Source organism: Mytilus edulis, unplaced genomic scaffold (genome assembly GCF_963676685.1).
Source record: "Mytilus edulis unplaced genomic scaffold, xbMytEdul2.2 SCAFFOLD_267, whole genome shotgun sequence".
NCBI lineage: Eukaryota > Metazoa > Mollusca > Bivalvia > Mytilida > Mytilidae > Mytilus > Mytilus edulis.
The window spans coordinates 1-51,000 of NW_027268867.1; the positions used below are offsets into that span (position 1 = coordinate 1).

General features: G+C 33.0%; 2 protein-coding genes across 14 annotated transcripts; one reads left to right on the forward strand and one right to left on the reverse strand.

Annotated features, from left to right (window-relative positions):
- The first annotated feature begins 3,693 nt into the window (after window positions 1-3,693).
- Window positions 3,694-12,570, forward strand: LOC139508979 (uncharacterized). 4 transcript variants are annotated; one of them, XM_071296034.1, is made up of 5 exons: window positions 3,694-3,835; window positions 5,354-5,499; window positions 7,830-8,463; window positions 10,009-10,154; window positions 12,485-12,570. In XM_071296034.1, exons 3-5 carry the CDS (start codon window positions 8,324-8,326, stop codon window positions 12,559-12,561), a joined length of 363 nt encoding a protein of 120 aa, XP_071152135.1. In that variant the 5' UTR covers window positions 3,694-3,835; window positions 5,354-5,499; window positions 7,830-8,323; the 3' UTR covers window positions 12,562-12,570. The 4 variants fall into 4 exon arrangements, with proteins under 4 accessions (XP_071152135.1, XP_071152133.1, XP_071152134.1 ...); XM_071296035.1 differs by lacking the exon at window positions 3,694-3,835 and adding an exon at window positions 4,554-4,626; XM_071296032.1 differs by lacking the exons at window positions 10,009-10,154; window positions 12,485-12,570 and having other exon boundaries at window positions 3,696-3,835; window positions 5,354-5,503; window positions 7,830-8,123.
- Window positions 12,571-12,832: 262 nt separating this feature from the next.
- Window positions 12,833-49,653, reverse strand: LOC139508981 (uncharacterized). Of its 10 annotated transcripts, XR_011661490.1 has the most exons (16): window positions 49,497-49,653; window positions 48,623-48,768; window positions 46,119-46,292; window positions 44,424-44,569; window positions 41,926-42,099; window positions 40,231-40,376; window positions 37,727-37,900; window positions 36,036-36,181; window positions 33,532-33,705; window positions 31,841-31,986; window positions 28,877-29,510; window positions 27,188-27,333; window positions 24,224-24,857; window positions 21,710-21,855; window positions 17,971-18,604; window positions 13,149-15,602 (listed from the first exon to the last, which is right to left on the reverse strand). XR_011661490.1 is itself a non-coding variant. In XM_071296040.1 (7 exons), the coding sequence occupies exons 5-7, from the start codon at window positions 18,108-18,110 to the stop codon at window positions 13,050-13,052; spliced, it is 363 nt and encodes a 120-aa protein (XP_071152141.1). In that variant the 5' UTR covers window positions 18,111-18,604; window positions 21,710-21,855; window positions 24,224-24,857; window positions 27,188-27,333; window positions 28,877-29,018; the 3' UTR covers window positions 12,833-13,049. The 10 variants fall into 10 exon arrangements, 5 of the variants coding, with proteins under 5 accessions (XP_071152141.1, XP_071152138.1, XP_071152140.1 ...); XR_011661491.1 differs by lacking the exons at window positions 46,119-46,292; window positions 48,623-48,768; window positions 49,497-49,653 and adding an exon at window positions 45,301-45,463; XR_011661488.1 differs by lacking the exons at window positions 31,841-31,986; window positions 33,532-33,705; window positions 36,036-36,181; ... (5 more) ...; window positions 48,623-48,768; window positions 49,497-49,653 and adding an exon at window positions 12,833-13,126 and having other exon boundaries at window positions 15,457-15,602; window positions 21,706-21,855; window positions 28,877-29,016.
- Between the last annotated feature and the right edge of the window lie 1,347 nt (window positions 49,654-51,000).

A 51,000-nucleotide genomic window follows, 5' to 3' on the forward strand; every position in this document is an offset into this window, starting at 1 on the left:
ATGACAGTCATTAATTAAATAAGTAAACAAAAAACAAAAGAAAAAATAACAGAAAGGAAAAAATCCAAATATGACATCGAGTTACAAAGGCAAACTGTGAATGACCTAATGTTGTAATATTCATTTAACATGGTTTTATTTTGTTTATAATTTTGTTTCAAGGTATGCGTTTTCCAATAAATGCATGTACTGTGGCTGGATGCATGCATTGGGAGATATGAAGTGGTCTTTTTGCCTGATACAAGGTTTATTTCAGTGTCTTGGACCATTATCCCATTTTCATAACAAACTTAAAATAAACAAACTTTTTAATTTAAAAAAAAAACACAACTAACTCATATCATGCTCATATATTCCTGAAAAGTGTTTGTTTTAATATATTATTAGATGTTTAGTATTCTCTGTAAATAAATAAATAAATAAATAACTACATATGCTTCCTGAAAGGCTGAAAGAAAACCATATTGTGTAACCTTTTAATATAAATGTTAATCTGGCCATGAACTACAACCTGGCTGTGGAACGAATTCTTTCGGACTTGAATTCTGACATAGCTTTGGTTCTAACTGATGTTTTTTATATCCACTAATCAACCTGTTTCGCACTCTCTTGTTTAACAAGAAATCGATAGCCTGTTTTTTACGAGCTTTTAACCTGTTTAATTTGACACGTAAACTTTTTTGATATGCACAATCATATATTTCACGTTTACGTATTTTTTTCAGAGCCACTACAGCACGAGACTTTCTACCCAGACCACAACCTACAGCTTTTAGGGTCTTAGCCAATGCAACATCCCGTTTATTATTGACTTTCAAGACTGCTGCAGATGCACGGCCTAAGGCATTGCGAGAAAAATTCTTATTCTTCGGTAGGTATGTAGAAATTGTCCTATTGACGGACTCACACTTATTTGTATTGCTGAAAAATTGCATCTGATTTAATGCGGTCTGAGACAGTTTCATTTCTAACAATGATTCTATTAATAATTTGTCAGTCTTATTTGGTTTCAAAGACCCATTTTGTAAACCATGACTGCTAAGGTTAATAGATTTGTACCACCAACTAGTTTTTATACCACCATTACATAGTGTTATGCTCCATCTACACGTATCGCTACAATTACCACTATAACAATTCACAACAGACTTAACAATGCGTGGCAAACATTTTGAAATTTGTTGTCGGTCACCATTATATTTTGCAAATAAACATTTCATTATACCATGTGAACGTAATTTTAAATCATTGGCAAAAGCTATTTTAATATCATTCCTCTGGGCCTTTGTAGCTCCAGGGAACATACCGACACTAAATTTTGCTCGCAATACCTCACGGAACTGACTTTGACCCCGGTGAATAGTATCTGCCAGTCTATTTACTGACCATAAAGGGTCAAATATTTCCTGCATTGCTTCTTGTAGACCTTGTACACTTTTTGCATCCCCATCAGTAGTACAATAGTCCACAAGTAAATCAAGTTTAGCAATTTTTTTACCTATTTCATACCCAAGATCCTTCTCACTCAAAGGATCATACCTATTTGTATTTGATGTGCAGTACTCGTGATTAGGACATTCAATGTCATAACCTTTACCGCGTAACCATGCACCAACCCAGCAAAGTTTGTTTACAAGGTGAAAACCAATGATATCATGATTGTCAGTTTCATTTTCACAGGCAATACCAATGACTTGTGATGCATTTTGTCCCATTTTATGCCTACTTTTTATATGCACACTCTGATAGGTACCATCCATTTGTAATTTTACAGGACTATTTTTATTTAACCCTAAGGTTTCATTTCTCTTTCTGAAACTCTCAACCACTTGTTCGGTTTCATTTTCCGCAAGTTTTACAACCTTGTCACAAACAGTATTTGTTATTCTCTGCATTGTTCCTTTTGACATAGGAGGAATACATGAACTAGTTAAAAGTAGTCGCGCGCTATCATTACCAATATTACAGTTTATCACGCCAGTCTGAAACCCATAGTTAATTGTAGCACTCTTGCGACCAGCACGTCCTGTGTCAATTTCTCTAAATAGTTTATATTTTTCTGAAATAAATTTACACTTGGTACACTTCATTTTCCAAATCCAACCAAGACCCCATTGAGTCTCTTGTACCAGTTCAAAATGTGGAACAACACACTTTGGACTTTTATTTAAATGACATATTATAAGACTATTGATCATTAAAATATTAAGATCTCTATCTACTGTTCTATTTTCAGTACTTTTCTCCTCTAAATATTCATCTAAATAATCATCTGACAATTTATGCGGTCTGAGTAGTTTGACTGTAGTCGCACATTTTTCAGTTTGGGGAGCTACATAAGATTTTTTATCGTAACTCTCTTTTGAGTACAGCTTAAATTCCTTTTCTGTAAGGCGGGGTAACCAGACAGATTCTGTGGTGTTTTTAGGAGTCAAATCTGTAGTGGAATTAGAAAATTTAAGTTTAGGTGGTGCAGGTAAAACTTGCATAGATAAATTTTTTAAAACCTGTGTAGATGGAGCTGTAGATGGAGCAACACCATTAATAACACTACAACCTTGATCTGTTGTTAGGGATACACAACGCAATAGATGGGCTTGGTTACCAACCTTATATTGGTTTCTTTTCCTTTTCCCTTTCATTATTGAATAAATACACACTCTGTTATGTTTGTATAATTCTAAATTATGACATCATAAAGTCATGACGTCACAAAAGCGATGACGTCACAATGTTATCTTCACTAAAGAAAAGCACCATTTTTCCCTATTTGAACACTCACACAAAAAGAACTCTAAAATGGTTATTACTTGATGGATTTTAAAACTAAAACCTGTTTTAGAATTGTCTGTGAATGATCTTAACAGTTATTAAAAAATAAAAATGTTCTATTCCTTCTATGAAAGAAATAAATATCAAAAACATTATTTTCTGAGTGAAAAAATCCTTAAATCTACCTTATTTACAGTAAAAAACACAATATTTTCATGATTCATCATCTAAACATGATGATTTTTATAAAGTCAGTTAGGTAATGAAGGTTTGTTAAATGGCACTTTAAGCTATGAAGAGTCTTAATCAATGTCTAAATTGTGAATTGATAACATATGGATTTTGTGCTTTTTTTCTACTAAAAGATATAAGGAACAGTAATAAGCATGCTTACTTAAAAATACTAAAAATTAACTTATTTTATTTCAGATGCGGAAAAAAACTTCACAGAATTGTTCGAAAAGGTGTACCGAAGAAATTCATTCTGCAATACAAGTGGAATCTGACATTTGCTGATCTAATATGGGTCAGGGTCCCTAATAGACCTTGAGATGAGGAACTCAGATGACGTAATTAAAAAACAATATTAGTCCGCGATACAATTGTGGATGCTGTGATTTTAAAAATGGACATAAATGAACAATAAGAACTGTTTTATAGAGCTGATGTGATGAGAAAAGAAATATGTAGATTTGACCTGAAATAAATTATTAGAAAGGACAATTTTTTTATTGAGTTTTATGATCAGAATTTTGGGATTATTTCATGTGGAGAGTGACATTTTTCACCATCTTCCGGGGTCCAGCAATTTACGAAAAAAGTAATCTCACTTGCCACCCCGAAAATTTAACCAAACATGTATAAATGTATCAGCTTCGATATGAGCCATCCTACATGTTCAAGTAAACGATATGGACTGAGCAATGGAGGAAAACGTTACCATTGTCGCCTATGGAGAATTAATTAAAAATGTTGACCCAAATTGTGAACTATTATTTCAAAGGTGTTGGAGTGTTTCATGGTTCAATGATCACAATTTCGGATGGGAGCTGCTGAAATCGAGGTCAGTTACACTCTTTTAGTGCTATTTGATTAAAAAGAATACAAAATGGCTACCAATAATTTAGATTTTTATCAAAAATATACCAATTTTATACTTATAAACAGTGAAGAGGCAGAAAATGGGGCATGCGTTATTTGGACTGGGGCCACTCAGAGGAGAAATAATTATATTCTAGGGATGATCAATGTCACATACCCAAATGCCAAACGTACTAAAATGAATGTTGCACGTTTAGCAAAAATTTTGCAATTGAAATCTACTGATTTAGCCAAAAATTTAGATGCTTCACACCTTTGTCATAATGCATTGTGTGTGAATACAGACCATATTGTTTTAGAACCTCGGGAGATTAACAATCAAAGAAAAATATGTGTAGCTGCACACCAATGCACCACACATATTGTGCATGGCACAAACTATACTAACTGCATGCTGAATCTGAAATTGTGGTTTGTTATGATTTTGTAGTAAACATATGCACCTTGCACATTTTACCTCCACATTAATCATCTCTGAAAATACCAGTTTTTAACACAAGTAAAAAACGAAAATGGGAAAAAAGCCCACCCTCATACCCCCAAGACACTGAAACAAACATGGCAAACATGTTTATGCAAGATTATAAGCTCAGTCAAACATTTATGTGGTTTTTTTTTCGCCAGTGTTTACTAATTTTTACAGTGCAAGGGGAGTAACTCTTGATGGTTTCATTACAACAGGTGATCACAGGAAGTAAACATGCGGTAGAGAACTAAATGAAAGTGAAACATAGAGACAAATCAATGAACAAAGTATGACAGTCATTAATTAAATAAGTAAACAAAAAACAAAAGAAAAAATAACAGAAAGGAAAAAATCCAAATATGACATCGAGTTACAAAGGCAAACTGTGAATGACCTAATGTTGTAATATTCATTTAACATGGTTTTATTTTGTTTATAATTTTGTTTCAAGGTATGCGTTTTCCAATAAATGCATGTACTGTGGCTGGATGCATGCATTGGGAGATATGAAGTGGTCTTTTTGCCTGATACAAGGTTTATTTCAGTGTCTTGGACCATTATCCCATTTTCATAACAAACTTAAAATAAACAAACTTTTTAATTTAAAAAAAAAACACAACTAACTCATATCATGCTCATATATTCCTGAAAAGTGTTTGTTTTAATATATTATTAGATGTTTAGTATTCTCTGTAAATAAATAAATAAATAAATAACTACATATGCTTCCTGAAAGGCTGAAAGAAAACCATATTGTGTAACCTTTTAATATAAATGTTAATCTGGCCATGAACTACAACCTGGCTGTGGAACGAATTCTTTCGGACTTGAATTCTGACATAGCTTTGGTTCTAACTGATGTTTTTTATATCCACTAATCAACCTGTTTCGCACTCTCTTGTTTAACAAGAAATCGATAGCCTGTTTTTTACGAGCTTTTAACCTGTTTAATTTGACACGTAAACTTTTTTGATATGCACAATCATATATTTCACGTTTACGTATTTTTTTCAGAGCCACTACAGCACGAGACTTTCTACCCAGACCACAACCTACAGCTTTTAGGGTCTTAGCCAATGCAACATCCCGTTTATTATTGACTTTCAAGACTGCTGCAGATGCACGGCCTAAGGCATTGCGAGAAAAATTCTTATTCTTCGGTAGGTATGTAGAAATTGTCCTATTGACGGACTCACACTTATTTGTATTGCTGAAAAATTGCATCTGATTTAATGCGGTCTGAGACAGTTTCATTTCTAACAATGATTCTATTAATAATTTGTCAGTCTTATTTGGTTTCAAAGACCCATTTTGTAAACCATGACTGCTAAGGTTAATAGATTTGTACCACCAACTAGTTTTTATACCACCATTACATAGTGTTATGCTCCATCTACACGTATCGCTACAATTACCACTATAACAATTCACAACAGACTTAACAATGCGTGGCAAACATTTTGAAATTTGTTGTCGGTCACCATTATATTTTGCAAATAAACATTTCATTATACCATGTGAACGTAATTTTAAATCATTGGCAAAAGCTATTTTAATATCATTCCTCTGGGCCTTTGTAGCTCCAGGGAACATACCGACACTAAATTTTGCTCGCAATACCTCACGGAACTGACTTTGACCCCGGTGAATAGTATCTGCCAGTCTATTTACTGACCATAAAGGGTCAAATATTTCCTGCATTGCTTCTTGTAGACCTTGTACACTTTTTGCATCCCCATCAGTAGTACAATAGTCCACAAGTAAATCAAGTTTAGCAATTTTTTTACCTATTTCATACCCAAGATCCTTCTCACTCAAAGGATCATACCTATTTGTATTTGATGTGCAGTACTCGTGATTAGGACATTCAATGTCATAACCTTTACCGCGTAACCATGCACCAACCCAGCAAAGTTTGTTTACAAGGTGAAAACCAATGATATCATGATTGTCAGTTTCATTTTCACAGGCAATACCAATGACTTGTGATGCATTTTGTCCCATTTTATGCCTACTTTTTATATGCACACTCTGATAGGTACCATCCATTTGTAATTTTACAGGACTATTTTTATTTAACCCTAAGGTTTCATTTCTCTTTCTGAAACTCTCAACCACTTGTTCGGTTTCATTTTCCGCAAGTTTTACAACCTTGTCACAAACAGTATTTGTTATTCTCTGCATTGTTCCTTTTGACATAGGAGGAATACATGAACTAGTTAAAAGTAGTCGCGCGCTATCATTACCAATATTACAGTTTATCACGCCAGTCTGAAACCCATAGTTAATTGTAGCACTCTTGCGACCAGCACGTCCTGTGTCAATTTCTCTAAATAGTTTATATTTTTCTGAAATAAATTTACACTTGGTACACTTCATTTTCCAAATCCAACCAAGACCCCATTGAGTCTCTTGTACCAGTTCAAAATGTGGAACAACACACTTTGGACTTTTATTTAAATGACATATTATAAGACTATTGATCATTAAAATATTAAGATCTCTATCTACTGTTCTATTTTCAGTACTTTTCTCCTCTAAATATTCATCTAAATAATCATCTGACAATTTATGCGGTCTGAGTAGTTTGACTGTAGTCGCACATTTTTCAGTTTGGGGAGCTACATAAGATTTTTTATCGTAACTCTCTTTTGAGTACAGCTTAAATTCCTTTTCTGTAAGGCGGGGTAACCAGACAGATTCTGTGGTGTTTTTAGGAGTCAAATCTGTAGTGGAATTAGAAAATTTAAGTTTAGGTGGTGCAGGTAAAACTTGCATAGATAAATTTTTTAAAACCTGTGTAGATGGAGCTGTAGATGGAGCAACACCATTAATAACACTACAACCTTGATCTGTTGTTAGGGATACACAACGCAATAGATGGGCTTGGTTACCAACCTTATATTGGTTTCTTTTCCTTTTCCCTTTCATTATTGAATAAATACACACTCTGTTATGTTTGTATAATTCTAAATTATGACATCATAAAGTCATGACGTCACAAAAGCGATGACGTCACAATGTTATCTTCACTAAAGAAAAGCACCATTTTTCCCTATTTGAACACTCACACAAAAAGAACTCTAAAATGGTTATTACTTGATGGATTTTAAAACTAAAACCTGTTTTAGAATTGTCTGTGAATGATCTTAACAGTTATTAAAAAATAAAAATGTTCTATTCCTTCTATGAAAGAAATAAATATCAAAAACATTATTTTCTGAGTGAAAAAATCCTTAAATCTACCTTATTTACAGTAAAAAACACAATATTTTCATGATTCATCATCTAAACATGATGATTTTTATAAAGTCAGTTAGGTAATGAAGGTTTGTTAAATGGCACTTTAAGCTATGAAGAGTCTTAATCAATGTCTAAATTGTGAATTGATAACATATGGATTTTGTGCTTTTTTTCTACTAAAAGATATAAGGAACAGTAATAAGCATGCTTACTTAAAAATACTAAAAATTAACTTATTTTATTTCAGATGCGGAAAAAAACTTCACAGAATTGTTCGAAAAGGTGTACCGAAGAAATTCATTCTGCAATACAAGTGGAATCTGACATTTGCTGATCTAATATGGGTCAGGGTCCCTAATAGACCTTGAGATGAGGAACTCAGATGACGTAATTAAAAAACAATATTAGTCCGCGATACAATTGTGGATGCTGTGATTTTAAAAATGGACATAAATGAACAATAAGAACTGTTTTATAGAGCTGATGTGATGAGAAAAGAAATATGTAGATTTGACCTGAAATAAATTATTAGAAAGGACAATTTTTTTATTGAGTTTTATGATCAGAATTTTGGGATTATTTCATGTGGAGAGTGACATTTTTCACCATCTTCCGGGGTCCAGCAATTTACGAAAAAAGTAATCTCACTTGCCACCCCGAAAATTTAACCAAACATGTATAAATGTATCAGCTTCGATATGAGCCATCCTACATGTTCAAGTAAACGATATGGACTGAGCAATGGAGGAAAACGTTACCATTGTCGCCTATGGAGAATTAATTAAAAATGTTGACCCAAATTGTGAACTATTATTTCAAAGGTGTTGGAGTGTTTCATGGTTCAATGATCACAATTTCGGATGGGAGCTGCTGAAATCGAGGTCAGTTACACTCTTTTAGTGCTATTTGATTAAAAAGAATACAAAATGGCTACCAATAATTTAGATTTTTATCAAAAATATACCAATTTTATACTTATAAACAGTGAAGAGGCAGAAAATGGGGCATGCGTTATTTGGACTGGGGCCACTCAGAGGAGAAATAATTATATTCTAGGGATGATCAATGTCACATACCCAAATGCCAAACGTACTAAAATGAATGTTGCACGTTTAGCAAAAATTTTGCAATTGAAATCTACTGATTTAGCCAAAAATTTAGATGCTTCACACCTTTGTCATAATGCATTGTGTGTGAATACAGACCATATTGTTTTAGAACCTCGGGAGATTAACAATCAAAGAAAAATATGTGTAGCTGCACACCAATGCACCACACATATTGTGCATGGCACAAACTATACTAACTGCATGCTGAATCTGAAATTGTGGTTTGTTATGATTTTGTAGTAAACATATGCACCTTGCACATTTTACCTCCACATTAATCATCTCTGAAAATACCAGTTTTTAACACAAGTAAAAAACGAAAATGGGAAAAAAGCCCACCCTCATACCCCCAAGACACTGAAACAAACATGGCAAACATGTTTATGCAAGATTATAAGCTCAGTCAAACATTTATGTGGTTTTTTTTTCGCCAGTGTTTACTAATTTTTACAGTGCAAGGGGAGTAACTCTTGGTGGTTTCATTACTGTGTCAGAAAACTGGGTCATTCAATCAACAGGTGATCACAGGAAGTAAACATGCGGTAGAGAACTAAATGAAAGTGAAACATAGAGACAAATCAATGAACAAAGTATGACAGTCATTAATTAAATAAGTAAACAAAAAACAAAAGAAAAAATAACAGAAAGGAAAAAATCCAAATATGACATCGAGTTACAAAGGCAAACTGTGAATGACCTAATGTTGTAATATTCATTTAACATGGTTTTATTTTGTTTATAATTTTGTTTCAAGGTATGCGTTTTCCAATAAATGCATGTACTGTGGCTGGATGCATGCATTGGGAGATATGAAGTGGTCTTTTTGCCTGATACAAGGTTTATTTCAGTGTCTTGGACCATTATCCCATTTTCATAACAAACTTAAAATAAACAAACTTTTTAATTTAAAAAAAAAACACAACTAACTCATATCATGCTCATATATTCCTGAAAAGTGTTTGTTTTAATATATTATTAGATGTTTAGTATTCTCTGTAAATAAATAAATAAATAAATAACTACATATGCTTCCTGAAAGGCTGAAAGAAAACCATATTGTGTAACCTTTTAATATAAATGTTAATCTGGCCATGAACTACAACCTGGCTGTGGAACGAATTCTTTCGGACTTGAATTCTGACATAGCTTTGGTTCTAACTGATGTTTTTTATATCCACTAATCAACCTGTTTCGCACTCTCTTGTTTAACAAGAAATCGATAGCCTGTTTTTTACGAGCTTTTAACCTGTTTAATTTGACACGTAAACTTTTTTGATATGCACAATCATATATTTCACGTTTACGTATTTTTTTCAGAGCCACTACAGCACGAGACTTTCTACCCAGACCACAACCTACAGCTTTTAGGGTCTTAGCCAATGCAACATCCCGTTTATTATTGACTTTCAAGACTGCTGCAGATGCACGGCCTAAGGCATTGCGAGAAAAATTCTTATTCTTCGGTAGGTATGTAGAAATTGTCCTATTGACGGACTCACACTTATTTGTATTGCTGAAAAATTGCATCTGATTTAATGCGGTCTGAGACAGTTTCATTTCTAACAATGATTCTATTAATAATTTGTCAGTCTTATTTGGTTTCAAAGACCCATTTTGTAAACCATGACTGCTAAGGTTAATAGATTTGTACCACCAACTAGTTTTTATACCACCATTACATAGTGTTATGCTCCATCTACACGTATCGCTACAATTACCACTATAACAATTCACAACAGACTTAACAATGCGTGGCAAACATTTTGAAATTTGTTGTCGGTCACCATTATATTTTGCAAATAAACATTTCATTATACCATGTGAACGTAATTTTAAATCATTGGCAAAAGCTATTTTAATATCATTCCTCTGGGCCTTTGTAGCTCCAGGGAACATACCGACACTAAATTTTGCTCGCAATACCTCACGGAACTGACTTTGACCCCGGTGAATAGTATCTGCCAGTCTATTTACTGACCATAAAGGGTCAAATATTTCCTGCATTGCTTCTTGTAGACCTTGTACACTTTTTGCATCCCCATCAGTAGTACAATAGTCCACAAGTAAATCAAGTTTAGCAATTTTTTTACCTATTTCATACCCAAGATCCTTCTCACTCAAAGGATCATACCTATTTGTATTTGATGTGCAGTACTCGTGATTAGGACATTCAATGTCATAACCTTTACCGCGTAACCATGCACCAACCCAGCAAAGTTTGTTTACAAGGTGAAAACCAATGATATCATGATTGTCAGTTTCATTTTCACAGGCAATACCAATGACTTGTGATGCATTTTGTCCCATTTTATGCCTACTTTTTATATGCACACTCTGATAGGTACCATCCATTTGTAATTTTACAGGACTATTTTTATTTAACCCTAAGGTTTCATTTCTCTTTCTGAAACTCTCAACCACTTGTTCGGTTTCATTTTCCGCAAGTTTTACAACCTTGTCACAAACAGTATTTGTTATTCTCTGCATTGTTCCTTTTGACATAGGAGGAATACATGAACTAGTTAAAAGTAGTCGCGCGCTATCATTACCAATATTACAGTTTATCACGCCAGTCTGAAACCCATAGTTAATTGTAGCACTCTTGCGACCAGCACGTCCTGTGTCAATTTCTCTAAATAGTTTATATTTTTCTGAAATAAATTTACACTTGGTACACTTCATTTTCCAAATCCAACCAAGACCCCATTGAGTCTCTTGTACCAGTTCAAAATGTGGAACAACACACTTTGGACTTTTATTTAAATGACATATTATAAGACTATTGATCATTAAAATATTAAGATCTCTATCTACTGTTCTATTTTCAGTACTTTTCTCCTCTAAATATTCATCTAAATAATCATCTGACAATTTATGCGGTCTGAGTAGTTTGACTGTAGTCGCACATTTTTCAGTTTGGGGAGCTACATAAGATTTTTTATCGTAACTCTCTTTTGAGTACAGCTTAAATTCCTTTTCTGTAAGGCGGGGTAACCAGACAGATTCTGTGGTGTTTTTAGGAGTCAAATCTGTAGTGGAATTAGAAAATTTAAGTTTAGGTGGTGCAGGTAAAACTTGCATAGATAAATTTTTTAAAACCTGTGTAGATGGAGCTGTAGATGGAGCAACACCATTAATAACACTACAACCTTGATCTGTTGTTAGGGATACACAACGCAATAGATGGGCTTGGTTACCAACCTTATATTGGTTTCTTTTCCTTTTCCCTTTCATTATTGAATAAATACACACTCTGTTATGTTTGTATAATTCTAAATTATGACATCATAAAGTCATGACGTCACAAAAGCGATGACGTCACAATGTTATCTTCACTAAAGAAAAGCACCATTTTTCCCTATTTGAACACTCACACAAAAAGAACTCTAAAATGGTTATTACTTGATGGATTTTAAAACTAAAACCTGTTTTAGAATTGTCTGTGAATGATCTTAACAGTTATTAAAAAATAAAAATGTTCTATTCCTTCTATGAAAGAAATAAATATCAAAAACATTATTTTCTGAGTGAAAAAATCCTTAAATCTACCTTATTTACAGTAAAAAACACAATATTTTCATGATTCATCATCTAAACATGATGATTTTTATAAAGTCAGTTAGGTAATGAAGGTTTGTTAAATGGCACTTTAAGCTATGAAGAGTCTTAATCAATGTCTAAATTGTGAATTGATAACATATGGATTTTGTGCTTTTTTTCTACTAAAAGATATAAGGAACAGTAATAAGCATGCTTACTTAAAAATACTAAAAATTAACTTATTTTATTTCAGATGCGGAAAAAAACTTCACAGAATTGTTCGAAAAGGTGTACCGAAGAAATTCATTCTGCAATACAAGTGGAATCTGACATTTGCTGATCTAAGGGTCAACATTTTTAATTAATTCTCCATAGGCGACAATGGTAACGTTTTCCTCCATTGCTCAGTCCATATCGTTTACTTGAACATGTAGGATGGCTCATATCGAAGCTGATACATTTATACATGTTTGGTTAAATTTTCGGGGTGGCAAGTGAGATTACTTTTTTCGTAAATTGCTGGACCCCGGAAGATGGTGAAAAATGTCACTCTCCACATGAAATAATCCCAAAATTCTGATCATAAAACTCAATAAAAAAATTGTCCTTTCTAATAATTTATTTCAGGTCAAATCTACATATTTCTTTTCTCATCACATCAGCTCTATAAAACAGTTCTTATTGTTCATTTATGTCCATTTTTAAAATCACAGCATCCACAATTGTATCGCGGACTAATATTGTTTTTTAATTACGTCATCTGAGTTCCTCATCTCAAGGTCTATTAGGGACCCTGACCCATATTAGATCAGCAAATGTCAGATTCCACTTGTATTGCAGAATGAATTTCTTCGGTACACCTTTTCGAACAATTCTGTGAAGTTTTTTTCCGCATCTGAAATAAAATAAGTTAATTTTTAGTATTTTTAAGTAAGCATGCTTATTACTGTTCCTTATATCTTTTAGTAGAAAAAAAGCACAAAATCCATATGTTATCAATTCACAATTTAGACATTGATTAAGACTCTTCATAGCTTAAAGTGCCATTTAACAAACCTTCATTACCTAACTGACTTTATAAAAATCATCATGTTTAGATGATGAATCATGAAAATATTGTGTTTTTTACTGTAAATAAGGTAGATTTAAGGATTTTTTCACTCAGAAAATAATGTTTTTGATATTTATTTCTTTCATAGAAGGAATAGAACATTTTTATTTTTTAATAACTGTTAAGATCATTCACAGACAATTCTAAAACAGGTTTTAGTTTTAAAATCCATCAAGTAATAACCATTTTAGAGTTCTTTTTGTGTGAGTGTTCAAATAGGGAAAAATGGTGCTTTTCTTTAGTGAAGATAACATTGTGACGTCATCGCTTTTGTGACGTCATGACTTTATGATGTCATAATTTAGAATTATACAAACATAACAGAGTGTGTATTTATTCAATAATGAAAGGGAAAAGGAAAAGAAACCAATATAAGGTTGGTAACCAAGCCCATCTATTGCGTTGTGTATCCCTAACAACAGATCAAGGTTGTAGTGTTATTAATGGTGTTGCTCCATCTACAGCTCCATCTACACAGGTTTTAAAAAATTTATCTATGCAAGTTTTACCTGCACCACCTAAACTTAAATTTTCTAATTCCACTACAGATTTGACTCCTAAAAACACCACAGAATCTGTCTGGTTACCCCGCCTTACAGAAAAGGAATTTAAGCTGTACTCAAAAGAGAGTTACGATAAAAAATCTTATGTAGCTCCCCAAACTGAAAAATGTGCGACTACAGTCAAACTACTCAGACCGCATAAATTGTCAGATGATTATTTAGATGAATATTTAGAGGAGAAAAGTACTGAAAATAGAACAGTAGATAGAGATCTTAATATTTTAATGATCAATAGTCTTATAATATGTCATTTAAATAAAAGTCCAAAGTGTGTTGTTCCACATTTTGAACTGGTACAAGAGACTCAATGGGGTCTTGGTTGGATTTGGAAAATGAAGTGTACCAAGTGTAAATTTATTTCAGAAAAATATAAACTATTTAGAGAAATTGACACAGGACGTGCTGGTCGCAAGAGTGCTACAATTAACTATGGGTTTCAGACTGGCGTGATAAACTGTAATATTGGTAATGATAGCGCGCGACTACTTTTAACTAGTTCATGTATTCCTCCTATGTCAAAAGGAACAATGCAGAGAATAACAAATACTGTTTGTGACAAGGTTGTAAAACTTGCGGAAAATGAAACCGAACAAGTGGTTGAGAGTTTCAGAAAGAGAAATGAAACCTTAGGGTTAAATAAAAATAGTCCTGTAAAATTACAAATGGATGGTACCTATCAGAGTGTGCATATAAAAAGTAGGCATAAAATGGGACAAAATGCATCACAAGTCATTGGTATTGCCTGTGAAAATGAAACTGACAATCATGATATCATTGGTTTTCACCTTGTAAACAAACTTTGCTGGGTTGGTGCATGGTTACGCGGTAAAGGTTATGACATTGAATGTCCTAATCACGAGTACTGCACATCAAATACAAATAGGTATGATCCTTTGAGTGAGAAGGATCTTGGGTATGAAATAGGTAAAAAAATTGCTAAACTTGATTTACTTGTGGACTATTGTACTACTGATGGGGATGCAAAAAGTGTACAAGGTCTACAAGAAGCAATGCAGGAAATATTTGACCCTTTATGGTCAGTAAATAGACTGGCAGATACTATTCACCGGGGTCAAAGTCAGTTCCGTGAGGTATTGCGAGCAAAATTTAGTGTCGGTATGTTCCCTGGAGCTACAAAGGCCCAGAGGAATGATATTAAAATAGCTTTTGCCAATGATTTAAAATTACGTTCACATGGTATAATGAAATGTTTATTTGCAAAATATAATGGTGACCGACAACAAATTTCAAAATGTTTGCCACGCATTGTTAAGTCTGTTGTGAATTGTTATAGTGGTAATTGTAGCGATACGTGTAGATGGAGCATAACACTATGTAATGGTGGTATAAAAACTAGTTGGTGGTACAAATCTATTAACCTTAGCAGTCATGGTTTACAAAATGGGTCTTTGAAACCAAATAAGACTGACAAATTATTAATAGAATCATTGTTAGAAATGAAACTGTCTCAGACCGCATTAAATCAGATGCAATTTTTCAGCAATACAAATAAGTGTGAGTCCGTCAATAGGACAATTTCTACATACCTACCGAAGAATAAGAATTTTTCTCGCAATGCCTTAGGCCGTGCATCTGCAGCAGTCTTGAAAGTCAATAATAAACGGGATGTTGCATTGGCTAAGACCCTAAAAGCTGTAGGTTGTGGTCTGGGTAGAAAGTCTCGTGCTGTAGTGGCTCTGAAAAAAATACGTAAACGTGAAATATATGATTGTGCATATCAAAAAAGTTTACGTGTCAAATTAAACAGGTTAAAAGCTCGTAAAAAACAGGCTATCGATTTCTTGTTAAACAAGAGAGTGCGAAACAGGTTGATTAGTGGATATAAAAAACATCAGTTAGAACCAAAGCTATGTCAGAATTCAAGTCCGAAAGAATTCGTTCCACAGCCAGGTTGTAGTTCATGGCCAGATTAACATTTATATTAAAAGGTTACACAATATGGTTTTCTTTCAGCCTTTCAGGAAGCATATGTAGTTATTTATTTATTTATTTATTTACAGAGAATACTAAACATCTAATAATATATTAAAACAAACACTTTTCAGGAATATATGAGCATGATATGAGTTAGTTGTGTTTTTTTTTTAAATTAAAAAGTTTGTTTATTTTAAGTTTGTTATGAAAATGGGATAATGGTCCAAGACACTGAAATAAACCTTGTATCAGGCAAAAAGACCACTTCATATCTCCCAATGCATGCATCCAGCCACAGTACATGCATTTATTGGAAAACGCATACCTTGAAACAAAATTATAAACAAAATAAAACCATGTTAAATGAATATTACAACATTAGGTCATTCACAGTTTGCCTTTGTAACTCGATGTCATATTTGGATTTTTTCCTTTCTGTTATTTTTTCTTTTGTTTTTTGTTTACTTATTTAATTAATGACTGTCATACTTTGTTCATTGATTTGTCTCTATGTTTCACTTTCATTTAGTTCTCTACCGCATGTTTACTTCCTGTGATCACCTGTTGATTGAATGACCCAGTTTTCTGACACAGTAATGAAACCACCAAGAGTTACTCCCCTTGCACTGTAAAAATTAGTAAACACTGGCGAAAAAAAAACCACATAAATGTTTGACTGAGCTTATAATCTTGCATAAACATGTTTGCCATGTTTGTTTCAGTGTCTTGGGGGTATGAGGGTGGGCTTTTTTCCCATTTTCGTTTTTTACTTGTGTTTATATTTAGCTAGACTATATAATAATAATATTAATCCATTATTAAAGGAAGCTTTTTCTCTAGCACAGTCTCTAGATTTGACAGGAACTTACTCATGGTATACATATGCTAAAAATATTGTCAAAGAGACTAACGTTGACCTTAATATTCTTTCTACTTGTAAGGACATAAAAGATGTAAATAAAATAAAAAACGATATAAAGTTAAAAATGAAAAATAGATATGAAGATTTAATTCAAAATAAATTTCAAAACATCGATGATAAAAGTAAATTTTTTCTCTATAAAAAACTTAAAAAAGATTACAAACTAGAATATTATCTAAATACATCTAATTTTCAGATAAGGAGATTAATCACTAAATTTAGAATAAGTGATCACTCCCTCTTGATTGAAAAGGGGAGATATTTTAAAATCCCAAGAGAGGAACGTCTTTGCCATAAATGTAAAATACTAGAGGATGAGAAACATTTTTTACTATATTGTGAGTATAATAAAACTCTAAGAAATGAATTTTTTCATCACATATGTACAGAAAATAATAACTTTAATAATTTAAATGAAGAAGAAAAAATTCATTATTTACTAAATCCATCATCGCCTTTACAAACAAATAAGTTAGGATCCTTCTTGAAAAAGTCATTAGAACTGAGGGCAGGGGACTCTTAACAACTTGTTTGTTGTTATACATTTTAATGCTGTTGATATTTTGTATGTTTAATATGTATGTATATATGTTTATTGTGTTTATTGTATTAATATATGTTGGTCACAAACTGTAAAGTTTATATGACAATAAAATATTTGATTTGATTTGATTTGTTAAAAACTGGTATTTTCAGAGATGATTAATGTGGAGGTAAAATGTGCAAGGTGCATATGTTTACTACAAAATCATAACAAACCACAATTTCAGATTCAGCATGCAGTTAGTATAGTTTGTGCCATGCACAATATGTGTGGTGCATTGGTGTGCAGCTACACATATTTTTCTTTGATTGTTAATCTCCCGAGGTTCTAAAACAATATGGTCTGTATTCACACACAATGCATTATGACAAAGGTGTGAAGCATCTAAATTTTTGGCTAAATCAGTAGATTTCAATTGCAAAATTTTTGCTAAACGTGCAACATTCATTTTAGTACGTTTGGCATTTGGGTATGTGACATTGATCATCCCTAGAATATAATTATTTCTCCTCTGAGTGGCCCCAGTCCAAATAACGCATGCCCCATTTTCTGCCTCTTCACTGTTTATAAGTATAAAATTGGTATATTTTTGATAAAAATCTAAATTATTGGTAGCCATTTTGTATTCTTTTTAATCAAATAGCACTAAAAGAGTGTAACTGACCTCGATTTCAGCAGCTCCCATCCGAAATTGTGATCATTGAACCATGAAACACTCCAACACCTTTGAAATAATAGTTCACAATTTGGGTCAACATTTTTAATTAATTCTCCATAGGCGACAATGGTAACGTTTTCCTCCATTGCTCAGTCCATATCGTTTACTTGAACATGTAGGATGGCTCATATCGAAGCTGATACATTTATACATGTTTGGTTAAATTTTCGGGGTGGCAAGTGAGATTACTTTTTTCGTAAATTGCTGGACCCCGGAAGATGGTGAAAAATGTCACTCTCCACATGAAATAATCCCAAAATTCTGATCATAAAACTCAATAAAAAAATTGTCCTTTCTAATAATTTATTTCAGGTCAAATCTACATATTTCTTTTCTCATCACATCAGCTCTATAAAACAGTTCTTATTGTTCATTTATGTCCATTTTTAAAATCACAGCATCCACAATTGTATCGCGGACTAATATTGTTTTTTAATTACGTCATCTGAGTTCCTCATCTCAAGGTCTATTAGGGACCCTGACCCATATTAGATCAGCAAATGTCAGATTCCACTTGTATTGCAGAATGAATTTCTTCGGTACACCTTTTCGAACAATTCTGTGAAGTTTTTTTCCGCATCTGAAATAAAATAAGTTAATTTTTAGTATTTTTAAGTAAGCATGCTTATTACTGTTCCTTATATCTTTTAGTAGAAAAAAAGCACAAAATCCATATGTTATCAATTCACAATCTTTTGAATATTCATTTTATTAAATTTACTGTTTGCAAAAGTATAAATTACTCTAAATTATAGGTATTTTCTGGTAACTTAACGGAAAACCCTTGCCGTTTTTGGCACAACCTTTTTGATCTTTTGGTCCTCGATGCTGTTCAACTTTGTACTCGTTTCGGCTTTCAAACTTTTGTATCTGTGCGTCACACATAGGTCTTGTGTGGACAAAATACACTTCTGGCGTATTAAAATTTTGAACTTGTTGCCTTTTGTTGGCTGTTGTTCGTGTGATTCTTTGTCTATTGTGTTCTCCAATTTATTTATATTGTAGTCCTGTGTTGTCATTTTGATGTTATATTTCACATGGCCATAAAAGTGCGAGGTTTGGCATGCCACAAAACCAGGTTCAACCCACCATTTTTTCCTTTAAAAATGCCCTGTACCAAGTCAGGAATATGGTCATTGTTATATTATAGTTCGTTTCTGTGTGTATTACATTATAACGTTGTGTCGTTTGTTTTCTCTTATTTTTGAGTGTAAATTCACATTGCGATAAGACGTGTCACGGTACTTGTCTATCCCAAATTCATGTATTTGGTTTTGATGTTATATATATATGTTATATTTGTTATTCTCGTGGGATTTTGTCTATATGTGTTACATTTTAGTGTTATGTCGTTGTTCTCCTCTTATATTTAATGCGTTTCCCTCGGTTTTGGTTTGTTATCCCGATTTTGTTTTTTGTCCGTGGATTTATGAGTTTTGAACAGCGGTATACTACTGTTGCCTTTATTTAGACATTGATTAAGACTCTTCATAGCTTAAAGTGCCATTTAACAAACCTTCATTACCTAACTGACTTTATAAAAATCATCATGTTTAGATGATGAATCATGAAAATATTGTGTTTTTTACTGTAAATAAGGTAGATTTAAGGATTTTTTCACTCAGAAAATAATGTTTTTGATATTTATTTCTTTCATAGAAGGAATAGAACATTTTTATTTTTTAATAACTGTTAAGATCATTCACAGACAATTCTAAAACAGGTTTTAGTTTTAAAATCCATCAAGTAATAACCATTTTAGAGTTCTTTTTGTGTGAGTGTTCAAATAGGGAAAAATGGTGCTTTTCTTTAGTGAAGATAACATTGTGACGTCATCGCTTTTGTGACGTCATGACTTTATGATGTCATAATTTAGAATTATACAAACATAACAGAGTGTGTATTTATTCAATAATGAAAGGGAAAAGGAAAAGAAACCAATATAAGGTTGGTAACCAAGCCCATCTATTGCGTTGTGTATCCCTAACAACAGATCAAGGTTGTAGTGTTATTAATGGTGTTGCTCCATCTACAGCTCCATCTACACAGGTTTTAAAAAATTTATCTATGCAAGTTTTACCTGCACCACCTAAACTTAAATTTTCTAATTCCACTACAGATTTGACTCCTAAAAACACCACAGAATCTGTCTGGTTACCCCGCCTTACAGAAAAGGAATTTAAGCTGTACTCAAAAGAGAGTTACGATAAAAAATCTTATGTAGCTCCCCAAACTGAAAAATGTGCGACTACAGTCAAACTACTCAGACCGCATAAATTGTCAGATGATTATTTAGATGAATATTTAGAGGAGAAAAGTACTGAAAATAGAACAGTAGATAGAGATCTTAATATTTTAATGATCAATAGTCTTATAATATGTCATTTAAATAAAAGTCCAAAGTGTGTTGTTCCACATTTTGAACTGGTACAAGAGACTCAATGGGGTCTTGGTTGGATTTGGAAAATGAAGTGTACCAAGTGTAAATTTATTTCAGAAAAATATAAACTATTTAGAGAAATTGACACAGGACGTGCTGGTCGCAAGAGTGCTACAATTAACTATGGGTTTCAGACTGGCGTGATAAACTGTAATATTGGTAATGATAGCGCGCGACTACTTTTAACTAGTTCATGTATTCCTCCTATGTCAAAAGGAACAATGCAGAGAATAACAAATACTGTTTGTGACAAGGTTGTAAAACTTGCGGAAAATGAAACCGAACAAGTGGTTGAGAGTTTCAGAAAGAGAAATGAAACCTTAGGGTTAAATAAAAATAGTCCTGTAAAATTACAAATGGATGGTACCTATCAGAGTGTGCATATAAAAAGTAGGCATAAAATGGGACAAAATGCATCACAAGTCATTGGTATTGCCTGTGAAAATGAAACTGACAATCATGATATCATTGGTTTTCACCTTGTAAACAAACTTTGCTGGGTTGGTGCATGGTTACGCGGTAAAGGTTATGACATTGAATGTCCTAATCACGAGTACTGCACATCAAATACAAATAGGTATGATCCTTTGAGTGAGAAGGATCTTGGGTATGAAATAGGTAAAAAAATTGCTAAACTTGATTTACTTGTGGACTATTGTACTACTGATGGGGATGCAAAAAGTGTACAAGGTCTACAAGAAGCAATGCAGGAAATATTTGACCCTTTATGGTCAGTAAATAGACTGGCAGATACTATTCACCGGGGTCAAAGTCAGTTCCGTGAGGTATTGCGAGCAAAATTTAGTGTCGGTATGTTCCCTGGAGCTACAAAGGCCCAGAGGAATGATATTAAAATAGCTTTTGCCAATGATTTAAAATTACGTTCACATGGTATAATGAAATGTTTATTTGCAAAATATAATGGTGACCGACAACAAATTTCAAAATGTTTGCCACGCATTGTTAAGTCTGTTGTGAATTGTTATAGTGGTAATTGTAGCGATACGTGTAGATGGAGCATAACACTATGTAATGGTGGTATAAAAACTAGTTGGTGGTACAAATCTATTAACCTTAGCAGTCATGGTTTACAAAATGGGTCTTTGAAACCAAATAAGACTGACAAATTATTAATAGAATCATTGTTAGAAATGAAACTGTCTCAGACCGCATTAAATCAGATGCAATTTTTCAGCAATACAAATAAGTGTGAGTCCGTCAATAGGACAATTTCTACATACCTACCGAAGAATAAGAATTTTTCTCGCAATGCCTTAGGCCGTGCATCTGCAGCAGTCTTGAAAGTCAATAATAAACGGGATGTTGCATTGGCTAAGACCCTAAAAGCTGTAGGTTGTGGTCTGGGTAGAAAGTCTCGTGCTGTAGTGGCTCTGAAAAAAATACGTAAACGTGAAATATATGATTGTGCATATCAAAAAAGTTTACGTGTCAAATTAAACAGGTTAAAAGCTCGTAAAAAACAGGCTATCGATTTCTTGTTAAACAAGAGAGTGCGAAACAGGTTGATTAGTGGATATAAAAAACATCAGTTAGAACCAAAGCTATGTCAGAATTCAAGTCCGAAAGAATTCGTTCCACAGCCAGGTTGTAGTTCATGGCCAGATTAACATTTATATTAAAAGGTTACACAATATGGTTTTCTTTCAGCCTTTCAGGAAGCATATGTAGTTATTTATTTATTTATTTATTTACAGAGAATACTAAACATCTAATAATATATTAAAACAAACACTTTTCAGGAATATATGAGCATGATATGAGTTAGTTGTGTTTTTTTTTTAAATTAAAAAGTTTGTTTATTTTAAGTTTGTTATGAAAATGGGATAATGGTCCAAGACACTGAAATAAACCTTGTATCAGGCAAAAAGACCACTTCATATCTCCCAATGCATGCATCCAGCCACAGTACATGCATTTATTGGAAAACGCATACCTTGAAACAAAATTATAAACAAAATAAAACCATGTTAAATGAATATTACAACATTAGGTCATTCACAGTTTGCCTTTGTAACTCGATGTCATATTTGGATTTTTTCCTTTCTGTTATTTTTTCTTTTGTTTTTTGTTTACTTATTTAATTAATGACTGTCATACTTTGTTCATTGATTTGTCTCTATGTTTCACTTTCATTTAGTTCTCTACCGCATGTTTACTTCCTGTGATCACCTGTTGATTGAATGACCCAGTTTTCTGACACAGTAATGAAACCACCAAGAGTTACTCCCCTTGCACTGTAAAAATTAGTAAACACTGGCGAAAAAAAAACCACATAAATGTTTGACTGAGCTTATAATCTTGCATAAACATGTTTGCCATGTTTGTTTCAGTGTCTTGGGGGTATGAGGGTGGGCTTTTTTCCCATTTTCGTTTTTTACTTGTGTTTATATTTAGCTAGACTATATAATAATAATATTAATCCATTATTAAAGGAAGCTTTTTCTCTAGCACAGTCTCTAGATTTGACAGGAACTTACTCATGGTATACATATGCTAAAAATATTGTCAAAGAGACTAACGTTGACCTTAATATTCTTTCTACTTGTAAGGACATAAAAGATGTAAATAAAATAAAAAACGATATAAAGTTAAAAATGAAAAATAGATATGAAGATTTAATTCAAAATAAATTTCAAAACATCGATGATAAAAGTAAATTTTTTCTCTATAAAAAACTTAAAAAAGATTACAAACTAGAATATTATCTAAATACATCTAATTTTCAGATAAGGAGATTAATCACTAAATTTAGAATAAGTGATCACTCCCTCTTGATTGAAAAGGGGAGATATTTTAAAATCCCAAGAGAGGAACGTCTTTGCCATAAATGTAAAATACTAGAGGATGAGAAACATTTTTTACTATATTGTGAGTATAATAAAACTCTAAGAAATGAATTTTTTCATCACATATGTACAGAAAATAATAACTTTAATAATTTAAATGAAGAAGAAAAAATTCATTATTTACTAAATCCATCATCGCCTTTACAAACAAATAAGTTAGGATCCTTCTTGAAAAAGTCATTAGAACTGAGGGCAGGGGACTCTTAACAACTTGTTTGTTGTTATACATTTTAATGCTGTTGATATTTTGTATGTTTAATATGTATGTATATATGTTTATTGTGTTTATTGTATTAATATATGTTGGTCACAAACTGTAAAGTTTATATGACAATAAAATATTTGATTTGATTTGATTTGTTAAAAACTGGTATTTTCAGAGATGATTAATGTGGAGGTAAAATGTGCAAGGTGCATATGTTTACTACAAAATCATAACAAACCACAATTTCAGATTCAGCATGCAGTTAGTATAGTTTGTGCCATGCACAATATGTGTGGTGCATTGGTGTGCAGCTACACATATTTTTCTTTGATTGTTAATCTCCCGAGGTTCTAAAACAATATGGTCTGTATTCACACACAATGCATTATGACAAAGGTGTGAAGCATCTAAATTTTTGGCTAAATCAGTAGATTTCAATTGCAAAATTTTTGCTAAACGTGCAACATTCATTTTAGTACGTTTGGCATTTGGGTATGTGACATTGATCATCCCTAGAATATAATTATTTCTCCTCTGAGTGGCCCCAGTCCAAATAACGCATGCCCCATTTTCTGCCTCTTCACTGTTTATAAGTATAAAATTGGTATATTTTTGATAAAAATCTAAATTATTGGTAGCCATTTTGTATTCTTTTTAATCAAATAGCACTAAAAGAGTGTAACTGACCTCGATTTCAGCAGCTCCCATCCGAAATTGTGATCATTGAACCATGAAACACTCCAACACCTTTGAAATAATAGTTCACAATTTGGGTCAACATTTTTAATTAATTCTCCATAGGCGACAATGGTAACGTTTTCCTCCATTGCTCAGTCCATATCGTTTACTTGAACATGTAGGATGGCTCATATCGAAGCTGATACATTTATACATGTTTGGTTAAATTTTCGGGGTGGCAAGTGAGATTACTTTTTTCGTAAATTGCTGGACCCCGGAAGATGGTGAAAAATGTCACTCTCCACATGAAATAATCCCAAAATTCTGATCATAAAACTCAATAAAAAAATTGTCCTTTCTAATAATTTATTTCAGGTCAAATCTACATATTTCTTTTCTCATCACATCAGCTCTATAAAACAGTTCTTATTGTTCATTTATGTCCATTTTTAAAATCACAGCATCCACAATTGTATCGCGGACTAATATTGTTTTTTAATTACGTCATCTGAGTTCCTCATCTCAAGGTCTATTAGGGACCCTGACCCATATTAGATCAGCAAATGTCAGATTCCACTTGTATTGCAGAATGAATTTCTTCGGTACACCTTTTCGAACAATTCTGTGAAGTTTTTTTCCGCATCTGAAATAAAATAAGTTAATTTTTAGTATTTTTAAGTAAGCATGCTTATTACTGTTCCTTATATCTTTTAGTAGAAAAAAAGCACAAAATCCATATGTTATCAATTCACAATTTAGACATTGATTAAGACTCTTCATAGCTTAAAGTGCCATTTAACAAACCTTCATTACCTAACTGACTTTATAAAAATCATCATGTTTAGATGATGAATCATGAAAATATTGTGTTTTTTACTGTAAATAAGGTAGATTTAAGGATTTTTTCACTCAGAAAATAATGTTTTTGATATTTATTTCTTTCATAGAAGGAATAGAACATTTTTATTTTTTAATAACTGTTAAGATCATTCACAGACAATTCTAAAACAGGTTTTAGTTTTAAAATCCATCAAGTAATAACCATTTTAGAGTTCTTTTTGTGTGAGTGTTCAAATAGGGAAAAATGGTGCTTTTCTTTAGTGAAGATAACATTGTGACGTCATCGCTTTTGTGACGTCATGACTTTATGATGTCATAATTTAGAATTATACAAACATAACAGAGTGTGTATTTATTCAATAATGAAAGGGAAAAGGAAAAGAAACCAATATAAGGTTGGTAACCAAGCCCATCTATTGCGTTGTGTATCCCTAACAACAGATCAAGGTTGTAGTGTTATTAATGGTGTTGCTCCATCTACAGCTCCATCTACACAGGTTTTAAAAAATTTATCTATGCAAGTTTTACCTGCACCACCTAAACTTAAATTTTCTAATTCCACTACAGATTTGACTCCTAAAAACACCACAGAATCTGTCTGGTTACCCCGCCTTACAGAAAAGGAATTTAAGCTGTACTCAAAAGAGAGTTACGATAAAAAATCTTATGTAGCTCCCCAAACTGAAAAATGTGCGACTACAGTCAAACTACTCAGACCGCATAAATTGTCAGATGATTATTTAGATGAATATTTAGAGGAGAAAAGTACTGAAAATAGAACAGTAGATAGAGATCTTAATATTTTAATGATCAATAGTCTTATAATATGTCATTTAAATAAAAGTCCAAAGTGTGTTGTTCCACATTTTGAACTGGTACAAGAGACTCAATGGGGTCTTGGTTGGATTTGGAAAATGAAGTGTACCAAGTGTAAATTTATTTCAGAAAAATATAAACTATTTAGAGAAATTGACACAGGACGTGCTGGTCGCAAGAGTGCTACAATTAACTATGGGTTTCAGACTGGCGTGATAAACTGTAATATTGGTAATGATAGCGCGCGACTACTTTTAACTAGTTCATGTATTCCTCCTATGTCAAAAGGAACAATGCAGAGAATAACAAATACTGTTTGTGACAAGGTTGTAAAACTTGCGGAAAATGAAACCGAACAAGTGGTTGAGAGTTTCAGAAAGAGAAATGAAACCTTAGGGTTAAATAAAAATAGTCCTGTAAAATTACAAATGGATGGTACCTATCAGAGTGTGCATATAAAAAGTAGGCATAAAATGGGACAAAATGCATCACAAGTCATTGGTATTGCCTGTGAAAATGAAACTGACAATCATGATATCATTGGTTTTCACCTTGTAAACAAACTTTGCTGGGTTGGTGCATGGTTACGCGGTAAAGGTTATGACATTGAATGTCCTAATCACGAGTACTGCACATCAAATACAAATAGGTATGATCCTTTGAGTGAGAAGGATCTTGGGTATGAAATAGGTAAAAAAATTGCTAAACTTGATTTACTTGTGGACTATTGTACTACTGATGGGGATGCAAAAAGTGTACAAGGTCTACAAGAAGCAATGCAGGAAATATTTGACCCTTTATGGTCAGTAAATAGACTGGCAGATACTATTCACCGGGGTCAAAGTCAGTTCCGTGAGGTATTGCGAGCAAAATTTAGTGTCGGTATGTTCCCTGGAGCTACAAAGGCCCAGAGGAATGATATTAAAATAGCTTTTGCCAATGATTTAAAATTACGTTCACATGGTATAATGAAATGTTTATTTGCAAAATATAATGGTGACCGACAACAAATTTCAAAATGTTTGCCACGCATTGTTAAGTCTGTTGTGAATTGTTATAGTGGTAATTGTAGCGATACGTGTAGATGGAGCATAACACTATGTAATGGTGGTATAAAAACTAGTTGGTGGTACAAATCTATTAACCTTAGCAGTCATGGTTTACAAAATGGGTCTTTGAAACCAAATAAGACTGACAAATTATTAATAGAATCATTGTTAGAAATGAAACTGTCTCAGACCGCATTAAATCAGATGCAATTTTTCAGCAATACAAATAAGTGTGAGTCCGTCAATAGGACAATTTCTACATACCTACCGAAGAATAAGAATTTTTCTCGCAATGCCTTAGGCCGTGCATCTGCAGCAGTCTTGAAAGTCAATAATAAACGGGATGTTGCATTGGCTAAGACCCTAAAAGCTGTAGGTTGTGGTCTGGGTAGAAAGTCTCGTGCTGTAGTGGCTCTGAAAAAAATACGTAAACGTGAAATATATGATTGTGCATATCAAAAAAGTTTACGTGTCAAATTAAACAGGTTAAAAGCTCGTAAAAAACAGGCTATCGATTTCTTGTTAAACAAGAGTGCGAAACAGGTTGATTAGTGGATATAAAAAACATCAGTTAGAACCAAAGCTATGTCAGAATTCAAGTCCGAAAGAATTCGTTCCACAGCCAGGTTGTAGTTCATGGCCAGATTAACATTTATATTAAAAGGTTACACAATATGGTTTTCTTTCAGCCTTTCAGGAAGCATATGTAGTTATTTATTTATTTATTTATTTACAGAGAATACTAAACATCTAATAATATATTAAAACAAACACTTTTCAGGAATATATGAGCATGATATGAGTTAGTTGTGTTTTTTTTTTAAATTAAAAAGTTTGTTTATTTTAAGTTTGTTATGAAAATGGGATAATGGTCCAAGACACTGAAATAAACCTTGTATCAGGCAAAAAGACCACTTCATATCTCCCAATGCATGCATCCAGCCACAGTACATGCATTTATTGGAAAACGCATACCTTGAAACAAAATTATAAACAAAATAAAACCATGTTAAATGAATATTACAACATTAGGTCATTCACAGTTTGCCTTTGTAACTCGATGTCATATTTGGATTTTTTCCTTTCTGTTATTTTTTCTTTTGTTTTTTGTTTACTTATTTAATTAATGACTGTCATACTTTGTTCATTGATTTGTCTCTATGTTTCACTTTCATTTAGTTCTCTACCGCATGTTTACTTCCTGTGATCACCTGTTGATTGAATGACCCAGTTTTCTGACACAGTAATGAAACCATCAAGAGTTACTCCCCTTGCACTGTAAAAATTAGTAAACACTGGCGAAAAAAAAACCACATAAATGTTTGACTGAGCTTATAATCTTGCATAAACATGTTTGCCATGTTTGTTTCAGTGTCTTGGGGGTATGAGGGTGGGCTTTTTTCCCATTTTCGTTTTTTACTTGTGTTAAAAACTGGTATTTTCAGAGATGATTAATGTGGAGGTAAAATGTGCAAGGTGCATATGTTTACTACAAAATCATAACAAACCACAATTTCAGATTCAGCATGCAGTTAGTATAGTTTGTGCCATGCACAATATGTGTGGTGCATTGGTGTGCAGCTACACATATTTTTCTTTGATTGTTAATCTCCCGAGGTTCTAAAACAATATGGTCTGTATTCACACACAATGCATTATGACAAAGGTGTGAAGCATCTAAATTTTTGGCTAAATCAGTAGATTTCAATTGCAAAATTTTTGCTAAACGTGCAACATTCATTTTAGTACGTTTGGCATTTGGGTATGTGACATTGATCATCCCTAGAATATAATTATTTCTCCTCTGAGTGGCCCCAGTCCAAATAACGCATGCCCCATTTTCTGCCTCTTCACTGTTTATAAGTATAAAATTGGTATATTTTTGATAAAAATCTAAATTATTGGTAGCCATTTTGTATTCTTTTTAATCAAATAGCACTAAAAGAGTGTAACTGACCTCGATTTCAGCAGCTCCCATCCGAAATTGTGATCATTGAACCATGAAACACTCCAACACCTTTGAAATAATAGTTCACAATTTGGGTCAACATTTTTAATTAATTCTCCATAGGCGACAATGGTAACGTTTTCCTCCATTGCTCAGTCCATATCGTTTACTTGAACATGTAGGATGGCTCATATCGAAGCTGATACATTTATACATGTTTGGTTAAATTTTCGGGGTGGCAAGTGAGATTACTTTTTTCGTAAATTGCTGGACCCCGGAAGATGGTGAAAAATGTCACTCTCCACATGAAATAATCCCAAAATTCTGATCATAAAACTCAATAAAAAAATTGTCCTTTCTAATAATTTATTTCAGGTCAAATCTACATATTTCTTTTCTCATCACATCAGCTCTATAAAACAGTTCTTATTGTTCATTTATGTCCATTTTTAAAATCACAGCATCCACAATTGTATCGCGGACTAATATTGTTTTTTAATTACGTCATCTGAGTTCCTCATCTCAAGGTCTATTAGGGACCCTGACCCATATTAGATCAGCAAATGTCAGATTCCACTTGTATTGCAGAATGAATTTCTTCGGTACACCTTTTCGAACAATTCTGTGAAGTTTTTTTCCGCATCTGAAATAAAATAAGTTAATTTTTAGTATTTTTAAGTAAGCATGCTTATTACTGTTCCTTATATCTTTTAGTAGAAAAAAAGCACAAAATCCATATGTTATCAATTCACAATTTAGACATTGATTAAGACTCTTCATAGCTTAAAGTGCCATTTAACAAACCTTCATTACCTAACTGACTTTATAAAAATCATCATGTTTAGATGATGAATCATGAAAATATTGTGTTTTTTACTGTAAATAAGGTAGATTTAAGGATTTTTTCACTCAGAAAATAATGTTTTTGATATTTATTTCTTTCATAGAAGGAATAGAACATTTTTATTTTTTAATAACTGTTAAGATCATTCACAGACAATTCTAAAACAGGTTTTAGTTTTAAAATCCATCAAGTAATAACCATTTTAGAGTTCTTTTTGTGTGAGTGTTCAAATAGGGAAAAATGGTGCTTTTCTTTAGTGAAGATAACATTGTGACGTCATCGCTTTTGTGACGTCATGACTTTATGATGTCATAATTTAGAATTATACAAACATAACAGAGTGTGTATTTATTCAATAATGAAAGGGAAAAGGAAAAGAAACCAATATAAGGTTGGTAACCAAGCCCATCTATTGCGTTGTGTATCCCTAACAACAGATCAAGGTTGTAGTGTTATTAATGGTGTTGCTCCATCTACAGCTCCATCTACACAGGTTTTAAAAAATTTATCTATGCAAGTTTTACCTGCACCACCTAAACTTAAATTTTCTAATTCCACTACAGATTTGACTCCTAAAAACACCACAGAATCTGTCTGGTTACCCCGCCTTACAGAAAAGGAATTTAAGCTGTACTCAAAAGAGAGTTACGATAAAAAATCTTATGTAGCTCCCCAAACTGAAAAATGTGCGACTACAGTCAAACTACTCAGACCGCATAAATTGTCAGATGATTATTTAGATGAATATTTAGAGGAGAAAAGTACTGAAAATAGAACAGTAGATAGAGATCTTAATATTTTAATGATCAATAGTCTTATAATATGTCATTTAAATAAAAGTCCAAAGTGTGTTGTTCCACATTTTGAACTGGTACAAGAGACTCAATGGGGTCTTGGTTGGATTTGGAAAATGAAGTGTACCAAGTGTAAATTTATTTCAGAAAAATATAAACTATTTAGAGAAATTGACACAGGACGTGCTGGTCGCAAGAGTGCTACAATTAACTATGGGTTTCAGACTGGCGTGATAAACTGTAATATTGGTAATGATAGCGCGCGACTACTTTTAACTAGTTCATGTATTCCTCCTATGTCAAAAGGAACAATGCAGAGAATAACAAATACTGTTTGTGACAAGGTTGTAAAACTTGCGGAAAATGAAACCGAACAAGTGGTTGAGAGTTTCAGAAAGAGAAATGAAACCTTAGGGTTAAATAAAAATAGTCCTGTAAAATTACAAATGGATGGTACCTATCAGAGTGTGCATATAAAAAGTAGGCATAAAATGGGACAAAATGCATCACAAGTCATTGGTATTGCCTGTGAAAATGAAACTGACAATCATGATATCATTGGTTTTCACCTTGTAAACAAACTTTGCTGGGTTGGTGCATGGTTACGCGGTAAAGGTTATGACATTGAATGTCCTAATCACGAGTACTGCACATCAAATACAAATAGGTATGATCCTTTGAGTGAGAAGGATCTTGGGTATGAAATAGGTAAAAAAATTGCTAAACTTGATTTACTTGTGGACTATTGTACTACTGATGGGGATGCAAAAAGTGTACAAGGTCTACAAGAAGCAATGCAGGAAATATTTGACCCTTTATGGTCAGTAAATAGACTGGCAGATACTATTCACCGGGGTCAAAGTCAGTTCCGTGAGGTATTGCGAGCAAAATTTAGTGTCGGTATGTTCCCTGGAGCTACAAAGGCCCAGAGGAATGATATTAAAATAGCTTTTGCCAATGATTTAAAATTACGTTCACATGGTATAATGAAATGTTTATTTGCAAAATATAATGGTGACCGACAACAAATTTCAAAATGTTTGCCACGCATTGTTAAGTCTGTTGTGAATTGTTATAGTGGTAATTGTAGCGATACGTGTAGATGGAGCATAACACTATGTAATGGTGGTATAAAAACTAGTTGGTGGTACAAATCTATTAACCTTAGCAGTCATGGTTTACAAAATGGGTCTTTGAAACCAAATAAGACTGACAAATTATTAATAGAATCATTGTTAGAAATGAAACTGTCTCAGACCGCATTAAATCAGATGCAATTTTTCAGCAATACAAATAAGTGTGAGTCCGTCAATAGGACAATTTCTACATACCTACCGAAGAATAAGAATTTTTCTCGCAATGCCTTAGGCCGTGCATCTGCAGCAGTCTTGAAAGTCAATAATAAACGGGATGTTGCATTGGCTAAGACCCTAAAAGCTGTAGGTTGTGGTCTGGGTAGAAAGTCTCGTGCTGTAGTGGCTCTGAAAAAAATACGTAAACGTGAAATATATGATTGTGCATATCAAAAAAGTTTACGTGTCAAATTAAACAGGTTAAAAGCTCGTAAAAAACAGGCTATCGATTTCTTGTTAAACAAGAGAGTGCGAAACAGGTTGATTAGTGGATATAAAAAACATCAGTTAGAACCAAAGCTATGTCAGAATTCAAGTCCGAAAGAATTCGTTCCACAGCCAGGTTGTAGTTCATGGCCAGATTAACATTTATATTAAAAGGTTACACAATATGGTTTTCTTTCAGCCTTTCAGGAAGCATATGTAGTTATTTATTTATTTATTTATTTACAGAGAATACTAAACATCTAATAATATATTAAAACAAACACTTTTCAGGAATATATGAGCATGATATGAGTTAGTTGTGTTTTTTTTTTAAATTAAAAAGTTTGTTTATTTTAAGTTTGTTATGAAAATGGGATAATGGTCCAAGACACTGAAATAAACCTTGTATCAGGCAAAAAGACCACTTCATATCTCCCAATGCATGCATCCAGCCACAGTACATGCATTTATTGGAAAACGCATACCTTGAAACAAAATTATAAACAAAATAAAACCATGTTAAATGAATATTACAACATTAGGTCATTCACAGTTTGCCTTTGTAACTCGATGTCATATTTGGATTTTTTCCTTTCTGTTATTTTTTCTTTTGTTTTTTGTTTACTTATTTAATTAATGACTGTCATACTTTGTTCATTGATTTGTCTCTATGTTTCACTTTCATTTAGTTCTCTACCGCATGTTTACTTCCTGTGATCACCTGTTGATTGAATGACCCAGTTTTCTGACACAGTAATGAAACCATCAAGAGTTACTCCCCTTGCACTGTAAAAATTAGTAAACACTGGCGAAAAAAAAACCACATAAATGTTTGACTGAGCTTATAATCTTGCATAAACATGTTTGCCATGTTTGTTTCAGTGTCTTGGGGGTATGAGGGTGGGCTTTTTTCCCATTTTCGTTTTTTACTTGTGTTAAAAACTGGTATTTTCAGAGATGATTAATGTGGAGGTAAAATGTGCAAGGTGCATATGTTTACTACAAAATCATAACAAACCACAATTTCAGATTCAGCATGCAGTTAGTATAGTTTGTGCCATGCACAATATGTGTGGTGCATTGGTGTGCAGCTACACATATTTTTCTTTGATTGTTAATCTCCCGAGGTTCTAAAACAATATGGTCTGTATTCACACACAATGCATTATGACAAAGGTGTGAAGCATCTAAATTTTTGGCTAAATCAGTAGATTTCAATTGCAAAATTTTTGCTAAACGTGCAACATTCATTTTAGTACGTTTGGCATTTGGGTATGTGACATTGATCATCCCTAGAATATAATTATTTCTCCTCTGAGTGGCCCCAGTCCAAATAACGCATGCCCCATTTTCTGCCTCTTCACTGTTTATAAGTATAAAATTGGTATATTTTTGATAAAAATCTAAATTATTGGTAGCCATTTTGTATTCTTTTTAATCAAATAGCACTAAAAGAGTGTAACTGACCTCGATTTCAGCAGCTCCCATCCGAAATTGTGATCATTGAACCATGAAACACTCCAACACCTTTGAAATAATAGTTCACAATTTAGATCAGCAAATGTCAGATTCCACTTGTATTGCAGAATGAATTTCTTCGGTACACCTTTTCGAACAATTCTGTGAAGTTTTTTTCCGCATCTGAAATAAAATAAGTTAATTTTTAGTATTTTTAAGTAAGCATGCTTATTACTGTTCCTTATATCTTTTAGTAGAAAAAAAGCACAAAATCCATATGTTATCAATTCACAATTTAGACATTGATTAAGACTCTTCATAGCTTAAAGTGCCATTTAACAAACCTTCATTACCTAACTGACTTTATAAAAATCATCATGTTTAGATGATGAATCATGAAAATATTGTGTTTTTTACTGTAAATAAGGTAGATTTAAGGATTTTTTCACTCAGAAAATAATGTTTTTGATATTTATTTCTTTCATAGAAGGAATAGAACATTTTTATTTTTTAATAACTGTTAAGATCATTCACAGACAATTCTAAAACAGGTTTTAGTTTTAAAATCCATCAAGTAATAACCATTTTAGAGTTCTTTTTGTGTGAGTGTTCAAATAGGGAAAAATGGTGCTTTTCTTTAGTGAAGATAACATTGTGACGTCATCGCTTTTGTGACGTCATGACTTTATGATGTCATAATTTAGAATTATACAAACATAACAGAGTGTGTATTTATTCAATAATGAAAGGGAAAAGGAAAAGAAACCAATATAAGGTTGGTAACCAAGCCCATCTATTGCGTTGTGTATCCCTAACAACAGATCAAGGTTGTAGTGTTATTAATGGTGTTGCTCCATCTACAGCTCCATCTACACAGGTTTTAAAAAATTTATCTATGCAAGTTTTACCTGCACCACCTAAACTTAAATTTTCTAATTCCACTACAGATTTGACTCCTAAAAACACCACAGAATCTGTCTGGTTACCCCGCCTTACAGAAAAGGAATTTAAGCTGTACTCAAAAGAGAGTTACGATAAAAAATCTTATGTAGCTCCCCAAACTGAAAAATGTGCGACTACAGTCAAACTACTCAGACCGCATAAATTGTCAGATGATTATTTAGATGAATATTTAGAGGAGAAAAGTACTGAAAATAGAACAGTAGATAGAGATCTTAATATTTTAATGATCAATAGTCTTATAATATGTCATTTAAATAAAAGTCCAAAGTGTGTTGTTCCACATTTTGAACTGGTACAAGAGACTCAATGGGGTCTTGGTTGGATTTGGAAAATGAAGTGTACCAAGTGTAAATTTATTTCAGAAAAATATAAACTATTTAGAGAAATTGACACAGGACGTGCTGGTCGCAAGAGTGCTACAATTAACTATGGGTTTCAGACTGGCGTGATAAACTGTAATATTGGTAATGATAGCGCGCGACTACTTTTAACTAGTTCATGTATTCCTCCTATGTCAAAAGGAACAATGCAGAGAATAACAAATACTGTTTGTGACAAGGTTGTAAAACTTGCGGAAAATGAAACCGAACAAGTGGTTGAGAGTTTCAGAAAGAGAAATGAAACCTTAGGGTTAAATAAAAATAGTCCTGTAAAATTACAAATGGATGGTACCTATCAGAGTGTGCATATAAAAAGTAGGCATAAAATGGGACAAAATGCATCACAAGTCATTGGTATTGCCTGTGAAAATGAAACTGACAATCATGATATCATTGGTTTTCACCTTGTAAACAAACTTTGCTGGGTTGGTGCATGGTTACGCGGTAAAGGTTATGACATTGAATGTCCTAATCACGAGTACTGCACATCAAATACAAATAGGTATGATCCTTTGAGTGAGAAGGATCTTGGGTATGAAATAGGTAAAAAAATTGCTAAACTTGATTTACTTGTGGACTATTGTACTACTGATGGGGATGCAAAAAGTGTACAAGGTCTACAAGAAGCAATGCAGGAAATATTTGACCCTTTATGGTCAGTAAATAGACTGGCAGATACTATTCACCGGGGTCAAAGTCAGTTCCGTGAGGTATTGCGAGCAAAATTTAGTGTCGGTATGTTCCCTGGAGCTACAAAGGCCCAGAGGAATGATATTAAAATAGCTTTTGCCAATGATTTAAAATTACGTTCACATGGTATAATGAAATGTTTATTTGCAAAATATAATGGTGACCGACAACAAATTTCAAAATGTTTGCCACGCATTGTTAAGTCTGTTGTGAATTGTTATAGTGGTAATTGTAGCGATACGTGTAGATGGAGCATAACACTATGTAATGGTGGTATAAAAACTAGTTGGTGGTACAAATCTATTAACCTTAGCAGTCATGGTTTACAAAATGGGTCTTTGAAACCAAATAAGACTGACAAATTATTAATAGAATCATTGTTAGAAATGAAACTGTCTCAGACCGCATTAAATCAGATGCAATTTTTCAGCAATACAAATAAGTGTGAGTCCGTCAATAGGACAATTTCTACATACCTACCGAAGAATAAGAATTTTTCTCGCAATGCCTTAGGCCGTGCATCTGCAGCAGTCTTGAAAGTCAATAATAAACGGGATGTTGCATTGGCTAAGACCCTAAAAGCTGTAGGTTGTGGTCTGGGTAGAAAGTCTCGTGCTGTAGTGGCTCTGAAAAAAATACGTAAACGTGAAATATATGATTGTGCATATCAAAAAAGTTTACGTGTCAAATTAAACAGGTTAAAAGCTCGTAAAAAACAGGCTATCGATTTCTTGTTAAACAAGAGAGTGCGAAACAGGTTGATTAGTGGATATAAAAAACATCAGTTAGAACCAAAGCTATGTCAGAATTCAAGTCCGAAAGAATTCGTTCCACAGCCAGGTTGTAGTTCATGGCCAGATTAACATTTATATTAAAAGGTTACACAATATGGTTTTCTTTCAGCCTTTCAGGAAGCATATGTAGTTATTTATTTATTTATTTATTTACAGAGAATACTAAACATCTAATAATATATTAAAACAAACACTTTTCAGGAATATATGAGCATGATATGAGTTAGTTGTGTTTTTTTTTTAAATTAAAAAGTTTGTTTATTTTAAGTTTGTTATGAAAATGGGATAATGGTCCAAGACACTGAAATAAACCTTGTATCAGGCAAAAAGACCACTTCATATCTCCCAATGCATGCATCCAGCCACAGTACATGCATTTATTGGAAAACGCATACCTTGAAACAAAATTATAAACAAAATAAAACCATGTTAAATGAATATTACAACATTAGGTCATTCACAGTTTGCCTTTGTAACTCGATGTCATATTTGGATTTTTTCCTTTCTGTTATTTTTTCTTTTGTTTTTTGTTTACTTATTTAATTAATGACTGTCATACTTTGTTCATTGATTTGTCTCTATGTTTCACTTTCATTTAGTTCTCTACCGCATGTTTACTTCCTGTGATCACCTGTTGATTGAATGACCCAGTTTTCTGACACAGTAATGAAACCATCAAGAGTTACTCCCCTTGCACTGTAAAAATTAGTAAACACTGGCGAAAAAAAAACCACATAAATGTTTGACTGAGCTTATAATCTTGCATAAACATGTTTGCCATGTTTGTTTCAGTGTCTTGGGGGTATGAGGGTGGGCTTTTTTCCCATTTTCGTTTTTTACTTGTGTTAAAAACTGGTATTTTCAGAGATGATTAATGTGGAGGTAAAATGTGCAAGGTGCATATGTTTACTACAAAATCATAACAAACCACAATTTCAGATTCAGCATGCAGTTAGTATAGTTTGTGCCATGCACAATATGTGTGGTGCATTGGTGTGCAGCTACACATATTTTTCTTTGATTGTTAATCTCCCGAGGTTCTAAAACAATATGGTCTGTATTCACACACAATGCATTATGACAAAGGTGTGAAGCATCTAAATTTTTGGCTAAATCAGTAGATTTCAATTGCAAAATTTTTGCTAAACGTGCAACATTCATTTTAGTACGTTTGGCATTTGGGTATGTGACATTGATCATCCCTAGAATATAATTATTTCTCCTCTGAGTGGCCCCAGTCCAAATAACGCATGCCCCATTTTCTGCCTCTTCACTGTTTATAAGTATAAAATTGGTATATTTTTGATAAAAATCTAAATTATTGGTAGCCATTTTGTATTCTTTTTAATCAAATAGCACTAAAAGAGTGTAACTGACCTCGATTTCAGCAACTCCCATCCGAAATTGTGATCATTGAACCATGAAACACTCCAACACCTTTGAAATAATAGTTCACAATTTAGATCAGCAAATGTCAGATTCCACTTGTATTGCAGAATGAATTTCTTCGGTACACCTTTTCGAACAATTCTGTGAAGTTTTTTTCCGCATCTGAAATAAAATAAGTTAATTTTTAGTATTTTTAAGTAAGCATGCTTATTACTGTTCCTTATATCTTTTAGTAGAAAAAAAGCACAAAATCCATATGTTATCAATTCACAATTTAGACATTGATTAAGACTCTTCATAGCTTAAAGTGCCATTTAACAAACCTTCATTACCTAACTGACTTTATAAAAATCATCATGTTTAGATGATGAATCATGAAAATATTGTGTTTTTTACTGTAAATAAGGTAGATTTAAGGATTTTTTCACTCAGAAAATAATGTTTTTGATATTTATTTCTTTCATAGAAGGAATAGAACATTTTTATTTTTTAATAACTGTTAAGATCATTCACAGACAATTCTAAAACAGGTTTTAGTTTTAAAATCCATCAAGTAATAACCATTTTAGAGTTCTTTTTGTGTGAGTGTTCAAATAGGGAAAAATGGTGCTTTTCTTTAGTGAAGATAACATTGTGACGTCATCGCTTTTGTGACGTCATGACTTTATGATGTCATAATTTAGAATTATACAAACATAACAGAGTGTGTATTTATTCAATAATGAAAGGGAAAAGGAAAAGAAACCAATATAAGGTTGGTAACCAAGCCCATCTATTGCGTTGTGTATCCCTAACAACAGATCAAGGTTGTAGTGTTATTAATGGTGTTGCTCCATCTACAGCTCCATCTACACAGGTTTTAAAAAATTTATCTATGCAAGTTTTACCTGCACCACCTAAACTTAAATTTTCTAATTCCACTACAGATTTGACTCCTAAAAACACCACAGAATCTGTCTGGTTACCCCGCCTTACAGAAAAGGAATTTAAGCTGTACTCAAAAGAGAGTTACGATAAAAAATCTTATGTAGCTCCCCAAACTGAAAAATGTGCGACTACAGTCAAACTACTCAGACCGCATAAATTGTCAGATGATTATTTAGATGAATATTTAGAGGAGAAAAGTACTGAAAATAGAACAGTAGATAGAGATCTTAATATTTTAATGATCAATAGTCTTATAATATGTCATTTAAATAAAAGTCCAAAGTGTGTTGTTCCACATTTTGAACTGGTACAAGAGACTCAATGGGGTCTTGGTTGGATTTGGAAAATGAAGTGTACCAAGTGTAAATTTATTTCAGAAAAATATAAACTATTTAGAGAAATTGACACAGGACGTGCTGGTCGCAAGAGTGCTACAATTAACTATGGGTTTCAGACTGGCGTGATAAACTGTAATATTGGTAATGATAGCGCGCGACTACTTTTAACTAGTTCATGTATTCCTCCTATGTCAAAAGGAACAATGCAGAGAATAACAAATACTGTTTGTGACAAGGTTGTAAAACTTGCGGAAAATGAAACCGAACAAGTGGTTGAGAGTTTCAGAAAGAGAAATGAAACCTTAGGGTTAAATAAAAATAGTCCTGTAAAATTACAAATGGATGGTACCTATCAGAGTGTGCATATAAAAAGTAGGCATAAAATGGGACAAAATGCATCACAAGTCATTGGTATTGCCTGTGAAAATGAAACTGACAATCATGATATCATTGGTTTTCACCTTGTAAACAAACTTTGCTGGGTTGGTGCATGGTTACGCGGTAAAGGTTATGACATTGAATGTCCTAATCACGAGTACTGCACATCAAATACAAATAGGTATGATCCTTTGAGTGAGAAGGATCTTGGGTATGAAATAGGTAAAAAAATTGCTAAACTTGATTTACTTGTGGACTATTGTACTACTGATGGGGATGCAAAAAGTGTACAAGGTCTACAAGAAGCAATGCAGGAAATATTTGACCCTTTATGGTCAGTAAATAGACTGGCAGATACTATTCACCGGGGTCAAAGTCAGTTCCGTGAGGTATTGCGAGCAAAATTTAGTGTCGGTATGTTCCCTGGAGCTACAAAGGCCCAGAGGAATGATATTAAAATAGCTTTTGCCAATGATTTAAAATTACGTTCACATGGTATAATGAAATGTTTATTTGCAAAATATAATGGTGACCGACAACAAATTTCAAAATGTTTGCCACGCATTGTTAAGTCTGTTGTGAATTGTTATAGTGGTAATTGTAGCGATACGTGTAGATGGAGCATAACACTATGTAATGGTGGTATAAAAACTAGTTGGTGGTACAAATCTATTAACCTTAGCAGTCATGGTTTACAAAATGGGTCTTTGAAACCAAATAAGACTGACAAATTATTAATAGAATCATTGTTAGAAATGAAACTGTCTCAGACCGCATTAAATCAGATGCAATTTTTCAGCAATACAAATAAGTGTGAGTCCGTCAATAGGACAATTTCTACATACCTACCGAAGAATAAGAATTTTTCTCGCAATGCCTTAGGCCGTGCATCTGCAGCAGTCTTGAAAGTCAATAATAAACGGGATGTTGCATTGGCTAAGACCCTAAAAGCTGTAGGTTGTGGTCTGGGTAGAAAGTCTCGTGCTGTAGTGGCTCTGAAAAAAATACGTAAACGTGAAATATATGATTGTGCATATCAAAAAAGTTTACGTGTCAAATTAAACAGGTTAAAAGCTCGTAAAAAACAGGCTATCGATTTCTTGTTAAACAAGAGAGTGCGAAACAGGTTGATTAGTGGATATAAAAAACATCAGTTAGAACCAAAGCTATGTCAGAATTCAAGTCCGAAAGAATTCGTTCCACAGCCAGGTTGTAGTTCATGGCCAGATTAACATTTATATTAAAAGGTTACACAATATGGTTTTCTTTCAGCCTTTCAGGAAGCATATGTAGTTATTTATTTATTTATTTATTTACAGAGAATACTAAACATCTAATAATATATTAAAACAAACACTTTTCAGGAATATATGAGCATGATATGAGTTAGTTGTGTTTTTTTTTTAAATTAAAAAGTTTGTTTATTTTAAGTTTGTTATGAAAATGGGATAATGGTCCAAGACACTGAAATAAACCTTGTATCAGGCAAAAAGACCACTTCATATCTCCCAATGCATGCATCCAGCCACACACAGTACATGCATTTATTGGAAAACGCATACCTTGAAACAAAATTATAAACAAAATAAAACCATGTTAAATGAATATTACAACATTAGGTCATTCACAGTTTGCCTTTGTAACTCGATGTCATATTTGGATTTTTTCCTTTCTGTTATTTTTTCTTTTGTTTTTTGTTTACTTATTTAATTAATGACTGTCATACTTTGTTCATTGATTTGTCTCTATGTTTCACTTTCATTTAGTTCTCTACCGCATGTTTACTTCCTGTGATCACCTGTTGATTGAATGACCCAGTTTTCTGACACAGTAATGAAACCATCAAGAGTTACTCCCCTTGCACTGTAAAAATTAGTAAACACTGGCGAAAAAAAAACCACATAAATGTTTGACTGAGCTTATAATCTTGCATAAACATGTTTGCCATGTTTGTTTCAGTGTCTTGGGGGTATGAGGGTGGGCTTTTTTCCCATTTTCGTTTTTTACTTGTGTTAAAAACTGGTATTTTCAGAGATGATTAATGTGGAGGTAAAATGTGCAAGGTGCATATGTTTACTACAAAATCATAACAAACCACAATTTCAGATTCAGCATGCAGTTAGTATAGTTTGTGCCATGCACAATATGTGTGGTGCATTGGTGTGCAGCTACACATATTTTTCTTTGATTGTTAATCTCCCGAGGTTCTAAAACAATATGGTCTGTATTCACACACAATGCATTATGACAAAGGTGTGAAGCATCTAAATTTTTGGCTAAATCAGTAGATTTCAATTGCAAAATTTTTGCTAAACGTGCAACATTCATTTTAGTACGTTTGGCATTTGGGTATGTGACATTGATCATCCCTAGAATATAATTATTTCTCCTCTGAGTGGCCCCAGTCCAAATAACGCATGCCCCATTTTCTGCCTCTTCACTGTTTATAAGTATAAAATTGGTATATTTTTGATAAAAATCTAAATTATTGGTAGCCATTTTGTATTCTTTTTAATCAAATAGCACTAAAAGAGTGTAACTGACCTCGATTTCAGCAGCTCCCATCCGAAATTGTGATCATTGAACCATGAAACACTCCAACACCTTTGAAATAATAGTTCACAATTTAGATCAGCAAATGTCAGATTCCACTTGTATTGCAGAATGAATTTCTTCGGTACACCTTTTCGAACAATTCTGTGAAGTTTTTTTCCGCATCTGAAATAAAATAAGTTAATTTTTAGTATTTTTAAGTAAGCATGCTTATTACTGTTCCTTATATCTTTTAGTAGAAAAAAAGCACAAAATCCATATGTTATCAATTCACAATTTAGACATTGATTAAGACTCTTCATAGCTTAAAGTGCCATTTAACAAACCTTCATTACCTAACTGACTTTATAAAAATCATCATGTTTAGATGATGAATCATGAAAATATTGTGTTTTTTACTGTAAATAAGGTAGATTTAAGGATTTTTTCACTCAGAAAATAATGTTTTTGATATTTATTTCTTTCATAGAAGGAATAGAACATTTTTATTTTTTAATAACTGTTAAGATCATTCACAGACAATTCTAAAACAGGTTTTAGTTTTAAAATCCATCAAGTAATAACCATTTTAGAGTTCTTTTTGTGTGAGTGTTCAAATAGGGAAAAATGGTGCTTTTCTTTAGTGAAGATAACATTGTGACGTCATCGCTTTTGTGACGTCATGACTTTATGATGTCATAATTTAGAATTATACAAACATAACAGAGTGTGTATTTATTCAATAATGAAAGGGAAAAGGAAAAGAAACCAATATAAGGTTGGTAACCAAGCCCATCTATTGCGTTGTGTATCCCTAACAACAGATCAAGGTTGTAGTGTTATTAATGGTGTTGCTCCATCTACAGCTCCATCTACACAGGTTTTAAAAAATTTATCTATGCAAGTTTTACCTGCACCACCTAAACTTAAATTTTCTAATTCCACTACAGATTTGACTCCTAAAAACACCACAGAATCTGTCTGGTTACCCCGCCTTACAGAAAAGGAATTTAAGCTGTACTCAAAAGAGAGTTACGATAAAAAATCTTATGTAGCTCCCCAAACTGAAAAATGTGCGACTACAGTCAAACTACTCAGACCGCATAAATTGTCAGATGATTATTTAGATGAATATTTAGAGGAGAAAAGTACTGAAAATAGAACAGTAGATAGAGATCTTAATATTTTAATGATCAATAGTCTTATAATATGTCATTTAAATAAAAGTCCAAAGTGTGTTGTTCCACATTTTGAACTGGTACAAGAGACTCAATGGGGTCTTGGTTGGATTTGGAAAATGAAGTGTACCAAGTGTAAATTTATTTCAGAAAAATATAAACTATTTAGAGAAATTGACACAGGACGTGCTGGTCGCAAGAGTGCTACAATTAACTATGGGTTTCAGACTGGCGTGATAAACTGTAATATTGGTAATGATAGCGCGCGACTACTTTTAACTAGTTCATGTATTCCTCCTATGTCAAAAGGAACAATGCAGAGAATAACAAATACTGTTTGTGACAAGGTTGTAAAACTTGCGGAAAATGAAACCGAACAAGTGGTTGAGAGTTTCAGAAAGAGAAATGAAACCTTAGGGTTAAATAAAAATAGTCCTGTAAAATTACAAATGGATGGTACCTATCAGAGTGTGCATATAAAAAGTAGGCATAAAATGGGACAAAATGCATCACAAGTCATTGGTATTGCCTGTGAAAATGAAACTGACAATCATGATATCATTGGTTTTCACCTTGTAAACAAACTTTGCTGGGTTGGTGCATGGTTACGCGGTAAAGGTTATGACATTGAATGTCCTAATCACGAGTACTGCACATCAAATACAAATAGGTATGATCCTTTGAGTGAGAAGGATCTTGGGTATGAAATAGGTAAAAAAATTGCTAAACTTGATTTACTTGTGGACTATTGTACTACTGATGGGGATGCAAAAAGTGTACAAGGTCTACAAGAAGCAATGCAGGAAATATTTGACCCTTTATGGTCAGTAAATAGACTGGCAGATACTATTCACCGGGGTCAAAGTCAGTTCCGTGAGGTATTGCGAGCAAAATTTAGTGTCGGTATGTTCCCTGGAGCTACAAAGGCCCAGAGGAATGATATTAAAATAGCCAATGATTTAAAATTACGTTCACATGGTATAATGAAATGTTTATTTGCAAAATATAATGGTGACCGACAACAAATTTCAAAATGTTTGCCACGCATTGTTAAGTCTGTTGTGAATTGTTATAGTGGTAATTGTAGCGATACGTGTAGATGGAGCATAACACTATGTAATGGTGGTATAAAAACTAGTTGGTGGTACAAATCTATTAACCTTAGCAGTCATGGTTTACAAAATGGGTCTTTGAAACCAAATAAGACTGACAAATTATTAATAGAATCATTGTTAGAAATGAAACTGTCTCAGACCGCATTAAATCAGATGCAATTTTTCAGCAATACAAATAAGTGTGAGTCCGTCAATAGGACAATTTCTACATACCTACCGAAGAATAAGAATTTTTCTCGCAATGCCTTAGGCCGTGCATCTGCAGCAGTCTTGAAAGTCAATAATAAACGGGATGTTGCATTGGCTAAGACCCTAAAAGCTGTAGGTTGTGGTCTGGGTAGAAAGTCTCGTGCTGTAGTGGCTCTGAAAAAAATACGTAAACGTGAAATATATGATTGTGCATATCAAAAAAGTTTACGTGTCAAATTAAACAGGTTAAAAGCTCGTAAAAAACAGGCTATCGATTTCTTGTTAAACAAGAGAGTGCGAAACAGGTTGATTAGTGGATATAAAAAACATCAGTTAGAACCAAAGCTATGTCAGAATTCAAGTCCGAAAGAATTCGTTCCACAGCCAGGTTGTAGTTCATGGCCAGATTAACATTTATATTAAAAGGTTACACAATATGGTTTTCTTTCAGCCTTTCAGGAAGCATATGTAGTTATTTATTTATTTATTTATTTACAGAGAATACTAAACATCTAATAATATATTAAAACAAACACTTTTCAGGAATATATGAGCATGATATGAGTTAGTTGTGTTTTTTTTTTAAATTAAAAAGTTTGTTTATTTTAAGTTTGTTATGAAAATGGGATAATGGTCCAAGACACTGAAATAAACCTTGTATCAGGCAAAAAGACCACTTCATATCTCCCAATGCATGCATCCAGCCACACACAGTACATGCATTTATTGGAAAACGCATACCTTGAAACAAAATTATAAACAAAATAAAACCATGTTAAATGAATATTACAACATTAGGTCATTCACAGTTTGCCTTTGTAACTCGATGTCATATTTGGATTTTTTCCTTTCTGTTATTTTTTCTTTTGTTTTTTGTTTACTTATTTAATTAATGACTGTCATACTTTGTTCATTGATTTGTCTCTATGTTTCACTTTCATTTAGTTCTCTACCGCATGTTTACTTCCTGTGATCACCTGTTGATTGAATGACCCAGTTTTCTGACACAGTAATGAAACCATCAAGAGTTACTCCCCTTGCACTGTAAAAATTAGTAAACACTGGCGAAAAAAAAACCACATAAATGTTTGACTGAGCTTATAATCTTGCATAAACATGTTTGCCATGTTTGTTTCAGTGTCTTGGGGGTATGAGGGTGGGCTTTTTTCCCATTTTCGTTTTTTACTTGTGTTAAAAACTGGTATTTTCAGAGATGATTAATGTGGAGGTAAAATGTGCAAGGTGCATATGTTTACTACAAAATCATAACAAACCACAATTTCAGATTCAGCATGCAGTTAGTATAGTTTGTGCCATGCACAATATGTGTGGTGCATTGGTGTGCAGCTACACATATTTTTCTTTGATTGTTAATCTCCCGAGGTTCTAAAACAATATGGTCTGTATTCACACACAATGCATTATGACAAAGGTGTGAAGCATCTAAATTTTTGGCTAAATCAGTAGATTTCAATTGCAAAATTTTTGCTAAACGTGCAACATTCATTTTAGTACGTTTGGCATTTGGGTATGTGACATTGATCATCCCTAGAATATAATTATTTCTCCTCTGAGTGGCCCCAGTCCAAATAACGCATGCCCCATTTTCTGCCTCTTCACTGTTTATAAGTATAAAATTGGTATATTTTTGATAAAAATCTAAATTATTGGTAGCCATTTTGTATTCTTTTTAATCAAATAGCACTAAAAGAGTGTAACTGACCTCGATTTCAGCAGCTCCCATCCGAAATTGTGATCATTGAACCATGAAACACTCCAACACCTTTGAAATAATAGTTCACAATTTAGATCAGCAAATGTCAGATTCCACTTGTATTGCAGAATGAATTTCTTCGGTACACCTTTTCGAACAATTCTGTGAAGTTTTTTTCCGCATCTGAAATAAAATAAGTTAATTTTTAGTATTTTTAAGTAAGCATGCTTATTACTGTTCCTTATATCTTTTAGTAGAAAAAAAGCACAAAATCCATATGTTATCAATTCACAATTTAGACATTGATTAAGACTCTTCATAGCTTAAAGTGCCATTTAACAAACCTTCATTACCTAACTGACTTTATAAAAATCATCATGTTTAGATGATGAATCATGAAAATATTGTGTTTTTTACTGTAAATAAGGTAGATTTAAGGATTTTTTCACTCAGAAAATAATGTTTTTGATATTTATTTCTTTCATAGAAGGAATAGAACATTTTTATTTTTTAATAACTGTTAAGATCATTCACAGACAATTCTAAAACAGGTTTTAGTTTTAAAATCCATCAAGTAATAACCATTTTAGAGTTCTTTTTGTGTGAGTGTTCAAATAGGGAAAAATGGTGCTTTTCTTTAGTGAAGATAACATTGTGACGTCATCGCTTTTGTGACGTCATGACTTTATGATGTCATAATTTAGAATTATACAAACATAACAGAGTGTGTATTTATTCAATAATGAAAGGGAAAAGGAAAAGAAACCAATATAAGGTTGGTAACCAAGCCCATCTATTGCGTTGTGTATCCCTAACAACAGATCAAGGTTGTAGTGTTATTAATGGTGTTGCTCCATCTACAGCTCCATCTACACAGGTTTTAAAAAATTTATCTATGCAAGTTTTACCTGCACCACCTAAACTTAAATTTTCTAATTCCACTACAGATTTGACTCCTAAAAACACCACAGAATCTGTCTGGTTACCCCGCCTTACAGAAAAGGAATTTAAGCTGTACTCAAAAGAGAGTTACGATAAAAAATCTTATGTAGCTCCCCAAACTGAAAAATGTGCGACTACAGTCAAACTACTCAGACCGCATAAATTGTCAGATGATTATTTAGATGAATATTTAGAGGAGAAAAGTACTGAAAATAGAACAGTAGATAGAGATCTTAATATTTTAATGATCAATAGTCTTATAATATGTCATTTAAATAAAAGTCCAAAGTGTGTTGTTCCACATTTTGAACTGGTACAAGAGACTCAATGGGGTCTTGGTTGGATTTGGAAAATGAAGTGTACCAAGTGTAAATTTATTTCAGAAAAATATAAACTATTTAGAGAAATTGACACAGGACGTGCTGGTCGCAAGAGTGCTACAATTAACTATGGGTTTCAGACTGGCGTGATAAACTGTAATATTGGTAATGATAGCGCGCGACTACTTTTAACTAGTTCATGTATTCCTCCTATGTCAAAAGGAACAATGCAGAGAATAACAAATACTGTTTGTGACAAGGTTGTAAAACTTGCGGAAAATGAAACCGAACAAGTGGTTGAGAGTTTCAGAAAGAGAAATGAAACCTTAGGGTTAAATAAAAATAGTCCTGTAAAATTACAAATGGATGGTACCTATCAGAGTGTGCATATAAAAAGTAGGCATAAAATGGGACAAAATGCATCACAAGTCATTGGTATTGCCTGTGAAAATGAAACTGACAATCATGATATCATTGGTTTTCACCTTGTAAACAAACTTTGCTGGGTTGGTGCATGGTTACGCGGTAAAGGTTATGACATTGAATGTCCTAATCACGAGTACTGCACATCAAATACAAATAGGTATGATCCTTTGAGTGAGAAGGATCTTGGGTATGAAATAGGTAAAAAAATTGCTAAACTTGATTTACTTGTGGACTATTGTACTACTGATGGGGATGCAAAAAGTGTACAAGGTCTACAAGAAGCAATGCAGGAAATATTTGACCCTTTATGGTCAGTAAATAGACTGGCAGATACTATTCACCGGGGTCAAAGTCAGTTCCGTGAGGTATTGCGAGCAAAATTTAGTGTCGGTATGTTCCCTGGAGCTACAAAGGCCCAGAGGAATGATATTAAAATAGCTTTTGCCAATGATTTAAAATTACGTTCACATGGTATAATGAAATGTTTATTTGCAAAATATAATGGTGACCGACAACAAATTTCAAAATGTTTGCCACGCATTGTTAAGTCTGTTGTGAATTGTTATAGTGGTAATTGTAGCGATACGTGTAGATGGAGCATAACACTATGTAATGGTGGTATAAAAACTAGTTGGTGGTACAAATCTATTAACCTTAGCAGTCATGGTTTACAAAATGGGTCTTTGAAACCAAATAAGACTGACAAATTATTAATAGAATCATTGTTAGAAATGAAACTGTCTCAGACCGCATTAAATCAGATGCAATTTTTCAGCAATACAAATAAGTGTGAGTCCGTCAATAGGACAATTTCTACATACCTACCGAAGAATAAGAATTTTTCTCGCAATGCCTTAGGCCGTGCATCTGCAGCAGTCTTGAAAGTCAATAATAAACGGGATGTTGCATTGGCTAAGACCCTAAAAGCTGTAGGTTGTGGTCTGGGTAGAAAGTCTCGTGCTGTAGTGGCTCTGAAAAAAATACGTAAACGTGAAATATATGATTGTGCATATCAAAAAAGTTTACGTGTCAAATTAAACAGGTTAAAAGCTCGTAAAAAACAGGCTATCGATTTCTTGTTAAACAAGAGAGTGCGAAACAGGTTGATTAGTGGATATAAAAAACATCAGTTAGAACCAAAGCTATGTCAGAATTCAAGTCCGAAAGAATTCGTTCCACAGCCAGGTTGTAGTTCATGGCCAGATTAACATTTATATTAAAAGGTTACACAATATGGTTTTCTTTCAGCCTTTCAGGAAGCATATGTAGTTATTTATTTATTTATTTATTTACAGAGAATACTAAACATCTAATAATATATTAAAACAAACACTTTTCAGGAATATATGAGCATGATATGAGTTAGTTGTGTTTTTTTTTTTAAATTAAAAAGTTTGTTTATTTTAAGTTTGTTATGAAAATGGGATAATGGTCCAAGACACTGAAATAAACCTTGTATCAGGCAAAAAGACCACTTCATATCTCCCAATGCATGCATCCAGCCACAGTACATGCATTTATTGGAAAACGCATACCTTGAAACAAAATTATAAACAAAATAAAACCATGTTAAATGAATATTACAACATTAGGTCATTCACAGTTTGCCTTTGTAACTCGATGTCATATTTGGATTTTTTCCTTTCTGTTATTTTTTCTTTTGTTTTTTGTTTACTTATTTAATTAATGACTGTCATACTTTGTTCATTGATTTGTCTCTATGTTTCACTTTCATTTAGTTCTCTACCGCATGTTTACTTCCTGTGATCACCTGTTGATTGAATGACCCAGTTTTCTGACACAGTAATGAAACCATCAAGAGTTACTCCCCTTGCACTGTAAAAATTAGTAAACACTGGCGAAAAAAAAACCACATAAATGTTTGACTGAGCTTATAATCTTGCATAAACATGTTTGCCATGTTTGTTTCAGTGTCTTGGGGGTATGAGGGTGGGCTTTTTTTCCCATTTTCGTTTTTTACTTGTGTTAAAAACTGGTATTTTCAGAGATGATTAATGTGGAGGTAAAATGTGCAAGGTGCATATGTTTACTACAAAATCATAACAAACCACAATTTCAGATTCAGCATGCAGTTAGTATAGTTTGTGCCATGCACAATATGTGTGGTGCATTGGTGTGCAGCTACACATATTTTTCTTTGATTGTTAATCTCCCGAGGTTCTAAAACAATATGGTCTGTATTCACACACAATGCATTATGACAAAGGTGTGAAGCATCTAAATTTTTGGCTAAATCAGTAGATTTCAATTGCAAAATTTTTGCTAAACGTGCAACATTCATTTTAGTACGTTTGGCATTTGGGTATGTGACATTGATCATCCCTAGAATATAATTATTTCTCCTCTGAGTGGCCCCAGTCCAAATAACGCATGCCCCATTTTCTGCCTCTTCACTGTTTATAAGTATAAAATTGGTATATTTTTGATAAAAATCTAAATTATTGGTAGCCATTTTGTATTCTTTTTAATCAAATAGCACTAAAAGAGTGTAACTGACCTCGATTTCAGCAGCTCCCATCCGAAATTGTGATCATTGAACCATGAAACACTCCAACACCTTTGAAATAATAGTTCACAATTTGGGTCAACATTTTTAATTAATTCTCCATAGGCGACAATGGTAACGTTTTCCTCCATTGCTCAGTCCATATCGTTTACTTGAACATGTAGGATGGCTCATATCGAAGCTGATACATTTATACATGTTTGGTTAAATTTTCGGGGGTGGCAAGTGAGATTACTTTTTTCGTAAATTGCTGGACCCCGGAAGATGGTGAAAAATGTCACTCTCCACATGAAATAATCCCAAAATTCTGATCATAAAACTCAATAAAAAAATTGTCCTTTCTAATAATTTATTTCAGGTCAAATCTACATATTTCTTTTCTCATCACATCAGCTCTATAAAACAGTTCTTATTGTTCATTTATGTCCATTTTTAAAATCACAGCATCCACAATTGTATCGCGGACTAATATTGTTTTTTAATTACGTCATCTGAGTTCCTCATCTCAAGGTCTATTAGGGACCCTGACCCATATTAGATCAGCAAATGTCAGATTCCACTTGTATTGCAGAATGAATTTCTTCGGTACACCTTTTCGAACAATTCTGTGAAGTTTTTTTCCGCATCTGAAATAAAATAAGTTAATTTTTAGTATTTTTAAGTAAGCATGCTTATT

Coding starts and splice junctions, on each gene's coding strand:
- LOC139508979 (XM_071296032.1), top strand. CDS start 3,696: ATGGAGGAAAACGTTACCATTGTCGCCTATGGAGAATTAATTAAAAAT. Junction 3,836..5,353: donor TGGGAGCTGCTGAAATCGAG/GTCAGTTACACT, acceptor TATTTTTTTCAG/AGCCACTACAGCACGAGACT. Junction 5,504..7,829: donor AAATTCTTATTCTTCGGTAG/GTATGTAGAAAT, acceptor ATTTTATTTCAG/ATGCGGAAAAAAACTTCACA.
- LOC139508981 (XM_071296037.1), bottom strand. CDS start 18,110: ATGGAGGAAAACGTTACCATTGTCGCCTATGGAGAATTAATTAAAAAT. Junction 15,603..17,970: donor TGGGAGCTGCTGAAATCGAG/GTCAGTTACACT, acceptor TATTTTTTTCAG/AGCCACTACAGCACGAGACT. Junction 13,127..15,452: donor AAATTCTTATTCTTCGGTAG/GTATGTAGAAAT, acceptor ATTTTATTTCAG/ATGCGGAAAAAAACTTCACA.